The following is a 72,089-nucleotide window of genomic DNA, read 5'->3' as shown; positions in this document are numbered from 1 at the left end:
ATACGGTTAAATTTTAAGTGTGTGTGTTTGCTTATGCATGTTTTTCAAAATAACTGGGAGGAACATGAATTACTTTTGCAATTTGAGAAAAAAAATTTATAAAAATAAATCTGGAGATTCTTTCAATAATAAAGTCTTATAATGATTAATACAATTATCATGATAATGTCTGCTTAATGGGTGGTATTCCATAATGCTTGACTAAATGTTTTATTTCTATTTTGTTATGTCAAGCATGTGATATTTGTTTTATTTCCTGGAAAAATACATTTTAAAATTTCTAACATGTATGATGTTGGAAACATTGGATCTGACCACTTATATGAGCTATTTTTTAAAAGTCATATAAATTAGGTCAAGTCTGCATGAGAACTGAAACATCTATTATAAAAAGCTATTAAACCTTTTAATCTAAATCATATACTGTTTATTGGAAGTTTTATAAGAAATATATCTCTTTAGTCTGACACAGGAATATCTAGAAATTTGAATTCATCACTTAACAATGAGAAAAAACTAGTTTAGTATCATCTTGATTTGATTATGCAAAAAATTTTTAGTATTAAAATTTTTGAAGAATTTTTACAAAACATTGATTTTTTTTCTTCCAACAAATTAATACACTAGGCAAAACTATTCCATAAAAGATGGTCCCTCAAATAAGATGGTCCTTTGTTTCAGAGATAAGTTTTGTCACTATAAGTAATAATATTGTTTAATTGAAAAATGTATATCATGCTAACAGTAGATTTATTCTAGAGTCATTAAACAGCACTCATAAATAGATAAGATATCCACTTAGGCAAGTGACAGTTTATCAATACCTATGAGAAAAAGAAATAAGAATAATGTCTGATTAGTTTCTGAGTTTAGATTAAATAAAAGATTAAGTAGGAAGACATAGATGAGTTTAAAAAATAGGTTAAAACATGCTTGTAGTTTTTATATAAATCTGTGATGTAAGACTAACAAGTGTACAAAACAAAAATCTGAAAAAATTAAATATAAAGAAAAGTTCAACAGAAAATAAACATGAATCATTTGCCACTCTTTTGACTATGTAAATTTATCATACTTTCAAGTAATTTAGCAAACGACTACCTTTCTAAAATTATGTGAAGGCTTTTATTTACTTTTTTATTCATTTCACTTTTAATTTATGCAGTTTTGTTAGCAGTTGGAATATCTGTTCCTAGATTGAAGAATCAGTGATCTGGATTCTGACCAGATCTAAGGCTCATGATTGTCTTCAATGGAAGCAAGTCTCACTGATAACATTAATGCCTGTTCTGGGTGGGACAAAACAAACAGTTGTCAGAATGATGCCTTAATTGGCTTTCCATCACTATAAGAAAATACCTGAAAAAATCAACTTATAAATAGGAGAGGTTTATTTAACTGACTGTTCTGGAGGTTCTAGTCCAAGACCCGTCTGACTATCACTTTTGGCCTCTGCTGGGATGCCAAATGGCAATAGTGGGGATTACATGGTCAGGAAAACTACTCATCTCATAAGCTAGGATACAAATAGGAAGATTATGATGCCAGGGCTCCACAGTCCCATTCAAGGGCATGCCTCAATGATTTATAGAGCTCCCACTAGGCCCTACTTCCTAAAGATTCTTCCACCTCCCAATAGCATCACCCTGGAGAGCAAGCCTTTAACACCTGGATATTTGGGGGACAAACTATGGCAATGGAAAAAGGATTTCTTTTGGAATGATATTCTTCTAATATTATGGACAAGTTGTTTGAAATACAAGAAGTATCTTGGTATGATGTACATTTTTTTAAAGAAAAGAGAAATTTGAATAAGTGATTGCATGTCATTTATTGGGAAGCAGTGGAGTTCTGCTTTATGTTGGGAGAGTAGTTGAAAATTACACCTTGCTGGGCGTGGTGGTGCACACCTGTAATCCCAGTAGCTCAGGAGGCTGAGGCAGAAGAATTGTAAATTCAAGGCCAGGCTCAGCAATAGGAAATCACTAAGCAACTCAGTGTGATCCTGTCTCTAAATAAAATTCAAAATAGGGCTGGGAATGTGGCTCAGTGGTGGAGTGCCCTTGAATTAAATCCCTGGCACTCCCATTTCTCCCCCCAAATAATCACACTTTGATGACAAATAGGGGTCAAAATTCTAGCTCTGTCCTTGCTGGGTCACTTTAATGCCACTTCTCAGTAGTTCAGTTTCCTCTTAAAGTGATCACAGATTATAACTTAGGGTTTCAGTGAAAATTTTAAAAAGATGTTTGTGAGCTCTTTGGTATAAAGCCTGACATAGTGTAAATGCCCAGTATTACTTGGCTCTTAAAACCATTGTGAGATGCCTGCTTCTGGGGTGTGAACTGCCTCTGATTTGGAGGTCTCTAGTGTTCTACAGACATCACCTTGCTTGCTGATAGTGGCATCAGATACTTCCACAAATTTTTGTGACTCTTCATAATACAATTCAAATTTTCTCCACAATCTTAGAACTTACTAGAAAAAGCATCAAGTAGATTCCCAAAGAATTATCTGTCATCCTGTTGCTTCCTTCTACGACAATGGAATCACTTAAAAATAGGTTTCTTCATTCAACAGATGTCACTGTTTTGTTTTTTTTAAGTCAACAAATGCTCAGGGTGGATTTGTGCTTCTGAATCCTCTCTTGCAGGCTGTATTTATAATATCAAAGATAATTGAATGCTTCTGGGACTGGAATGTGAATCATTGAAGATGAATTATCATCTGTAAAGCTTGGGTAAATCCCAGTCTGACTTTAAATGAAGTGTGAATTACTTTTAACTTTCTTTCTAGTATTACTTGCATTAAAGAAACCTGATATACCACAACTGGTTCTACAAAAAAGGAAGAGTAAGAGAAAGAATATTTAATCCTGTGATGTGTTTTCTTCACACAGAATTTAGAGAAGTTTCCTTATAGGTACTAAATGCTGCTGATACACCTGTGCTTTTCCGATAGTTAATTTCCAGGTATTGAGCTTATAGGGCAAATCAACACAGCTTAAGTTTGTGAAGACCACCATAAAGTGTTGTTTAATTTGAAATAAAAGTATCCCCTGGAACACTAGTAGAACTCAACTGAAAAAGATTACTCCTATTATATTGCAAAATCATGTCTCAGAGATAGGAAGGGATGCACGTGAATTCTAAGACTACTATGCTTTTAGCTACAAACTCAAATGAACATTTTAAGACATAAGTAATAAAAATCATGCTGTCATAACTTTACTACCTCTTCCAACTTGTTGATACTTCCATGTTTCTGAAGGATCAGCTAGGAACCTTTTCACCCTCTATTCAGGGCTCTCTGACTTGTGATCCCAACATCATGAGTCACTTTATGATCTTTTCCTAACTGGACTGGCACGTATATAGCTTCACGAACTCAGTCCAGATTTATTGTTACCATCTTCTAGGCTCTGCTTCCTTCATTCGCATTTCTTCTTGCATGGATTTCTTCCTTACATGTACAGCTCCTTCCTCATATTTACCCTTCCTTCCTTTACCATTATAACTGTCATGGTTTAGCTAGGAGGTGTCCCCCAAAAGCTCATGTGTGAGATAATGCAAGAAAACTTAGAGGTGAAATGATAGGGTTATAAAAGCATTAACCTAATCAGGACATTAATTCCCACATAGGGATTAACTGGTTGGTAACTGTAGGAAGGTAGAGTGTAGATGAAAGAGGTGGGTCATTGGGAGTGTGTCTTTGGGGTGTATATTGTCCATGGTAAGAAGGGCTTTTTTTCCTGGTGTAATGTCCTGAACTGCTTTCCTCCATCATACCCTTCTGTCACAATATTCCATTTCACCTCAAGCCCCAAGGAATGGAGTCAGCTGTCTATGACCTCTGAAACCACGAGCCTCAAATAAACTTTTCCTCCTTAAAATTATTCTTATTAAGTCTTTTGTTCCCAGAAGTGAAAAATCTGACTAAAATAATGACTTATTCTATAGCTGACTCAAATGGAAACTTTTAAACAAGGCTAGAGAGCCAACATACAAAATCTGACATCTATACCAGTCATTTGATATTATTATAAGCTCCCTGACAAGGTTACTCATTTTTTGAAATGTCTTATCTTTTCTTTGACTATATTCAAATTCTTTCATAATAAAAAATATACTTTACATATCTTATATTTTTCATGTTGCATTACAAGTTATCTTCCTTCAAATAAAGGTTTCATGAACTTTTAGATGATGGATGTGTACAGTGTTTTCCATAAATACATATAATTGCCTCACATATTGTACCATATTTCACAGCAATTTTTCATTATTCTTTGGTTTATTCATGTATTCAAGAGATATTATGAGCACCCAATACATGACCTTTGGTAGGTAATAAAGTAATAATAGAGTAATAAAGATGAATACTTTAAAATAGTGCCTCTCAAATTTTAGCATTCATCAGAACACTTAGAGAGCTTGTTAAAACACTAATTACTAGGTCCACACCAGAATTTCTGATTCGTCAGGTATGGAGTGGGGCCCGAAAAGGCCATTTCTAACAGCCTCCTAGGTAACACCAATGCTGCTGACATGAGACCACACAGCTAGATCCACAGCTTTAAAACTGCTTTCCTACTTACTTTTGGAGAGATGAAACTTCTTTGTTAATAGAAAGATATTCTTCTCATTTTCCTTAATCAACTACAATTCCTCAGCCCAGTCTTGAGGGACTTCCACAGGTCCCATCTTCCCCATCACCTCCGTGGCTGTTCTACCAAGATAACCTACAAGCTATCCTGCCTTTCTGTTCATGCTTCTTACCAAATAGGGGCCCTTCCTAGTCACTATAATTTTTTCAAGTAATTCCTGTCATTCTCTTGATTGGTAAAGAAGTTCAAGATCCAAACTTTTTTCTGTTTTTTTTTCCTCTGAAAACCCACTGCTATAATTTAGACCTGAGTGTACCCCTAAAGCCTGTTTGGTAAAGTCTTTGGTAAAGGTGGTAGGGGAAGTGCTTTTGAAGGGGATTGTGAGACTCTGAACTTCTTCTCACTCTTGCTTCCTGGACATGAGGTAAGCAGTTTTGCTCTCCCACCTACTCTCACCATGATGTGTTGCTTCACACAGGCCTAAAGCAATGGGTTTAACCAATGATGGGCTAAAAATTGCAAAACTGTGAGCCAAAATAAACTTCCTTCTTTATTACTTGCTTATTTCAGATACTTGTTTTAGTAATGGAAAGCTACCTAATAGAATTTATGAAGAGATTATAGTATAATCTTTAATCATTCTTTCATTCCTTCTTTCCGTGTTGGTAGTCAGCCAACAATAATGAATTGGACACTTAACATGTTCAGCAAAAGGAAACATCATTATTTGAAAGCACACATACACATGTGTAAAATAATAGTGAAAATTTAAACAATGCTTCCCATTATTCAATTTAAATTTTTTTTTGTATTTTAACTACCAATATTATATTTTTAAAAAATTTATCTGAAAGAGCATACCTCAATGGAAAATTAGTCATATACATAATAATTTATTTTTATATGCATACTGAAGGAAATAAACAAGTATTGTCAAATAACAACTAAGAATCACTATTTAGTACAGTTTTGTGTACAATGACAAGGATATATATCAAGAAATGGTTCCTGGGTTGATTTTGTCATTTTGTGAAATCATAGAGTAAGTGTATATACAATAACCTAGGTAATATAAGTCAATTGCTTGACATGGTTTCTTTTTCATCTGTTTATTTGCTAAGTTACCAATACTGGGTACAAACTTGTGGTCCTCTTGTCTCAGTCCCAAGAATATATACCATCTGTTGTAAATCAAAACATTAGGTTGCACATGGCTGTACAAGAGAGAGGCAGAGCAAATAACCAGGTTAGGAGGGAAGGGAAAGCTGGTGGAGAGCTTAGGGGAATGGAGTGGTCAAGCCCTGTCTAGGCTTATCCTTGACCAGCTAATTAAGCAGGCCCAGTTTGTCTTTGAGGTCCCCGCCTCCTTTTTCCCCTTGTCTTTACTTAGGTTCTCAGGGTCCTTGCCACCACCTTTCTTCCTTCTACAAAGTCATCCCATGGCAGGGTCCATGAGTCTGACTATGCAACATGAATGCAATTGATAGTTTTCAGTGAATTGTTGAATGCAGGGGGAAAACATAAAACATGTGAACTTTACAACTGCTAACAAGCAGGCTGTCTTGAGGTCAGATTCCACAGGCTCCCAACAATAGCTCTCGATAGGATACATAAGTTTTAAGGATATTTTGGGAAAAACTAAGTACATTGGCAAACCTCATGATCATATGCAGCTTCACCTCTGAATTCTTTTAGTCTGATTTCCTAAACGTGTTTTTCTTAGTTTCTTACATTTGTCAGTTTTCTGTAACTATCATAAAATATTTGAGATAAGAAAATTATAAAGAGAAAAAGTTCATTGTGGCTCAGAGTTTTTGGAGGTGACAATCCATAATCATTTGGCACCATTGCTTTGGGCCATGGCAGGTGCATGTGTGGAACAAAAAGCACATTATAAGCTAGGGAGTGAGGGAAAGAAAGGGGAAGTGGCCAGAGGCTCATAATCCTCTTTAGGGACACAACCTCAGGGACAGAAGGACTTTTCAAAGGCCTTGCCTTTCAGATTCTACCACCTCCCGCAGCACCAGACTGGGAATTAAACTGTTAACACATGGGCCTTTGGATGGGCCATTTAAGATCTAAAGTATAATACTCCTTCACAGCACACAGACAATATTAGAGAATAAACAATATCACAAAATTTGAGAAATCACTAAAGAGTTTGTGATTTAGATAAAAACATTTAGATGTAGCAAGTCTTTAAAAGACACACATCTGTCAAAGAACAAGCCTATCAGGAGTATAGGGAACAACTGGACTGTTACTCATAGACAATTACTTAAATTTGGTATCCCAGCACAAAGACTTCTGAATGCCCACAAATATTTGTCTCTTATTTTCTAGTGATAGAACCTAGAATTGAGCTAGTATAAGTGAACAGGGGATAAACTGGTTCACAACTCTGGACAGTATAAGGAAGACTTAAAGCATGGCTGGTTCTGTGCAGTCAAAAACAAGCCATCAGATTCTTTTTTTCCTTGTTTGACCCTGTGAATGTTCATTTCTATCTCAGGACATGAAGTTCTCTTTCATTTGATGTACGTGTTTATCTTTCTATCAATCTCAAGGTCTCTTAGTTATTATATCTTTATAGTAAGTTTGGAAATTGGATGGCATAAGTCCTTCAACATTGTTATTCTTCTAAAAAATGTTTTGAATATTCTAAGCTCTGTAGGTTGTCACATAAAATTTAGGGCTATCTTGTCAATTTCTGCAAAGAAGGGCTACTAGGATTTCAGTACTTATTGCAGTAAAACTATAGGTGAATTTAGGGAGAATCTTGACCTGCCCATAGAACCCACTTCTCCATTTGTTAATGTTTTCTCAAACTGCTTGAAGAGAAATATTTGAATTAACCAATACAGTAGAGTTTTGAATGAGTCAATGAATAATATGAATTTGTAGGCCCAGATTGTTAGTTCAAGGTTCAGGCTGAAAGAAAAAAAAATCTTTTCTGGTCTCTATAAAGACAGCAACTCATGGTGAAAGTACAGATCAGAATAAGACCATTCACCTAATGACCATTCACCTAATGACCACGAGGCAAAGAGAGAGCAAGGAAGAGGTCAAGGACCCATATTCCTTTTCAGGGCACATCCTCAATGACCTAAAGATCTCCCATTAAGCTCCACCTCTTAAGTTTCACTAACTCCCAATTGCACCACCCTAGGACCAAAACTTTAAACATCATTAATCTCTGGAAGATGTTCCTGACCCAAACTCTTAATAGCAAGGAGCATAAAGAGTAATTCATTCTCAAGGTCAATTAGAGATATGACTGAGTAACATGAGAAGTTATATTCAAGTCATGGCAGATTCCAAGCTTCCCTATGCTTTCCTTAATTTACAAAACTTTTCTTCATGAAGATCTAAATATTATTTTGTAATTGGTTTTTTATCTTCAGCTGGATGCATATTTTAAAACTTTCTTCTAATATACTCTTTTGATGTACAGTAGGTCTTAATATTAAGACTTACTATTCTATTCACTTCATTCTGTCTTCTGATGTATATAACCAGATACAATGTGTGAACCTGGCTTATTTTGTGATTTTGAACCAGATAAATCATGGAAATAAAGACAGAAAGGTGGAGGTTTTAAAGTGAAAAAAGGCAGGTGCAAAATACTACATACAGTCTGATTTTGTTTTGGTTGAAAATGATCCATATGTGTATGTATTACATTTTCTTATAAAAAATTATATATGCTCTACATGGAAATTATGTAAATTATATGAATATTTTATAAATGAACATATATTGTGTAATGTAAACAGAAAAATTTGGAAGGGTACACATTAAAGCTTAATTTATGGATGTTGGGCTATTTTTATTTTATTTTTCTCAAAGGCATTTTCTAAGTTAATAATTTTCACTAGAATATCCTTTATGTAAACAAAAACATGGCAGAGTTTCTTTTCAAAGAAATGTAGGAAATGAGTTCTAAAAGTATTAGATATTAATATTAGGTATTAAGGCTATTAAATACAAATTTGGAACATGTAATTCAGGAGAACTTAAAATTTAAAATTTGCACTCAAGTTCAAACACAGAAAGCAGAAATTGACAGAGTATACATGAGAAAACTACGAATATGTAACCATAGTGAGAAATTTTTACACACCTCTCTAACCAATCTCTTTATGAATAGACAAAACTCTGAATAGCAAAACTAATATGCTCAATCTAATAAAAGTATACAGAACTTTCAAACAAGAATAAAGTATGCACTATTTCTCAAATGTGCATTTGTGGAAATTGACCACTTGCCTTCTCTTTATCCAGAAAACAATTTTCCAAGCATTTCTCAGTAATACTAACCATGCTGTATTAACACAGAGAAATTAGGCTAAAAAACACAGAATAAGACAGTGAAATCCTATTTATTAATCTTTAAAGGGACAGAAATTTGAAAATCTATTGTGGTGAAATACCTTTCACACTTCTTATACAGTACCTTATCAAATAAATGTTGGAGTTTTCTGTAGAGTATTTCAAGGGAAATGTATAGCTTTTCCTGCTTATATTAGAAAAGAGGAGGGCTGGGGATGTGGCTCAAGCGGTAGCGCACTCCCCTGGCATGCGTGTGGCCCGGGTTCGATCCTCTGCACCACATACAAACAAAGATGTTGTGCCCGCCTAAAACTAAAAAATAAATATTAAAAAAATTCTCTCTCTCTCTCTCTCCCCTCTCTCTCTTAAAAAAAAAAAGAATTTAGAAAAGGGGAAATTACTGACAAGGAGCTCAGAACATAGGAAAGAACTTGGGGGGAAATAAAGTAGAAGAAATGAAATAATAAAAGAGCAGAAATGAGTCAAATGAACTCAAATAATTGATTACAAAGAATTAATAAAATCAGAAGTTGTTTCTTTGGACATGGAGTTGAGGGACATACAAACTTTTGGCAAGATGGCTCAAGAAGAAAAGGAAAAGCCCAAATAACATTGAGAGTGAAAAAGGAGACATAACTACAAACAGGGTAGAAACAAGAAAGCAAAAACTATGAATAAAGCAATCTATATTATGTCTTACAAGCTACATGAACTAGCTAATTTCCTGGAAAAATAACTGAGAAGTTGATTCTGAAAGCAAATTTAAGAAGATCTATATAGACATAACCATTAAATAAACCGAGAATTGTATTTGAAAATCTACAGTTCACACAATGCCCCATTATTTTACTAGAGCGTTCTACTAAATATTCAAGGAGCACTTGCATTTGTTCACAAATATCTTTGGAGAATAGAAAAGGAGGCAAATATTTCTGACACTAATTCATGAGATTAATCTCAGTACCACAAGGTGAAAATGATAAATACAAGAAAGAAAAATTCCAGGCTGATCTTTCATACAATGTCCTAAATTTTATGAAATATCAGCATACACAGGCTCAAAATGCCTATGTAGAAAATTCTACAAAATGTTCTCAGGGTTGCCTTTTTATTTATGTCCAATTCAGGACATACTGGGACCTGGTTTAGACCATGCTGTTCCACAAGCTGGGAATAGAGTGACAGACTTGCTAGGTTTTTCTCCCTCAGGGACATGATTCTCAAATCATATCTTGCGTTACAAATTACCTTAGTGTTACAACTGGATGTTCATCATTAATATTCTATCTCCTTGTTTTGCACTTTCTTTTAATATATGTCTGCTATTTATTCAGATGCTTCATTTCCTTTCTTGTTTCTTTTTCCCACTGATTTGAAGTTTAACCATTCTGGTTTTTATTCCAGCAATTTCTCTGTGATTTCAGGTGTACATTTGCACATATATACATTTCTCTCTCTATATATACACATCCTTATATTTCCATATGTATGCATACATGTGAACCACTAACATGTTAAAATAACATGTGTGAAAAAAGGAAATTAACAAGACAGTACTCACTCTCCCACATTTTATATTTGTAGCTATCATCTAGATTTTGTTTGTTTTATTATTAAATTATTGCTTTTTATATAATTTGATCTTTCTAATCAGAGAGTGTCTTGGTTTTCACTATATTTAAACCAGACATCTAGCCTTGATTCCGCCTGTGCTTTGCTCATTAATCTTTTGCTCCTACCCACCATCTTGGTCCTGCACATTATCCATAGTTGTAAAACTACCTCCTCTAATTGATTTCTATGAGAAAGTTCTACAAGAGCCAAATATTTTGTGCAGCACTCTCAGTTGAGACTTGGGAATCCTGTGGGATGCCACACAAATAGCCTTCCATCTGCTTACTGACTGTACCCCATTGTGTCCAAAGTCAATGCTCCCCTCACATGGCCCTTGTGGTCATGGGTCGACTTTGGAAAGCATTATCCAGTTACCTGAGAAGCAATCCTGCCTGTCTGAAATGCCTTTCCTGGGACTCCTGGAATGTGGATAAATATAATGGTCTTATATTACCAGTACCATTGTTCAAACTCAGAAAATGTCAGTGGGCCTGCCCTGTGATAATATTTTGAAATGAGTCCTAAGTGGTAGCTCAGTAAAGAAAGTAGGTACATGGCCATAGAGAATTTAAAAACAATGATAAAAGTCATTCTGCTTTTTATTATTGTATATGTCAATATTTCTAAAAAAAAGTAAGTGAAGAAAGTGAAATACCCTTCTCTGCTGGGGATGACAACTCTGTTACAGGTAAGTTGTAGGTAGATAGTTTTATTAACCCAATATACAGATGGGGAAACAGAGGTTTACAGAGAGTATGTCTTCTCCTCTCCCACCATGACTTAAAGTTTATAAAGTGTTTGTATTAGGTATAGATGATTCCAGTTCCAAAGTACTTAATATGTAACTGTGCCAAATTTTTTATGTCAGTGAGGTTTTTTTTTTTTTTTTAATAGCCCTTGGTTTTTCTCTGCCCCTCAATTGAGTGCCAATTGAGGCACCATTAGTGATAGTACATTTGTACAATGCTCTAGGAAAGTAATGATAGTTTCAAATAGTTATTGTCAAGGACTATTGACCAATGAGTTCCAATTTAGTGTACATGAGTAACAGAAATTTAAGGCTTCCTGAATTCATAATGAAGTACAGTTTTTGCTGGAAGATGACAGAAAATCAGAACATAACTGGTTCTCTACAATGAAGAGCCAAATTTGATATCCAAACAAAGACTTAAAGAACAGAAACTGTGCTTTGAGAAAACAGCGTAGTATTTCCTAAATACTACTCTACTATTTGTCTCTGAAAGCAAAATGTTTGTTCTAGTTTAAATGATCCATAAAAATTTCCACAAATAAAATAGGAGCATTTCAGAAAAAAGATATGATTCATATGCTACATGCCAAAAATTTATCACATGAGATTTATTCTCTTTTATGGTGGTGGCAGTAAATATGAAACTAATAAATATTTTTTTCTCTAATGGTTTGCAAAAAATTGCTATTAAGCTTAGATCCAAACTACTTGAATAAAATATACAGTCGCTATTTTTATTCATCAGGAATCATTAGCATGATCATTTTAAACTGTTTATCTATCCTTTATTCTCTACTTTGTAAATGGTTTGCCATAGGAACATCCTTTGTCACGGGAAGTGCAGAAACTCTATTCCTAGAGACCTGGATTCACATCCCTCCATTGTACATGAAGAATTATAGGTGTAAATTGTTGGTGTAAATGTAACTCGTAGAAATGTTATAAAAATTAAATATAATACTTGATATGAATTATGCCTGGCACATGACATTTTTCCTATTAAATGGAAATATATAATTTGTTATTTAAATTTAAGTGTGTTTAAAATATTCATTAGAATGATAAATTGGTAATAGCCAATTTGATAAATCTAATAATATATCACTTATCCAATGTAAATAATAATTATTTTGGAAATCTCATGGTTAAGAAGTTCTGCTTTAAGTAAAACCCCTCCTTTGTTATTTGAACCATTATTTTAACTCTTCTGCTTCAAATACTTTTATTGAGAAAGCAAAGTAATTTTTCTTTCTTATTCAATAATTTAAATTTCTAATCAATTTTGTAATATCTCAGATGAAAATAACATTATATTTCAGACATTTACATCAAACCACCCAGATTTGACAAATGTGATTTAACATTTATCATTTGCTTATACCTTTTAATTCTTTTTTAAAAAAATCAATTTAAGATGTACATATGTTCTTTAAGACAACATTCCTATCTGATCCCCTTCCTTCCATTCCTTAGTAACTAATCACTAAAAGAGATATTTGCTATGCAGGTTATCAGCTCACACGCTCCAGGGTGACATTGATATAGATTACAGGGTATACAAAATCTACTATGTACTCTATACATGTATGCTTAAAACAGAAATTGCTTTTTAAATGTATGCAAATAGTCTTATACTGCAGCTACAGTTTTCCCTTGGTATCTGTGAGGGGTTATTTCTAGGATTCTAAGGATTCCAAAATCTGTAGATGCTCAAGTGCCACATACAAAATTGTGCCTTATTTGTGTATAACCCATGAACATCCACTCATATACTTTAAATCCTTATTTTACTTACAATACCTAATACAATGTAAGAGCTATGCAAATAGTTATTATATTGTATTGTGTAAGGAAAAAGGACAAGAAAAAAATCAGTTCTTGTTCAATATAGGCACAATTTTTTGATACTTAATGCACCATTGGTTGAATCAGCAGATGTGAATCTCACGACGGATAGGGAGGGCTTGCTATACTTTTTTTCCGTTTTTTAAAATGCAAGTTATCTGAACCTTTCATTTGAATGACTTCCACGATTTGCAATGAATGAATTCCAAAGTTTCCTTACCCAGTTTCTGACTTAGGGATAATTAATAGATTGCTCCTTTTCTTCCCGTTCCTTACATCAAATACTATAGTTAACATCCTAATACTTTGTCCTCTTGAATTAGTATTTATTTGTAGACCTGCAATTGGGATTGTTGGATTTTCTCACCAGAATAATAGGACAATTCCCATTCCCACATGTAGAAAGATGGAGTCAGTCAGGCTCCCTCACCTGGATGCCCGGGAAGGAATGACGAACATGTTTTCAGTATGTCAGGAACAATAGCGCATGCGTACTCTTATGCAACCCGTGGTATCCTGCTTGGCACGCTGCCTATAAAGTGACTGGGATTTGCAGCTTCTGAGGATTGGCCTTCTATAGAATAAAGGGTTGTCAGATCCATACAGCCTCACCTATTTTCTTCAGGCTGCCCAAATCTGGAGTCAGCCCACCTGAAATACAGCAGTTGCAGAACATCGCACATTCTTATCAAGATTTGGTGTTACCAAACTTGTTTTTTCGATTCATTGATTATAAAATAGTATCTCTCTGGTTTGATTACAAGAGAGGTTGAACATTTTTTAATCTGTTTGTTGGCAATTTAATTGAACCCAAGGGCACTTTACCAGTCTACTCCCCCCACCTTTTGTTTGTACTTTTGTTTTGAGATAGAATTTCACTAAGATATCTAGGCTGTCCTTGAACTTGGAATCCTCTTCTTTAGCTTCCTGATCGGGCCTTCATACCCTGCAAAAATATGCATTGTTAAGAGAGGAAGTTCCTGAGGTCAATTATGGAAAGTAGAAGTTTATTTGAGCAAAGAAGAGCAAAACAAAACAAAGCGAAATTTAATGAAATATGATTCATAAATAGAGCAGCTCCCAGACCAGAGAAGGCACTAAATACTCCCAACAAACAACAGGGTATGATAGTTTCTAAAGGAAAACAGAAGTGAGATAAAAACAACTGGTTGCAGCTTAGTTAATCAGTAAACTAACTGGTAAGATCTCAATTAGTTAATGAGTTACAGAGCCTACTGCACCAACCAAACTGAGTTACTATGATTAAACTCTATATTGGTTTGGTTTGGGGTGTTCTGAGTAGGTGCCTATTTCAAATCTATGGCCTCCCACAAATTTTACCTATGGGTTATAGTATTAAGTTGTTGGTCTTCTTGTTGCCCCCATCTGTATGAAGTTAACAAAATATATATGTATTTTGTATAATAATGCTGTGTTGATTTTTCATTTTGCAAGTATATTTCATTGATCTGTGGTTCATCTCTTCTGGACTTCACCAGATTTATAAGATATCTTGAGGGACAAAGTTTTCTTATTTATTTGGATATCTTCTTTCAACACTGATCACCATTTGTTTTCCCTTGGGGACTAGAATCCTGTCTTTGATCAGGAGCTGCTAAACATCTTCCTGCCCTTCTAGGACAGAAGTTTCAACAATGTTGAAAATAGGAATGAAATCCTCAGGACCTGAACCTGATTGAACTGGGCTAGGTATGGATATGCTTTGATTTACAACGAATAGTGTTATGTGTCTGATAAAACTATCCTAAAAGCTAACAATGAAATTAATACACATAATCTACCAAATACCTAGCCTAACCTGAAAGTGCTCAGAACACAGAGTAGCCCCAAATTGGGAAAAATTGTCTAATACAAAACCCACTTTATGATAAAGTTTTGAATATTTCATATAATTCCGTGAATGCTTTTCTGAAAGTGAAAAATAGAATGGTTGTATGCATTGAGATGTTCCTTTGGTTCTCACTTGAATCTTTTTCTTGCTATTAATCTCAATGAAATTCAATAAACTATGGTAAAGAAATTCAATAAACTATATATATATATATGTATATATATATATGTATATATATATGCATACACATACATAGTTATTATATTTATATGTGTCTTGTATGAGGGATTGAACCCAGGGTGCTTAACCACTGAGCAACATGCCCACCCCTTTTTATTTTTTTTTTGTTTTGAGACAGGTGTCACTAAATTGCTGAGGCTGAGTTTGAGCTTGCAATCTTCCTGTCTCAGCCTCCCAAGCCACTGGGAGTACAATCATGTACCATTGCACCTGGCCATAAATTTTTGTTGGGTTTTTCTAATACAAGAAAAACAGTGACATGCTACATCCAAATTCTTCATCTCTTGATTAGACAAGGACTGGAAATACTGGACATGAATAGGCTGATAAATATCCTTGAACTCTATATTCACAAAACTGTAACAAGTTTTCATTCAAATATTATGAATTGGTGGAAAAACTAAAATTAAGCTCACATACTTCCTAAAATTTTAACCAAATATTCTATTATATAAACATATTATTTCTGACCAATAATTCATTGTGGATGGGACTAAACATCTGAACAACTCAAAACAAAAGTTAATAAAGCAGTAGAGAATGATTTGTTTTTAATTTATTATCCTTTGAGGGATAATTGGTCTATTTAAAAAATAAAGTCATTTAATATAGCCAGGAGAAAAAGAAGTGAGTTGGGTCCTATAATATGCATTCAGGCAAAGATTTCTATTGCAGCCAATGTTAACTGTAGGGCGGTATTTAATTAAACTTTATTGCTTTATTTCCTTTCTATCACAGAGAGAGAATAATTTGCATTAGTCATTTAGAAATATCTATGTTGTCTGTGTAACTGACAATCCCCTTCCTGTTCATCCCCACCTAAAGTTGTGTAAAGATCTAAAATTAGACTCAAAGTTGAGAACTGCTTAAACTTAATTGGCTTCTAAGAAAAGCTGAGGAGAAATAAAAGATCAGTGAGGAGTCAGATAGAAGTCAGAATTTGGAAACCAGTTCAAGTGAGAACCAGAGGAACATCTCAAACTGTGAGTTCAGAGAATTCAATACAGATGATCCCTGACTTACAATGTTTCAACTTATAATATTTCAGCTGTACAATAATGCAAAAGCACATGCATAAAACCATTCTGTTTTTACTTTCAGAAAAGCATTCATTGAATTATATGAAATATTCAAAACTTTATCATAAAGTGGGTTTTATATTAGACAATTTTGCCAAATTTGGGGCTACTCAGTGTTCTGAGCACTTTTAGGTTAGGCTAGGTATTTGGTAGGTTGTGTGTATTAATTTCATTGTTAGCTTTTAGGATAGTTTTATCAGAACATAACACTATTCGTTGTAAATCAAAGCATATCCATACCTAGCCCAGTTCAATCAGGTTCAGGTCCTGAGGATTTCATTCCTATTTTCAACATTATTGAAACTTCTGTCCTAGAAGGGCTAGAAGGTGCTTAGCAGCTCCTGATCAAAGACAGGATTCTAGTCCCCAAGGGAAAACAAATGGTGATCAGTGTTGAAAGAAGATATCCAAATAAATAAGAAAGCTATGTCCTACAAGACTTCCATGAGAGTTTCCTTATTTACTTCTGAAATGAGGTAAGTTCTTCCATTATGTCACCAGAACTTCCAGAAGTATTAAACACCTCCATGGATCTCCCTTTATCTGTGCCTCAGGGGTCAAACATTTCTCACTTCTTTTATGTAGTACATAAGTAATAATTGAATAACCTAATTTCAATGAACTTCTGAATTGTCATCAAAACAATCAGAAAATGCTGTAAAAATTGATTTGCTAATGGCTTTATTGAATATTTTAACTGTTCTTTTATTCATTTAGCAAGCCTTCGCTGAACTACTATTAAAACACCCTGTATTTCCTAGAGGCAGGATAACTGAAAATAAAAATAAAGACAATGAGCAGATGGATTAAGTACACATGTATCTCTGGTTACTCAAATTTACAGTTAATGAGTTTAGATAGAAAGAGTTTAGATAGCCACAGTTACCAACATTTCTCTATTGAATGACAGTGGGTATGAAACATATAATCCCAGGACTGTTAAAAATGCCAAACAGCTTTTAATGATTCTGTGTGCACTTATGTATTCTAATTGTGTTTCGACAAGATTATACATGCTGTTTAATTGTATTATGATGATCTTTGGTATTTGTTAATTTTTGCTAAACAAGTAAATTATTAATGAAGATCCCATATTTAGGTTGTGTGTTTACCTGTTGGCTCTAATTTACTTCTCACATAGAAATACCAATGATATCAGATAACAGATGCAAATAAGTAATAGTTTTGGAAATAACAATTGATATATTCTAATTTCTTAAAGGAATTATGCCTCCCTTCACATCCACATCAAACCTTACACCACAGAGGTAGCCACAAAAACATCAAGGAAAGGAGATGGAAAAGCTTTTTTATATATATATATATATATATATATATATATATACATACTCTGTCTCCCCTCATAAGGGACTTTAAGATTTAAGTCAACCCCAAATCCTAGAGTTCACTTCTTAAATGGTGATACACTGGAGACAGATAATTTCCCTACTGCTATTTCTTTATCAGTTCTCTTTTCCTTTGAATCAGAATATCACAGTTCTGAGAGATGGCAGCACATCTGAATGTCAAGTGAAGCAAGTAGCAGATGTGATACCCTGAGCTGTGCAATTAAGGATAGGCAGGAACAGTCCTAGGAAGAGCATCAGCTGTAGAACACAAGGACCGGTGTACTTTCATTCATGACTTCTAGCTAGCAATATATTCAGATACTTTGCTTCCATATTACTTACAAAGAAATTTACTTTCAGCAGAATACAACAGACACTAATATGCCATTATGTAATAATGTGAGTTTGTAACAGTTGTGATTCTGCAATCTGTATTTGGGGTAAAAATGGGAGTTCAAAACCCGATTGAGTCTAATGTATGAAAGATGATATATCATGAGCTCTGTAATGTTTTGAACAATCAATAAAAAAAATTTACTTTTTATCATTCAATTAGGCAGACAATAGAAAGAAGGAGAAATCCCTGTCATGCTAGCCAAACTTCAAAGCTAGCATTTGAAAGATTGCAAAAATTTGTTTAGAGGTTGTAGCTACGATGCGCTCTTTAGCAGAATTGACATGGGGATGACTTCTGCATTTCTTAATGGGATACTATTCAATTAGAATCCCTCATCCTGCTGAGGAAAGTTAGAAAGCTGGTATAAAACCTGTTCAAAGGCACAGGAGAGCTAAAAATATGTTGAAAAATTACCTGCCAAGATTTGAGAAAAGATAGAACTCAGAAAAGACATCTGTTTCCCTGGGGTTATTTGCTGATTGCTGATGATAGAAATGTTACACGGAGTTGTGCAAGACTTTTGACAAACATTCAAGGCTGGGATGGAGGACTAAAACTGGAAGCCAGAGTCCATCAATATAATCATGGGGAACCTGGTAAAACCTGAGGCTGAGTTGAGGCATGGCAGATATCCCTTACAAGTATTAGTAACTGTCAAGCCGTCCTCCTAATGACTGTGTCAAGGCTTTACATGATCAGAAGTCTGATGAAGTCCTTCAGTCTATTGGCTGCCTATTGGATTGGTAGAAAGTAAATTTCTTTGTAAGTAACATGGAGGTGAAGTATCTGAATAGATTATTAGCTAGAAGTCATGAATGAAAGGAGCAAAGACGAATCTTTTCTGGAATAGCATTAGTAGCAGATCTCATAGTATAAATAACTACAATCACTGTAGGAGAGAGGACAGTGTCAATTAGAACCCACACAAACAACAGATAAAGCAGAAGGGGTGAGGGGTGGGCAGAAAGCTTTAAGTTTTAGAATCGACAATACTGACTTCAACATCACTGTCAACAATTACATCCAAGTACATAAAATATAGGATTGAGAATTTCAGTACAGAACTGTAAACCTTTTTTTTTTTTTATGGTACTGAGGATTTAAACCAGGGATGCTTTATGACTGTGCTACATCTCCATCCCTGTTTGTTTGTTTATTTATTTATTTATTTACTTACTTATTTATTTTGAGACAGGATCTTGCTAAGTTGCTGGGGCTGGCCTCAAACTTGCAATTCTCCTGCTTCAGCCTACTGACTCACTGGGATTACAGGCACTTACCAGTGCTTCCAGAGACAAATGTAAACTCTTGAATTCAGATTTCATATCTGAAAAATAAAAAAAAAATGGAATAAATAAAACATTATATCCTTTGACTATCACCTCAGACCTCAATTTCTAATCCCTATACAACACTAATCTACTTTCTGTCTCTAGAGCTTCCTAATTTGGAAATTTCAGACAATTGACATTGTCTGATATGTGATTACCTGTAATTGGCTTCTTCCCACTTAGCAAAGAGTTTTCAAGATTCATCCATATTGTGGCATGTGCCAGAACTTCATTCTTTGTATGGCTGAATAATATTTCTTCGTGTATATACTACATTTTGTTGATCCCATCATCAGTTGTTGAACATTTGGATTGTTTCCACATTTTGGATACTATGAAAAATGCTGCTTGGACCTTTGCAATACTTTTGGAGGACATATATTTTAATCTATCATGGGTAGATAACCAGGAGTGAAATTTCTGGATCACTTGTAACTATATGTTTAGATTTTTGGAAACTGTCAGGCAATTTTCCAAAATGAGGGTTCCATCTTGCAATCTCACCAGCAGTATTTGAGGGTTTTGGCCATATTTGTATTATCTTTTTTTTTAAATACAGTCAACTTAGTGTGTGTGAAATAGGTTGTCAAAATGCTTTCTTCTTATCATAACTAAAAGAAGTTGGATGTCAATGAAATGATTATTTTAAGAAATAATCCCAACCCAGAAATCTATGCTTTGTGAAAATGTACCTCATAATTTCTTTGAAATAAATAGAAGTTGAACATTGAAAGAAATGGCAGCACTAAGAGGAACACAATAACATATTCTGCAGGGAGAAGGAACATTCCCAGATGAAAACTCATATGAGCATTAATCCCTAAATTCCAAGCCAGAATTCAGCTGATCCCTAAATGCTATTTCCTTAAAACCTAATAAAATGAGTGCTCTTCATTTTTCTTTATATTTATGTGTGTGTGTGTGAGTGTGTGTACATATATAAGTATATAATATATATAGTGAGTGTATACACACACACACACACACACACACACACTCTTGGTTTGGAGCTCAGTTGAAAGAGAATGCTGATGGTTTATGTTGATAGTGATAGACTTAGGGTGGGAAACACTCAGCCTTCTTTAAATGTTCATGTGAAGGACATGGACATACTCCTTGCTATTCAGTGTCAGTTGGATTGCCTTGAGTTCAGGCATCTTTGATTCTCAGGTTCATCCTGATTGAATTTCAACTACATTGAAGGAGAAAAGAAGAGATTTTGAGGAATTTCAGCAACTAAGATATGTACAGAATGAGGCAAAAGCCACAAATATCAGAGAGAAAAGGTATCTATTATGGCTGGGAAAAAATACTTAAGAGGAGCGAATGTTCTAGGAGCTGAGGGAAGAGAGCATTTTACAAAGGAGGTCAGATTAGAAAGACAAGGCAGAATGTGTTTTTTGTTTTTATTTTTGGGGCTTTTTATATAAAGATACCCTAAGGGACATTTTTGAAACAGTTTCAGATGGTAAGTGAAGACCAAAGATATTGTGGGTGCACGTGTGTGTGTGTGTGTGTGTGTGTGTGTGTGTGTGTGTGTTTGTGTGTGTGTGCAAGTATGTGTATGCATAAAGAGTATGAATGTTGGTGAAGAATGACTGGAGTCTGTGGAAGTGGAAATGGTGAGTATAAGCACCTCCTGCATAGACTGTCCCTGAGAGAAACTTAGATCCCTCCAACCAAATTAATTTTTTTTTAAAAGGAGGGAGATGAAAAGAGCAAACAAGCAATAGCTATGCACTTTTTATATAATGGAAGCCCTGTGTAGATATGCTGAAGTATAAAACCTCATATTTTAGAGGACAGTGAGGAAAGTAATACTATATGAGGTAACTTTCATAGTTAGGGAAAGAAAGGTTTATAGAAGAGTAATGAGAAAATGAAAAAAAGGATCGGAAATGAAGACATCAATGAGAAAATATGGAGGTGATGAACCTGGGGTCTCATAACAGCTGACACAAGAAGATAAATTGGGCACACAAGAACTGTTTCACAGTCTGTCCACTTTGCCTTGCAAAATTTACCTTACTTAAACCACATAAATGATAGAAAAACTATTAAAAGTGATCCTGGGAAGATAAGAAGGAAATAAATGGGACACTGCATTGTAATTATATTTCTCTGTGTTTGCAGCAGATGTTCAATGGGAAGCCCCAAATGTTTGCTGCTCGTTGTTATTCTTGGCTCAGAATGGAACAGCTTGTGTGAACTGCAGGCCCAGAATGCTGCAGTGTGAAAATAAGCCACGTCGTCAACCCCATTGTGATTATTGTGAATAGATGCTGTTAACAGCATCCTGGGGGTTGTGCATTAGGTAACTTTTGTATTTCTAATCCAGAAATAAATTATATGTCATTTTGCAAATTTAAAATGCAATACACCATTGGATTATCTGTAGACATACCAACACAAAAATTGGTATTTTAGGATGTGGGAATATGTCAGAAATATATTTTTCACTGATCTGTGTACAATTTCTAAGGCTAAGATGGCTAATTGTTATCAATGAGTTTATTTTTTTGAGGGTTTAGAGGTAATAGTGACTAAGATTCATGTGAATAAAACTAAAATCTGTTATATCAAAATAGAAAATACTACTGTTCTGTGTTGATAATATTCTTATTGTAATGTTTAATTTAACTAAAGAAAAACACCATCACAAAAAGTGAGAGATATGGGCTCAGGAAACCCTGTAGGATAAACATAAATTTAAAAAAAATCTTTCAAACAAGAGCCCTTAATGAAAGAACAGGAGTAGGGAAATCAACAGAAGAAAAAATGTTTTTCATTTAGCTAAAACATAGAGTGTTAAACAAACTTGATGTGCAGAGGGTTCCCAAATTAAATATGGGAAAAGTTATTATGAAACTGTTATTATTCTAGGCTTAATAAGAACTAAATTTGGAGGTTGGGAGTGGAGTGCTTGCCTGGTATGCATGAGGCTCTGGGTTTTACCTTATCGATGCACTTTTTCTGTTTTAATTATAACATTAAACATTATTGAAATATATAGTTCTTCATCTATCACTAAGAAGATAGTATTCCCCAAATATTTTCTGTTAGTTTCTTATAAACACAATTGCTTAATTTTTGAAATGTATTTTCCTTTACCTTCCCCTAATGTGTGTCATCCTCCAGGCACAGTGCCCTATGGGGGATAAGTCACCTACACTGATGTGGTAGTGTAGGTACACCTTGTTCTCTTGCAGATCACGATCCTGTGAAGATGTCAGACAGTAATGAAGACATTATAGTTGTGGTGAGGGCTGGGAAAAGGGGACATCAGTGCTTTGCAAGTTTCTGTTGCCCTCTGAAGCCACCGTGTCTCTGCTGACCAGTTTTGATTCCCAATGCTGGTTCTCTCGTCTTTCTTCCCCAAATCTTAGTCAAACATTGGCCCCCACCACTCTTCAGCCCCCTTCTAACTATTGAAGTTGATGCTTTTCTTTTCAGCTGCATCTGCCTTTCTTAAGAAAGAGCATGGTGGTTATGACCCAATTTTTCTTTTAATTAGAAAACAACTTTGAAATGGTTGCTTTCCTCTGTTGTGCCTCTTGAAAGATACTTACTGGAAAAATCTATCAATTTCTATTCTGTAAGTAGTTTAGTTTTCTATATGTAAAATGTTCTCAGGTTTCTTTTTTAGGACCTTGGTCTTTAAACAATTTTTTTTTAAATACCAGGAATTGAACCCAGGGGTGCTTAATCACTGAGCCATATCCCCAGCCCTTTTTGTTTTTTATTTTGAGACAGCATCTCATTAAGTTGATGAGGCCCTCGCTAAGTTACTGAAGCTGGTCTTGAACTTGCCATCCTCCTGTCTCAGCCTCCCTAGTCACTGGGATTACAGGCATATGCCAACACATCTGTTGGGATGTAAACTTTTTTTTTTTTTTTTTAAATTTTTTATTGATTATTTAAAGCATTACATAGCTCATGATATATCATCTTTCATACATTAGACTCAAATTGTGTTTTGAACTCCCATTTTCACCCCAAATATAGATTGCAGAATCACATCTGTTACATATTCACATTTTTACATAATGCCATATTAGTGTCTGTTGTATTCTGCTACCTTTCCTAACCCCTACTATCACCCCTCCCCTCCCCTCCCCTCCCATCTTCCCTCTCTATCTCCCCTGCTGTTGTTCAATTCTCTCCCTTTTTTTCCCTCCCCCTTGCCCCTCATAGCCTCTTGTAATTTTATGTATCCTTGAAGATCTCCTACCATTTCCATATGCTTTCCCTTCTCTCTCCGTTTCTCTCCCCCCATTCGTCTTTGTTATCTGTAGTCTTTTCCACATGCTCTTCCTTCCTGTTCTGTTCTTAGTTGTTCTCTTTATATCAAAGCAGACATTTGGCATTTGTTTTTTAGGGCTTGGCTAGCTTCACTTAGCATAATCTGCTCTAATGCCATCCATTTCCCTGCAAATTCTATGATTTTGTCATTTCTTAGTGTTGCATAATATTCCATTGTGTATAGATGCCACATTTTCTTTATCCATTCATCTATTGAAGGGCATCTAGGTTGGTTCCACAGTCTAGCTATTGTGAATTGTGCCGCTATAATCATTGATGCAGCCGTATCCCTATAGTGCAGGAAGTGTGAATCTGGAGGTATAGCGATACCAGAGGTCAAACTGTACTACAAAGCAATAGTAACAAAAACAGCATGGTACTGGTACCAAAACAGGCGGGTGGACCAATGGTACAGAATAGAAGACACAGAGACTAATCCACAAAGTTACAACTATCTTATATTTGATAAAGGGGCTAAAAGCATGCAATGGAGGAAGGATAGCATCTTCAACAAATGGTGCTGGGAAAATTGGAAATCCATATGCAACAAAATGAAATTGAATCCCTTTCTCTCGCCATCCACAAAAATTAACTCAAAATGGATCAGGGAGCTAGATATCAAATCAGAGACACTGCGTCTGATAGAAGAAAAAGTTGGCTACGATCTACAAATTGTGGGGTCGGGCTCCAAATTCCTTAATAGGACACCCATAGCTCAAGAGTTAACAACCAGAATAAACAAATGGGACTTACTTAAACTAAAAAGTTTTTTCTCAGCAAGAGAAACAATAAAAGACGTAAATAGAGAGCCTACATCCTGGGAACAAATCTTTACCCCCCACACCTCTGATAGAGCCCTAATATCCAGAATGTACAAAGAACTCAAAAAATTAAATAATAAGATAACAAATAACCCAATTAACAAATGGGCCAAGGACCTCAACAGACACTTCTCAGAGGAGGACATACAATCAATCAACAAGTTCATGAAAAAATGCTCACCATCTCTAGCAATCAGAGAAATGCAAATCAAAACCACCCTAAGATACCATCTCACTCCAGTAAGATTGGCAGCCATTATGAAGTCAAACAACAACAAGTGTTGGCGGGGATGTGGGGAAAAAGGTACACTTGTCCACTGCTGGTGGGGCTGCAAAATGGTGAGGCCAATTTGGAAAGCAGTATGGAGATTCCTGGGAAAGCTGGGAATGGAACCACCATTTGACCCAGCTATTGCACTTCTCGGACTATTCCCTGAGGACCTTAAAAGAGCGCACTATAGGGATGTAAACTTAATTCTTGCTCTAGTTTGGATTTGAAACGTCCCCTGAAGGCTCATGTAATCAGGGGTCCCCAGTTTGGCACTACTTGGAGGTGGTGGAATCTTTAAGAATTAGACCTACTGGAAGGTCTTCCAGTCATTGAGAGTGTGCCATGGATGGGACCAATTGGCCATTGCTGGAAATCTCCAAATCTATAAGCTAAAATAATCCTTTTTCTCTTTGTAAGTCAATTACCTCAGCTATTTGTTACAGTAACAGAAAACTATCACAATTTTTAGTGGATTTGCCATTACAATTTCTATCCGGAAAATGTTTTGTCATTTCAAAAATAAACATCGATCCCTTTCTACCCTTTTTGTGTACAAAGCATTATGATTTCAGTAAATTAAATATTAAACCAAAAAGAGTATCATAACACTTTTTGACCTCACCTTGTTTTAGAGAAAGAATCCTGAAATTAAACTATGCTCAGTGGTAGAAGTGTTTTCATGTTTTCCTCCTGGGCTTTTGGAAAAATATACTGTGTATATTTCAGTAGAATTTATACAGCACTGTTTGTTGCTATGCAGGTTGACAGTCATGATGAATGTGGACCACGCGTCTGGTGGTACTTGGCAACTACAGAGCCTACAACCACCTGTGGCCTTAGGCCTCTTTATTTAATATGCTGTTATTTTACTGATGGTACTGAAATTTAAAAAAAACGTATTTCCCACCACTAACTTATAAGCCTTTTAGGAGCTCTAATTCTATACTAGGCGATGAGATAGGCCTACTTCTCCATTTTATAGGCAAGGAGATGGAAATTCAGAGAAATAAATCCAAAAGCTAAAAGGCCAATAAGGTGAGAATTGAAGTCAAGCTCAAAACCAAGTCTGTTCAACCCTCAACTGGCTCTTTTATCTCTTGTATATAACTCATGACACCCAGAAAATTAGCTGAACATTCAAATTGAGAATGGTACTTGAAACATCTATATTATAGTCACTGTATGTCTTTTATCTCCAATTAGATATTGTCTGTCACCTCCTAGAATTATCATTAGGCCTTAGAACCACAGAGTGAAACTAAAATAATTTGTCAAATGAATTGTAATTCAATTGCTATTCTTCTCTTAGAACCAAAGATAGATTTAAAAATTTCAAGGTATTTTTGTTATCTCTAGAACTTACTTTTAGGGCTCAGTGATTATATCTCATTTAATGATTAATAGAGTCATATGAAATTCATTAATAAACTCAAAAAACTTATAAGTGTAAACATTTCAAATTAACATGTGAAAAGTTTTTGTATATTTCTAAGTAGAATTTTTAATGGGGATGACAAGGTTCCCAAAATGATCGTGGATATTATCTTCTAAGAACATTTTAATAAAAATGTATACTATCTCAAGAATGACAAAAATAAGACATGCAATCTCAGATTACATCTTGCAATATAAACTAGTTTCTCTTCACGTTCAAATTATCCATTAGTTACATTTTCCTGTGCTATCGATAGTCTGTTTATTAATAAAAATGAAATTGTTCTTAAGTATAATAGCAACTTTTATAAGGACATTGTATATTTATATAATTGAATAATAAAAGTACTACAAATGAAACTCATGAAATGAAATGTGTTCTTTAGTGATATGCCCAGTGTCATCATATTCTCTTTTATAATCTTATTTTTTATTTATTATATTTCATCCTTTTTGAAAGCTTTTGTGAGATATTCAATATCTTTTTAATTTACAAAATTAATGTTGCAAGTCAATTAAGTCACTTAGATGGTTATTTTCCCACATAGAAAAACATAAGAATTCAGAGGGTATTTTTGTAACTTCGTATTTTCTTGTGAACATAGGTACTTTTCATTACATAATTTTAACACATTATTTTAATGAAATTATTTAATTTTAAGGAATGTCTAAATTTCTTAGATAAAAGCTCCTTTTGAGCATGAACTTGCTACTCTCCACAATATTACAAACTATAGAAAACATCCTGTTTCATTACATATAAATATGAATCCTTGTATCTCTGCAGGATATGTGCATTTCAGAAAAATTGTACCAATGTACATACCCTAAATAGTGTTTAAAAACACTTATCATTCTAATATCTTCATCTCATAGTTATGGGATATATTTTTATATATTTATATCTTGTCAATTTGGTAAAAAATGATATATATCCCAATATGTTTATATCATCAAGTAACAAAGTAACAGAGACCAAATTTCAGCTTCTGGACAGAATATATAAAACATCATTGGCTAGATATTGGACAACAGGCACTACAGGACTGTAATTCTTACCAGATGAGAGCAAGTAAGGGAGCTCTAAAAATAGCCCAGAGTACTTCCTGGACAGAACAAATGGAGAATCCAAATGGAGCCCAGTAGCTCACTGGCTTCAGGAGAGCAAGTTCAGAGTTGGAGGATACTAAGAGGCTAGAATTTACAGGACAAAATGCTGGAGAGGACAAAGTTCATATAGAGAAAGAAATATGGAGACTTATGGAGGGGTCCCCTGTGGTTTTGATTGGGCCCCAACACAACCAAGTATTTTCCACAATACAGGTGGAAAACTTCTGAGATCATGGAAGGAGCTATCAGAAAGGATTAGCTGAATAATTCCTATTGCTCACAGAGGGCCAGGAGTATGACTGTATTAGTTCATGTTCACACGAAAAAGAGGACAGACCCCCTAGCATATGACATGGGCTCTTGAGTAGGATCCTCAGAGGAAATTGCTTTAATGTAGCTAGAAAGTAACCCTGCAATCTAGGTTGCTAGGGTCCACCCAAACATATCTTAATGGAATACCTATAAAGTAAAAAAATAATAATTCTAAATAACTTAGAGAAAGTTCAATATTTGAAGGAATAGAGCAAAAATCAGCACCCTTACTATCTGCCCAGTAACATAGTTGTTAGGACAGAACACTCAAAGAAATCTCTCAAGAAAGAGTCTTATGCTCAGAAAGCAAAGTCTCTTAGCAGGAAAGGCCTTCCAGGCTTCCCAGTAGAGTGGCACAGCAGCCAGAGTTATATCTTTTTTAACAAGGAAAATGAGCAAGCTGGATGGAAATGACCTTTGGTGTAGGTGGTTGGGTAACAACAGATTTTTGTATTTAGGGACCTTGGAAGTGTGGTGGGTTATAGGAACAGGATATCTTAAGTTTCCTTATAAGTTTTGGTTCTGAGTCCCAAACCAAAATGGAGATATTAATACTTAGAACATTCCATTAATAGTCTACACTGTATTACTTTGTTTTCTGTTAACTGTAATGAAATACTCAAACCTGGGTACTCCATAAAGGAAAGAGATTTGTTTGGCAAATTTTGGAGACTGAACATCCAAACAGCCTAACTGGCTCTGGTAAAGGTGTTTTTGACCGTCATATCAGAGCAGATGGCCTCGTGGTAGGAGTACACGTGAGGAGAGAACACTTGGTAAGGCAGGAAGCCATGGTAAGGCAGGAGGCCAGGGATGCTCTTTTCTAACAATTTGTTTTCATAATAATTAACTTAGGGTCCCAGGAGAACCACCTTAATCCCTTCTGAGGGCAGCACCAACTGCCTCTAGGCTCCACCTGTTAAAGGGCCCACAACCTTTCAACATCAGCACACTGAACAGCAAACTTCCAACACATAATCTTTAGGGGACAAACCACATTCAAATCATAGCACATGCCACAATAAAGGTTATGCCCAATATCTAAGTACAAATTCTCATGCAATCAAAGAGTCAGAATATGAATCCTAGCTAGGAGATAAGCCAATCAGCAGAAATACATCCATAAATATCTCAGACGACATAGTTGTCAGAAAAGGACATTAAAACAACAAATATATATATATATATATATATATATATATATATATATATATATACACTGCATATGTATAAAAAGGTGGAAAAAATATCAACATGATGATCAAAGAAGTAGAAGATAAAAATGACACCAATCAAACTTCTAGATATGGTAAAGATAATATCTCAAATGAAAAAATACTGATGAAGTTAAAACAGCTTGAGCACCACAGAAGCAAAAATTAATGAACTTGTAGCTATGATATTAGAAATTATTGAATGGTAAACTCAGAGGAAAAAAATAACTGTTTTAGAATGAACTAAAAGACTATCAAACAGCTTAGTGAAATTTGAGACCAGAAAAGAGAAAAGAAACTTAGTAGAAGAAAAAATAGGTGAAGAAATAATAAGCCAAATATTCACAGGTTTGATAAAAACTGTAAAACCACAGATCCAAGGTTCTCAAAAAACTTCAAGCAAAGTAAACACAAGAAAAACTGTACAAAAATGCAGTCTAAAATCCAGGGCAAAATCAATATTACACACATACACACACACACACACACACACACACACTCACACACACATTTACATTAGGAAAAAAATCAAAGATGATAGAGTGACACTTTTAAAAAGTCAATTTAAAAATCTGCACACAGTAAAACTTTTTAAAAAATTAAAGTGAAATAAAGACATTGTAGACATTCAGAAGCTGAGAGAATTCATCACAAACACAAGCACTACAAGAAGTGTTAAAGGATCATAAACTTCAGGCAGGAAGGAAAATAAGAACAGAAGAAATTTGGGTTACAGAAAGAAATAAAGAGTACTAGAAGTGGTAAATTGGTAGCAAAATGAACCCCACTCTTTGTATTTAAAATCTCTCTAAATTATAATTGCCTTTTAAAAATATTATTTTTTAGTTGTTGATGGACCTTTATTTTATTCATTTATTCATATGTGGTGCTGAGAATCGAACTCAGAGCCTCACACATGCTAGGCAAGTGCTCTGCCTCTGAGCCACAACCCCAGACCAAATGATAATTGTCTTTTAAAAGCAAAGGAATATATTGAGGGGTTTTAGTGTACACATACACACACACACACATACACACACACACACACACAAAAATCAATGACAACAAAAAGGTACAACTCGTAACATGAATTGAAATTTTAAAATTATTCAAATAATTCCAGGGAAGGCAAGTACAAGAGAAGGAAAAGACCAAGATCATACAGGGCAATTGGAACATATATAGCAAGATGACAGATTTAAATCCAATCATAGGGATAAAAATATTTGTTGCCAGTGGTCAGAATAAATTTAAAAAATGCATTTCTAAATAATACATGAGACAAAGAAAAAATTATAAGAAAAATTGCCTGAGGTTTTAGGTCTTAGAGAATTTCACTTGAAGAATAATAATATAAATAATAAAATAGTACAGGGAATCAAGGAATTCAAATACATAATAGCTATTAATTCTGTGAAATGAGTGGGCAATAATATAATTATGTAATAATAATAATACAATATTATTAGTACATAATTATATAAATAATACTATTGCATTGTTATTATATAATATATAAGTCAAAAATATTCAAAATCATAATATACCTGAAGATAAATATATATAAAGATTAAAAAAAAGACTTACAATATTCTATGTGTCAAAGAAAAAAGAATAAGAGGACTTAATATCTTTGGCCCAATATGTACAAAGAAACGAAGATGAACTGACCAAAAAAATCAACAATTTTTCTTAGACCCATCAAAGACTTGAGGTCATTGAGCTAATTACCAGATCCAAGTCTGATACAGAAAAATACAAGGAAAGTCATCAGACAACAACAGCTCACCTGAAGCAGAAGCTCCTGGAGTCCTAATCTGCTAAAACACATAAACAGAAGTTCTGTAAGCTGAATGTGAAACTGGATGGATGTGAGAAACTTCTCGAGGCCCAGTCTCTCCTTCCAGAACTGAACCATATTCTTTTTTTTTTTTTTAATATTTTTTTTTTTTAGAGAGTGAGAGAGGAGAGAGAGAGAGAGAGAGAGAGAGAGAGAGAGAGAGAGAGAGAATTTTTAATATTTATTTTTTAGTTCTCGGCGGACACAACATCTTTGTTGGTATGTGGTGCTGAGGATCGAACCCGGGCCGCACGCATGCGAGGCGAGCGCGCTACCGCTTGAGCCACATCCCCAGCCCTGAACCATATTCTTATGTTATAGATAGAAGAAAAATCCCCTCCTGTTTTTGGCAGGAAAGTAAAAGCAAGTGTATTGAAATATATTCAGAGGACTGTCTATAAGAAAGACTCCACTGGAAAAGACCTTGTTAGGGCTGTATCACACATGGTAGAAGGGCAGGTTGACCACTCCCGGCAATCCCCTTTAATTTTCCTGTTTCAGTTAAGGGTAGGGAGAACAGCCAGGAAACATTTCTGAAGGTCACAGACCAGAGATGCATAGTCTATAAAATATCAAGATTTAATCACAAGCTATAAGATACTCCTCTTTCCTCACATGTGTTACCACAGGATAGCAGAGCTCTGGTAAAACTCGGTGGATTTAAGCTGGTTCCTTTTACAGGAGCTAGTAATCTCTTGCTTCCTCTGGTATCTGTCTGTGGTATTGCAAGACAGACTATTTCAGAAGGATTAATAGGAAAATCTAGTCACAACAGGTAAAGGGTAAAGGTTGGGGAGGAAGCATCAGGTACCTATAATACTATATACTATAGAGTAGTACTACATTACTACTATAATAAGCACTAAACACAGCTTAACTCTCAGCCATATTAACATAAAATCTCACAATAAAGGCTCATTTACCTAATTTCCTGTTATTAGATACATCATATCTTTCTTTAAACAGAAAACATTACAAAACATTCTAAAAGGCAAGAGAAAGAAACTAAAGAGAGAAAGCAAACATCTCAGGTAAAATAAGTTTTGCAATTATCAGACCATTAATTTTAAATAAATATTATTAATAGGTAAAAATTTATAATATAAAAAGTAAACAATATTCAAGAACAGATGGGTAATGAAAGCAGAGAGATGAAAACTTTTAGGAAGAATAAAAAGAAATAGTAGAAATAAATGTAGTCTAACAGAAAAGAAGAATACTTGTGTTTAAATGCAGCTAAAGAAAGAATCAGTAAATTTGAAGACATTTCAATAGAAAATTCCCAAACTGAAATGCAAAGAGAAAAAGAATGAAAAAAATAAAAAAGGTCAGAAAGAAAAGAATATTCAAGAACTCAGGACCAATTATATAAGGAGTAAATATGTGTTATTGGAATACCAGAAGGAAAGAAAAGAGAGAAAGAAACAGAAGAAACTGTTGAGGTAAGAAAATTCTAAAATTGGTAGCTGGCATTATTCACAGATTCAGTCATATCACTTTAAAAATTAGAAAGGTAAGCACAGAAAATCTTGAAAAGAAATCAGAGGTAAAAAAAAGTCATAAAAATTACATTGTACTTCTCATTAAAAACCATGCAAGCAAGGGGCCTAAGCAAGATGTTAGAGTAAAAAGTTCCCACCTTCATTTTCTATAGACTCTAACTTAACAACAATACAAAGATGAGAATACGTGGAGATTATGCAAACTATAGAAAGCATCTGAGAAATTGAAGTGAGTGTGGAATTGAGAAGGGGAAGAATCATTTAACTTCCAGGTGATCACCTTTCCCCAAGCTTGGCTTGCAGTCTCTCCCTGGGAGGTAGAAGAGAAGAACCCCAAACTCTGGGTTTTCAGAGAGCTTCGTAGGTAACTAGTGTCTGTCATAGCTGACTCAGAGCACAAATAGCATTGGCTTAATGTGAATATTGGCCACTGAGAACAAAGGAGGGTGCAGCAGCTTGCTGTGACTCCAGAGGGCATGGTAGTACCACAGAAGGAGTCCAAGGTACCTGGGTACAAATGGGAGAAACAGATGAACTTTTGTCCCTTCCCTTGGAAGATGTTGAGGAGTGGATCATGTGGCTGGCATTTTGATTTCCAGAAGACTACCCCAGGGATTGTCTTACTTGATGAGGGGTACTGAGGGAAAGCTGGCATACTTTGGACACTTGTAGCAGCAGTGAATCTGCAGTACCACAGAGAGACACCAGAAGGACAAGACACCCAAACTTCTGGAAAAGAAACCAGCATATACCTCTAACTGGAACATCACCACACAGAGAAATTGCAACCCACCAAAAAAAGGTTTTAGAAGACTCCAGAATGTCTAGCCAGGTTAATTGGAGAAGATGTTTGACTATATGATTCCAGTCCCTAAACTTATAAAGGTAGGCATTTTTATTCAAATGCATAAAATTCAGCAAAAGTAGTAAATGAATGAATGAATGAATGAATACATAAATAAAATCACAAACTACACAAATATAGGGGTCAAATGGTCCTATCAAAAAAGCAAATGGTCCTATCAAAAGAGCAAAAAAAAATCTATGAATTAGCAGACTAGAATTCAAAATTGTTTTAAAGAAGTTCAATGATCTGCAAGAAAACACAGTAAGACAATTAATATCAGGGAAGTGATACATGAACAAAATGAGAATATCAAAAAAAGATAAAAAATTATTTAAAAAGTATAAATTCTGGAGCTTCAAAATACAATAATTAAATACAAATCATTAAAGGGATTCAACAATAGATTTGATCAAGAAAGAGAAAGAATCAATGAACTCAGAATAGAATTGCAAAAGGAAAAAAAAAGAACGAAGTGAAGAAAACTCAGGGAATCTCTGGGTCATCATCAAGGTCATCAAGTTCATATAGGCATCCTGGGAAGTCCAAAATGAGAAGACAAAGAGAATAAAACAGAAAGATTGCTTTCAGAAATAATGTCTAAAAACCTCCCAAATCTGAGTAATAAAGCAGATGAAGTAAGACTGACAGAACTAAGGAGAGAAATAGACAGCAATCTTATAAGAGTAGAAGACTCCAATGTTCTACCTTCAGTTTTGAATAGAAAAACAACAACAAATAAACCAGAAATATGTCAAGAAGGAAACAGAAGACATGAACAATATTATAGACCAATTGGACTTAACAAACTTACACAAATCATACACTCAATAACAAAGCTTACAATCATATGATAATCATAATAGATGCAGAAAAAGCATTTGACAAAATACAGCACCCCTTCATATTCAAAACACTAGAAAAACTAGGGATAATAAGAACATATCTCAACATCATAAAGGCTATATATGCTAAGCCCCAGGCTAACATCATTCTAAATGGAGAAAAAATAAAAGCATTCACTTTAAAAACTGGAATAAGATGGGGATGCCTTCTTTCACCATTTCTATTTACCATAGTTCTTGAAACACTGGCCAGAGCAATTAGACAGATAAAAGAAATTAAAGGAATATGGGTCGGTAAAAAAGAACTCAAAATAGCACGATATCAAAATATGACTCTATCCTAGACAACCCAAAAATTCTATCAGAAAACTTGTAGAAATAGTAAATGAATTCAGCAAAGTAGAAGGATATAAAATAAACGCCCATAAATCAAAGGCATTCTGTATATCAGTGACAAATCCTCTGAAAGGGAAATGAGGAAAACTACCCCATTTATAATAGCATAAAAAAATACTTGGGAATCAACAAAAGAGGTGAATGATCTATACAATGAAAACTACAGAATGCTAATGAAAGAAATTAAAGACAACTTTAGAATATGGAAATATCTACCTTGTTCTTGGATAGGCAGAACTAATATTGTCAAAATGACCATACTACCAAAAGCACTATACAGATTTAATGCAATTCCAATAAAAAACCCAATGACATTCCTCATATAAGTAGAAAAAGTAGTCATGAAACTCATCTGGGATAATAAGAGACCCAGAATAGCTAAAGCAATCCTTATCAAGAAGAGTGAAGCAGGTTGCATCACTATACCAGACCTTAAACTATACTACAGAGCAATAGTAACAAAATCAGCATGGTATTGGCACCAAAATAGACCTGTAGACCTATGGGACAGAAAAGAGGACACAGAGACTAGCCCACTAAATCTTATATTTGACAAAGACACCAAAAATATACATTGGAGAAAAGATAGCCTCTTCAACAAATGGTGCTGGGAAAATTGGAAATCCATATGCAACAAAATGAAATTTTTATGCCCCTATCTCTCACCATGCACAAAACTCAACTCAAAGTGGAACAAGGACCTGGAATTAAATCAGAGACACTGTCTCTAGTAGAAGAAAAGGTAGGCTCAAATTTCTATCATGTGAGATTAGACCCCAACTTCCTTAATAAGACCAAGAATTAATATCAAGAATCAATAAATGGGATAGATTCTATCTAAAAAGCTTCTTCTCGAATGCTTTGACAACATGGCGGTGGGCATGGAGGTATCAAGTCTCTGACCTCTTCAGCTGCGCGGGCATAGGGAGTCTTAAACCGTCTAAATGCTGTTTGCTCAGGATCACTAGGCAATGCTGAGCTAACGTGGATCTGGGGCGAATAGTCTGGGCCTCTCAGAACACACACCAAGCCCAGAGCGGCCGAATTCAGGCTCCCGTTTGCCTGCATCTCGCAGACAAACTGCTGTGACTCAGCGCTAAACGATCCCACTGAAACAACTTGTCGGTCCCACCTGATCCTGCAGAGGTTAATACCAACCTAGCCTTCATAGGTAGTGGCCACAGGATTGAGAAGGGGCTTGGGAGAGCCAGTCAGGACCCACCCGTTGCATCGGACACCCGGCAAAGGGAACGAACTGCTGCCATTCACATGGGATAGCACCATGGCAGAGAACTGACGTCACCAGAATGTGGCGGAGGAGATAACTTCATTGAAACCAGCGGCGGCAGGTGTGTAACCCCCTAGCCCCCCCTCAACACAGCGCCCCTCCCAGCTCTCCAATGAGCACGATTGTCAGACCGAGGGAATCAGGAGAGGCGCGGGACCTGCGGCGCGGGACCCCTGGCTACCGCTCCCACCAGCGCAGACAACTGGGGTCTCTTGCAGCAGCTACTGGGGGTGTGGCTACCGGAGGGCAAGCAAAATACGCTGAGGATTCTCAGCCCCAAGCTCCACAAACTTATGGTCTGAGGGAATGGCAAACAGGGAGAGTGTGCCCAGTCATTCAAGAAAATAGGGCTCGAGGGAGCAGCAGACCTGGCGTGTAGCCAGTATTGTGGTGAGCGTCACCTGTGAGCAGGGCCTGGCTGGAGGCAAAGTGGGGAAGTGACTAAACAAAAGAAAAGGCCCGAGGCATTTAGGATTGGAGACCCACCCAGTTCGGGAGGAGGAGCTGCTGCACAGTGATTGGTTCCCACGTATTGAGAGGAGAAGCTTGGCCCAGTGAGCACAGCTCCATCTACTGGAAGAGAAGTTAATCGAACTTTAGATTGCATTTTTTAAATTTGTTTTTAATTTTAATTTTTTTAATTTGTTTAATTGTTTTATTATTTTATTATTTTTTATTTTTATTTATTTTTTGATTCTTTTTTTCTTTTTTGTTTTCTATTTTTTTCTTTTGTCTTTTCATTTCTTTTCAATTTCCTTATTCCCCTTTCCTTGAATTCTACCTGTTTACTCTCATTCTCTTTAATGACTTCTTCCCTTCCCTTCTAATACCTTTCCTCCCAAGCATCATGACGCTGTTTATGTGTAATTTATTAAATATGTATAGGTCAATGTTCCGAGGTGTTATATAGTGCTACCAAGTCCCTAGCTTCCCCCAAATACTCCAGACCATTCTCCTGTTAATATCCCTAGTCAGTACAGCAACCTTCCAAGGTTGCCAAGAGACACCAACCTCAATACCATCATATCATTCGACCTAAATATAAGTTCCAAGACCAAACCGCAGACCACTATATGCCACCAGAATCAGTACACAGTTTAGGAAATGAATGAATCTACACTAAAGTGCAACAAAACTCATCATCTCTAGTCATAGTCTCCCATCACAAAAGAGAGACCCCAGAGACACACAAAACCAAATAAATTTATAGGAGTAAACAGTAACTCAGCAGTCAAACAGAACAAGAAGTAACATGAGCAGCATGAAAAAGTAAGGAAGAAAAGGAGTACAAACAATGCAGGACAGCCTAAATATTCAGGAGGACCTAGAGGCATCAGAAAAATGGTCAAATAAAGAACTCAAGGAATACCTTAGACAGATGGAATGGAATCTTAAAGAGGATATGAGACAGCAAATTGAAACAATGAAAGAACACATTGAAAATGAATTACATAAGCAGATAAAAGAAGCAAAAAAGCATCTTTATCAGGAGATAGATTTTATAAAAAAATCAAACAATAATTCTAGAAATGAAGGAAACTATAAACCAACTTAAAAACTCAAATGAGAGTATCACTAACAGAGTGGAGCAAGTAGAAGCCAGGACATCAGATAATGAAGACAAAATATATCATCCTGAAAAGAGTCTAGCCAACTCAGAAAGGCTGGTAAAAAATCACAAGAAAAAACATCCAAGAGATATGGGATAACATAAAAAAAACAAACTTAAGAGTCATCGGGATAGAGGAAGGTATAGAGGTTCAAACCAAGGGAATGAACAACCTGTTGAATGAAATAATTATAGAAAACTTTCCAGATATAAAAAAGGAAATGGATGTACAAATTGTAGATGCATACAGGACACCGAGCATACAAAATCACAGAAGACCAACGCCAAGACACAATGTTATGAAGATATCCAATATACAGAACAAAGAGAAAATATTAAAAGCTACAAGAGAAAGGAGGCAGATTACATTCAGGGGTAAACCAATAAGGTTAACAACGGATTTTTCATCACTGAAAGCGAGAAGATCCTGGAACAACATATTTCAGCATATTTCAAACACTAAAAGACAATGGATGCCAACCAAGAATTTTGTATCTAGCAAAATTAAGCTTCAGGTATGACAACGACATAAAAATTTTTCATGATAAACAAAAGTTAAAAGAATTTGCAGCCAGAAAACCAGCATTGCAAAGCATCTTGAGCAAAACACTACAAGAGGAAGAAATGAAAAACAATAAACAAAACCAACAGTGGGAAGTACCTCAGTAAAGCCAGAGGGAGGGGGAAAGCTAATCATGGAGAAACAAACCAAATTTATAAAAAAAGATAAATAATCAAACATGGCTGGAAGTACAAACCATATATCAATAGTAACTCTAAACATAAATGGCTTAAACTCTCCAATAAAGCGACATAGGCTGGTAACATATATTAAAAAAACAAATCCAACAATATGCTGCCTCCAGGAGACACATTTGATTGGAAAAGACATACACAGGCTGAAGGTGAAAGGTTGGGAAAAAACATACCACGCACAGGGTCCTCATAAGCAAGAAGGGGTAGCCATCCTCACATCAAATAAAATCAACTTCAAGACTAAGTAAATCAAAAGGGACAAGGAAGGACATTATATACTGTTAAAAGGAACCATTCACCAACAAGACATAACAATTATCAATATTTATGCACCAAATAATGGTGCTGCAACATTCATAAAACAAACTCTCCTCAAGTTCAAGAATCAAATAGACCACAACACAATAATTATGGGTGACTTCAACACACCTCTCTCACCATTGGACAGATCCTCCAAACAAAAGTTGAATAAAGAAATTACAGAACTCAATATCACAATCAATAAGCTAGACTTAACTGACATATATAGAATATATCAACCATCATCAAGTGGATATACTTTTTTCTCAGGAGCACATGGATCCTTCTCAAAAATAGACCATATATTATGCCATAGGGCAACCCTCAGTAAATATAAAGGGGTGGAGATAATACCATGCATTTTATCTGATCATAATGGAATGAAACTGGAAATCAATGATAAAAGAAGGAAGGAAAAATCATACATCACATATAAAATGAACAATATGTTACTGAATGATCAATGGGTTACAGAAGACATAAAGGAAGAAATCAAAAAATTCTTAGAGATAAATGAAAATACAGACACAACATATCGGAATCTATGGGACACAATGAAAGCAGTTTTAAGAGGGAAATTCAATGCCTGGAGTTAATTCCTCAAAAAAAGAAAAAACCAACAAATAAATGAACTCACACTTCATCTCAAAGCCCTAGAAAAGGAAGAGCAAAACAACAGCAAATATAGCAGAAGGCAAGAAACAATTAAAATCAGAGCAGAAATCAATGAAATTGAAACAAAAGAAACTATTGAAAAAATTGACAAAACTAAAAGTTGGTTCTTCGAAAAAATAAATAAGATTGATAGACCCTTAGCCATACTAATGAAGAGAAGAAGAGAGAGAACTCAAATTACTAACATCTGGTATGAAAAAGGAAATATCACAACAGACACTACAGAAATACAGAAGATAATTAGAAATTATTTTGAAAACCTATATTCCAATAAAATAGAAGATAGTGAAGACATCGATAAATTTCTTAAGTCATATGATTTGCCCAGACTGAATCAGGAGGATACACACAATTTAAACAGACCAATATCAATGGATGAAATAAAAGAAACAGTCAAAAGACTACCAACCAAGAAAAGCCCAGGACCCGATGGGTATACACCGGAGTTTTACAAAACCTTTAAAGAAGAATTAATACCAATACTTTTCAAGTTATTTCAGGAAATAGAAAAAGAGGGAGCCCTTCCAAATTCATTCTATGAGGCCAACATCACCCTGATTCTGAAACCAGACAAAGACACCTCAAAGAAAGAAAACTACAGATCAATATCTCTAATGAACCTAGATGCAAAAATCCTCAATAAAATTCTGGCGAATTGGATACAAAAACACATCAAAAAAATTGTGCACCATGATCAAGTAGGATTCATCTCTGGGATGCAAGGATGGTTCAATATTTGGAAATCAATAAATGTTATTCACCACATCAATAGACTTAAAGAGAAGAACCATATGATCATCTCGATAGATGCAGAAAAAGCATTTGACAAAGTACAGCATCCCTTTATGTTCAAAACACTAGAAAAAGTAGGGATAACAGGAACTTACCTCAATATTGTAAAAGCTATCTATGCTAAGCCTCAGGCTAGCATCATCCTAAATGGAGAAAAACTGAACTCATTCCCTCTAAAATCTGGAACAAGACAGGGATGCCCTCTATCACAACTTCTATTCAATATAGTCCTTGAAACACTGGCCAGAGCAATTAGACAGATGAAAGAAATTAAAGGCATAAAAATAGGAAAAGAAGAACTTAAATTATCACTATTTGCAGAAGACATGATTCTATACCTAGAAGACCCAAAAGGGTCTACAAAGAAACTACTAGAACTAATAAATGAATACAGCAAAGTGGCAGGATATAAAATCAACATGCATAAATCAAAGGCATTCCTGTATATCAGCGACAAATCTTCTGAAATTGAAATGAGGAAAAAGACCCCATTCACAATATCCTCAAAACAAATAAAATACTTGGGAATCACCCTAACAAATGATGTGAAAGATTTATATAATGAAAACTATGGAACCCTAAAGAGAGAAATAGAAGAAGATCTTAGAAGATGGAAAATATACCCTGTTTATGGATAGGCAGAACTAACATCATCAAAATGGCCATATTATCAAAAGTTATCTATAGGTTGAATGCAATGCCAATTAAAATCCCAATGGCATTTCTTGTAGAAATAGATAAAGCAATCATGAAATTCATATGGAAAAATAAAAGACCCAGAATAGCAAAAGCAACTCTAAGCAGGAAGTGTGAATCAGGCGGTATAGCAATACCAGATTTCAAACTATAGTACAGAGCAATAGTAACAAAAACAGCATGGTACTGGTACCAAAACAGGCGGGTGGACCAATGGTACAGAATAGAGGACACAGAGACTAATCCACAAAGTTACAACTATCTTATATTTGATAAAGGTGCTAAAAGCATGCAATGGAGGAAGGATAGCATCTTCAACAAATGGTGCTGGGAAAACTGGAAATCCATATGTGTCGCGACCCCCTTGCCCGCAAGGAAGACGCAACAACAGGAATCTTCTTTCAGCCGTTTATTCAGGTCCTTGATATTTCTTCTTCTTCCTCTGGGATGCCTCTCCCAGCCTTAATAAAGCATCTCAAGCCCCAATGCGAAGCTGCCACGTGGAGCTTTCTCATAGGGTGTTAAAAAACCATGCGCCAACTCTCCCAAATAAGGAGTTGTTTGTTACAGACCACAGCGGAGCCAGCGCCATCTTGTAATGGCGACCACAGTCCGCAGAAACGGCTCACCACAGTTCCCCCTTTTGTTTTCCAAAAACAATACAGGCGAGAGTAGAGGTCCTATCCCACTGTGCAGAAGTGGCTGCATAGTATGGCTCAGCCCCAAGGAGGGCCCTTCCCCAGATCTGAGGCCATATCAGCCGACGCCTTTTTTCGTGGGACGGGGCGTGGACGCGTCTAACCCGCATGCAATAGGACATGCTCTCCTTGAGGTCCACTTCAAGGATCACTCAAGTGCAGTGCCTTGCCTCGCATCCTGTATCGTGATGATGGTGGACGAAGGGGGATGGCTGAGGCTGAACTGTGGCTGTATAGAAATACGACGACAAACAAGTTGGCAACACCCTAAAAGAAAGGCACGGGTCTTAAGGCGATAGAAAAGCACTAGTGTGGAAACCCATCTGCGTGCAATGGCAGTAAAGCCGGCAGAGTGCAAGGGCTTTCCAATACTAAGAGAATAACAAAGAAAGACATGTCGATCCCACTGCAATGTTCATAAAACTTGGGGTGCAACGACCATGTCAAAGATTTACTGTTTAATCTGCGCAAGCCAGACTTGAGGTGAGATGCCATTTTCTAAAGCTGCAAGAGCTTGTATGATCATAGCTTTATCTGGACCAATTTCCGGCCAAATATTCGCCAATGATACGGGAGGCATTCCTGGAATCATTAAATCATGAACCGGCATCGGCATTGGCCAAGCCCGTGCCGCTGCCCACCACTGCATTGGTGTCGTCCATGTCATCGGCACCAGCACCAGAGCCAGAGCACTCAGCAGAATGAAGATCCTCATCACGGGGTTGCTGTGGTATTTCTTGTTGCTGAGTAGCTGGCGACAAGACTCTTCTTGTCAGGCGTTCAGGGACCCACAATGGTTCCGTGCGATCCTGGGAAAAAACACATACAGATCCTCGTGCCCATGTCAGCACGGGGTCGGGGCCGTTCCATTGGCCCGTAAGAACATCTTTCCACTTAACATAGCCAATCACAGAGGGCTGAGGGGACACATGTCTATCGGCCGCAGAGCGACCGTGAATATCCAAATTCAAAAAATTAATGGTAAAGAGAGCTAAAGACAGGCGTTCTTTAGGAGTATGTTCAGCTCCTATTCCCCCCTTTTGTTTTTGTAAAGTTTCCTTTAAGGTGCGATGAGCACGCTCAACAGTAGGCTGCCGCATAGTGGCAAGCACACATAATTGGAAAGGTTTATCACTCTGGAGCCTGCATAAAGTAGCATGTTGTATAGCTTCTTCTACTGTCATAAGGGCCGCTCTAGCCTCTTTAGTGAGGCTACGAGGGGAAGTAAGATCTGGATCACCCCTAAGAGTAGCATACAAAGGCTGTAGCATAATATTAGAAATATGTAAATATCCTCGTATCCAATTAATATCTCCCAGCAGTTTTTGATAATCATTTAGAGTTTGGAGATCCTGAGTTCGTATGGTGATTTTTTGTGGTCGTAATTTGCCATACCCAATTGTTGCTCCCAAATACTTAATAGAATCCCCTGTTTGAACCTTTTCAGGTGCAATATGCAGTCCATATTGAGCTAACAACTTCACTAGGTCTTTATAGGCCTCATGAATTGTCTGCTCTAATTTAGCAGCCAATAATACATCATCCATATAATGAATGATCTTGATGGAGGAATACTTTTGTCTGAGAGGTGCGAGTGTCTTCCCCACATACATCTGACACATCGTGGGACTATTAGCCATTCCCTGCGGCAACACAACCCACTCAAACCTTTGATCTGGTTCCTCGTGGTTACACGATGGAAGGGTGAAGGCAAAACGCTGCGAGTCTTTAGGATGCAAAGGAATAGAAAAGAAACAGTCTTTAATGTCAATAACAATAATGTGCCAGCCTTGAGGAACAGAGGAGAGCAGAGGCAGCCCTCTTTGAATGGGCCCCATAAGTTGCATTTGAGCATTAACTGCTCGTAGATCATGCAGTAGGCGCCACTTCCCTGATTTTTTCTTAATGACAAATATGGGAGTATTCCATGGAGAAGTAGAAGGTTGGATGTGACCCAAGTCAAGTTGTTCTTTAACTAGAGCATGGGCTGCTGCCAATCCAACCGAGGGAAGAGGCCACCGAGGCACCCAAACAGGCTCCTCGGTGAGCCATGCTATGGGTATTCGAGCCCCAGCGGCCCCTAGGAAAAACCCAGACCAAATCTGTCAAGCTTTTCATGACCTTGTACAGGATGCTTACGTCCCTGTAAATGTTTTCCTAGTCCCAAACCTGGCCTATACCCCATACTTTGCATAATTTGTTGAGACACCGGGGAATAATCATTACTAAGAGTGAACCCCATGTCTTTCATCAGATCACGACCCCATAGAGAGATAGGTAAATCAAGCACATAAGGCTGAAAGGTACCATTATGTCCTTCTACGTCCTTCCAGAATAGATGTCTACAGCTAATCTGAGGAGCTTGGGCATATCCAAGTCCTCTCAGAGATTGATCAGAAGTCTGCACTGGCCATCCCTTAGGCCAGTCCTTAAGCGCTATAATGCTACGGTCTGCTCCTGTATCAAGTAATCCCACAATAGATTTACCTTCTATGCTTAATTCCAAAGTAGGGCGATTGCTCATATCTAGTGACAAACAAGCACAATTCCCTCCGGTGGCACCAATCTCATTCCCTGTCCGTGACCTTGAGTCAGCAGGGAAGTGATTATGCAAACTAGGCAAAATTAGTAATTGAGCAATCCGATCTCCTGGGGAGATGGACACAATGCCCCCTGGAGCTTCCACCATAACCTTTACTATCCCTACAGTATCAGGACTTATGACTCCGGGGAAAACACGAAGACCTTGTAAAATAGAGGATGCACGTCCAATTAGCAAACCTACAGTGCCAGGTGGTAAAGGCCCTTTGAACTCAGTTTCCACCAATTGGACTCCCATCTTAGGTGTTAATACGAGTCTGGAGGTGGAACAGAGGTCCAATCCCGCGGCACCTGTAGTGGCTCTCCGCGTTTCATGGGATGGCGTAGAGATGGCCATGTCTCGAGTTCGGGTGCAACATTCTCCACTGCCCCATATATTTGTGGGCCCTGGGGTCGAGGGCCCCATCGGCCGTTTTTTGGCCCAGCTGAAATAGGTTGTCCATGAATGTCCCTCACTGATCTACACTCTTTTGCCCAATGCTTCCCCTTTTTGCATCTTGGACACAACCCCGGTAGACGAAAGCCATTGGAAGGGCCACCGTGAGGAGGTCTAGTAAAATTGTCTTTTTTGGGACATTCACGTCTGACATGACCGGGTTGACCACAATGGAAGCACGTTCCGGCGGCAGGACCACCCCCTTTTGCAATCCGAAGGACAGCAGCTGCAAGACCTGCATTAGTTAAAGGTCCTCCAATCTCTCTACACACCTTCATCCATGCTTCTATGCCTTTGTTCTTATAAGGAGCGATTGCTGCTTTACATTCCTTGGTGCATTGCTCAAAGACCAATTGCTTAACAAGGGGCATGGCTCTATCAGGATCCCCAAAAATCTTTCCAGCGGCATCCACCATCCTTGCTACAAAGTCTGAAAAGGGTTCTGTAGGGCCTTGTATAATCTTGGTCAAATTACCAGATACCTCTCCTCTGTTTGGAAGTGACTTCCATGCCCGAATGCAAATGTTATTAATTTGATCATATACCTCAAGAGGGAATCCTGTCTGTTGATTAGCAAATCTACCTTGCCCCAAAAGCATGTCCTTATCCCAATGAGGATGTCCCGCCGCATGGTTTTGGGCGGCCTGTTCTATTGCGCCCTCTAACACAAATGTTCTCCAGTCCAAATATTTACCTGGGGAAACACAAGCCCGAACAAGGCTAGCCCAATCAGAGGGAGTCATACAGTATCTAGACAGACTCTCCACCTGAGTTAGTGTGAAGGCGGCATCCACCCCATAAGTGCGCACAGACTCCGCCAGGGTCTTCACAATTTTAAAATCTAAAGGCTCATGGAATCGTCCCCTATTATCGTCCTGAAAAACTGGATAAGCAAGACCCATCTCAGCGTGAACAGCCTTCCATGTTTGAGCATGGAAAGCTCTCCCCGAAACACCCCCACCATACGGCGGTGGATCCGGAGGATCACATTTCTTGAGCCCCTGCTTATCTTTGCTCCCTTCTCCTACAGCTAAACTCCCTAGCTGGCGAGACAGCCTCCCAAGCTCCTCCTCCTCATTCTCCTCTTCCTCTGACCCACTTTCACATGGAGGTGTGCGCAGCGCACTGAGATCTGGATACAATCGCCTCTTCCCCTGTTTCATGCTCCGCACACTTCCATCCTCCCGAGATACCTCACTTCCTGCCGTCTCTGATTTCTCCTCATGTAATTGTTCTAGAACTTCCTGTCCTTTAGTAAGTGCGTCATGACATCTGTCCTCTGTGAGGCAACTACGGACTATTCTCCAAAGGGGTATCACCCCGCCCTCTAATATGCCCTGCTCAGAAGCAAAGTCAAGATCTTTGCCTAATTTATCCCAACTAGGTATGGTAAGGCTGCCCGAAAATGCAAACCACGGTGCAGCAATATCTATCTTCTGTAAAAATCTCTGTAAAGTACGATGCTTCACTTCCAGGCCCTTGGAACGTAACAGGCCATCTAGGGCCAGGAGAAGCGGACTTGAAGATGCGGCACCCATGACACAACAACAAAAGAAACACAGAAAACAAAAGACACAGACGACAAAAGAAACACAGAAAACAAAAGTGAAAGTACACATTGCAGCTGCAATAAAATATGAGGCTCTCTCTTTCTTTGTAGAGGAGCTGACCCCGCTTTGGTCGCGGATCCCACTTACTGGGACTATCCCCGCTTTGGTCGCGGGTCCCACTTACCTGGGACTATCCGGTGCACCACCCCTGACGACTGAAAGTTCTGGTTCCCGGGTTTCGGCACCACTTGTCGCGACCCCCTTGCCCGCAAGGAAGACGCAACAACAGGAATCTTCTTTCAGCCGTTTATTCAGGTCCTTGATATTTCTTCTTCTTCCTCTCGGATGCCTCTCCCAGCCTTAATAAAGCATCTCAAGCCCCAATGCGAAGCTGCCACGTGGAGCTTTCTCATAGGGTGTTAAAAAACCATGTGCCAACTCTCCCAAATAAGGAGTTGTTTGTTACAGACCACAGCAGAGCCAGCGCCATCTTGTAATGGCGACCACAGTCCACAGAAACGGCTCACCACACATATGCAACAAAATGAAACTGAATCCCCTTCTCTCACCATGCACAAAAGTTAACTCAAAATGGATCAAGGAGCTTGATATCAAATCAGAGACTCTGCGTCTGATAGAAGAAAAAGTTGGCTCCAATCTACATACTGTGGGGTCGGGCTCCAAATTCCTTAATAGGACACCCATAGCATAAGAGTTAATAACTAGAATCAACAAATGGGACTTACTCAAACTAAAAAGTTTTTTCTCAGCAGGAGAAACAATAAGAGAGGTAAATAGGGAGCCTACATCCTGGGAACAAATCTTTACTCCTCACACTTCAGATAGAGCCCTAATATCCAGATTATACAAAGAACTCAAAAAATTAGACAATAAGATAACAAATAACCCAATCAATAAATGGGCGAAGGACCTGAACAGACACTTCTCAGAGGAGGACATATAATCAATCAACAAGTACATGAAAAAATGCTCACCATCTCTAGCAGTCAGAGAAATGCAAAACAAAGCCACCCTAAGATACCATCTCACTCCAGTAAGATTGGCAGCCATTATGAAGTCAAATAACAACAAGTGCTGGCGAAGATTTCATCTCACTCCAGTCAGAATGGGAGCTATTAAGAATTTGAAAAACAATAAGTGTTGGCAAGGACATGGGGGAAAAGGTTCACTCATACATTGCTGGTGGGACTACAAATTGGTGCAGCCAATATGGAAAGCAGTATGGAGATTCCTTGGGAAACTGGGAATGGAACCACCATTTGACCCAGCTATCCCACTCCTTGGTCTATATCCAAAGGACTTACAAACAGCACACTACAGGGACACAGCCACATCAATGTTTATAGCAGCTTCATTCACAATAGCTAAACGGTGGAACCAACCTAGAGGCCCATCAGTAGATGAATGAATAAAGAGAATGTGGTATATATACACAATGGAATATTATTCAGCATTAAAAGAGAATAAGTTCATGGCATTTGCAGGTAAATGGACGCAGCTGAAGAATATAATGCTAAGTGAAATTAGCCAATCCCCCAAAATCAAATGCTGAATGATTTATCTGATTTAAGGATGCTGATTTAAATATGGTTTGGGGGTGGGGGTTGGGTGGGGTTGGAGGATTAAATGAACTCTAGGTAGGGCAAAGGGGAAAAGAGGAGGGAGCAGAAGGAAGGGGGCATAGGAGTAAGAAAGACAGTGGAATACCATGGTCAACATTACCTTTAAGTACATATATGAACACACAAAGGATGTGACTCTACTTTGTGTACAACAAGAGATATGAAAAATTTTGCTCTATATGTATAATATGAATTGTAATGCATTCTGTTATCATATATAACAAATTAAAATGAAATAAACAGAACTCACAAAAAAATAACAGAGCTTACAAATTCTTCTCAAGAGTATGTGGATCATTCTCTAGAAGCAATCACATGTCAGATCAGAAAATAAGTCTTAAAAAAAGGAAAATATAGCAAATCAAAACTTACAAGGAGTCAGTACTAAGTGGCAAGTTTATAGTGGTAGCCACTTATATTAAAAAAGGAAGTATCTCATGTCAATAATGTAATTATGTACCTCAAGGAAATTTAAAAGTAAAAACAAACTAAACCTTAAGTTAGTAGAATGATGGAAGAATAAAGATTAGAGCCAACAAAAAACAAAATGGAGAATATAAAATAGGAAAAAAAATCAACAAAACTAAGTTTGATTTTGGGAAAGATCAACAACACTGACAATCTTTAGTCAGGTAACTAAAAGAAAAGGAAAGAAAACTAAAATCAGAAATGAAAAAGGGAAATTATGACTGATGCTACAAACATGATTATAAGAATGTTCTATGAACAAACATCGACACATTGGATGATCCAGAAGAATTAGTTAAGTTCTGAGAAACATATGGCTTTAGAAAACCGAATCATGAAGAAATAGAAAATTGGAATGGACTAGAAATGACTAAAAAGGAGGAGACTAAATTGGTAACCTAACCTCTTGTCTAACAAAGGAAAGCCCAGGAACTGGTACCTTCAATGGAGAAATCTGACAACATCCAAAGAAAAATGAACATCAATCCTTCTAACATTCTTCCCAAAAAAACTAACGAGGAAGAAGCACTTCCAAAATTCTTCTATAGGGCTTAGAAAGATACTAAAGCCAGACAAAGTCACTCCAAGAAAAAGACATGTCAATATCCCCGATGAAAACAAAAGCAAAAACCCTCTGACAAATGCTTTGTTGATGACTGTCTTCTTTTTGTACCTTCACTTGGTGAGAGGTGGGGAGAGGGACAAGAGGTCAATCCACTCATGAGAGTTCTACCCTATTGACCTAATTACCTTCCCAAGTGCCCTCTTCCTTAAATCATCATACTGGGTATTTTAACATATGGATATTGGGGAATCTACGTATTTACTACATAGAACTTCACTCCTGGCCTGCACAAATTCATCGTTTCTTGCAGGCAAATACATTCCTTCCTTCCCATTAATTCCAAAAGTCTTAACTGTTCCAGAATCAACTCAAGTCTTGCATATTATCTTAATTTTGTCTAAATTATACTGAATGAGACTCAAGGCATGACATCCTGAAATGACTATTGTTTTCCAGCTGTGGTCCTTTGAAACCAAAAGAAATTGTGTAATTCCAAAATACAATAGTGAGACAAACATTAAATAAATGTTGCCATTCAAAAAGGAAGAAGGAAAAATGAGGGACAGGTCCTAAGTCTAAAACCTAGAAAAGCAAAGTACATGAGCTCTTAGGCATGAGGATAAGCCTCTTTAGCCTGATACTCTGCTTTCTGGACCCACCAAGTTGGCAACCTCATTGCTCTGGGTTGTGTGGCAATGCCTATGTGTAGCTTTGCTGGGAAGGGCTCATGCATCTAGAGCTCTGCTGGGTTGACCCATGCCCATGGTTTCTGTGGGACCTCTTTGCCCTTTGAACCAGAGGTAATGGCCCTGAAGGTCTCTGAATTGTTTTGGGGTATTTTTTTCCTTTTCTCCAATGATAACTCACCTTTTCAGGTTTCTTTTATTCTGTCCCATTTTTCTCAATTTCATTTAGTGTTTCTATAATTTTAATCCCACCTCTTCCTGGCTTCTCTGAAATGACTGCTTAAATTTGTAACTCACACCTACTCTAATCTCCTTATCATTAGCCTGCCACACTAGTGTTATCTTCCAAATGTATTTAATTTTTTTTAACATCCAGAGGTTCTGCAAATTTCCAAATCTTTAAGTTCTGGTTCCTTTTAAAAATGATTTGTTCTTTAAGGTATATATGACTATAGAGTATACTTTGATGTATTATACATATATGGAGTATAACTTATTCTAGTTAGGATCCCATTTTTGTGGTTGTACATGATATGGAGTTTCACTGGTCATGTATTCATATATGAACATAGGAAAGTTGTATCCTATTCATTCTCCTATCTTTCCTATTCCCATCCCCTTTCTCTTCCTCCATCCCCCTTTGTCTAATCCAATGAACTTCTGTTCTTCCACCTTACCCCCTTATTGTGTGTTAGTATCCACATGTCAGAGAGGACATTTGGCCTTTGTTTCCTTTTTTTTAAAATTAACGATTCATTTTCAAATGATTTATCTTTTCTTACATTTTACTATAAGTTAAGAGAGACCAAGCTACTCTTTTGACATTTTGACAACCAGCTCTTCAGCTGGCTACACAAAAATGCATAATAACGAATGTGAACACAGTTCCACTAAATTTTCTTTGTCACTTTATAACAAGATTCACTTTTCCTCTAGTTCCCCAAAACATCCCCCAAACATTCATTTTTATCTCAGAGCTCATCAGAATGACCTTTACGTTTGTATTTTCACAATGAGCTTCACTGCCCATGTTCCCACCAACATTCTATTCATGATTACTTGTGTTCTCTCCAAAAAGATGGAGCCTCTCTTTCTAGCTCTCCTTTTTTGTTTCTTTCCCCAGCCTTTGTGAGAACCTCCATTAAATATCACTCAATAGGAAGACAAGCTTTGTGCGGGTGTGTGTGTGTGTGTGTGTGTGTGTGTGTGTGTGATGGAACTAAAATTGTCACAGCCTTCACTCACTGCCCAGTTTCCAAGTTGTTTCCCACATTTTTAGGTATTTGTTATGAAAGCATCCCATTTCTCTATACCAATTTCTGTCTTAGTATACCTAAAGTATACTATAGATTATGTGGCTTAAATGACAAACATTTTTTTTTTCTGAAAGTTCTGGGGATCAGTCCAAGATCAAGGTACCAGCAGATAAGGTTCTCCTGGAGGCATACTCCTGGCTAGCAGAGGCCTGACTTGGCTTTGTATGCTCATGTGGTGTGGGGAGAGAATGAAATCTCTCACATCTGTTAGAAATATACCACTACTATTCATGAGGGCTCTACCATTACAACCCAATTACTCTTTCAAACTTCTACTTCCTAATACCATCATTGTAGAGTGCCAAATTTTCAACATATGATTTTTGGGGAAACTCAAATAATTTAGTTTATAAAAAAGGCAAAAATATTATACACTAAAAACTATTAAACATTGCAAAAGAAAACTAAAGACACAAATGAAAGGAAAGAAATTTGCATTTATAAATCAGAAGACTTAATACTATTGTTGAAATATGCATACTATCCAAAATAATCCATAGATTCATTACAATCCCTATCAGAATCCCAATGCCATTATTTTGGCAAAATAAAACCATTCTAAATTTCAATTACCCTAAGTAGTTAAAAATCCTTTTGAGAAAACTGAATAAAGCTGGATTTTTTAGAACATCTCTATTGAAAAATATATTATAATCAAAAGCATTATCATCTTGTCATAATGAGAGACACAATGGAGACCTCAGAAGTAAATCATCAGATACATGGTCAAATGATCTTTGAAAAAAGACTATGCAATATAAAAAAAATTCTATTAAAAATTTTTGTCTGTTCTACAAACGTTATTAGGAAAATTGAGTATCCCCATGTAAAAGAATTCTTATCTTGCATCCATACAAACGTTAATTAAAGCTGTATTAAAGACGTAAGGCCTGAAGCTAAAACTCCTCAAAGAAACCATAAGGTCAAAGTTTAGTTATATAAGTTTTGATAATATTTTCTTGGTTATAACATCAAAAGTAAAAGTAACATACACAAAACCAAGACAATGGTACTTGATCAACCCTACAAACTTCTACATAAAAAGAAATAACAGAATGAAAAGGCAATATGTGAAATGGGAGAAAATATTTGCAAGCCATATATCACATTAGAGGTTAGTAGATAGGATCTATTCCAATTTAAATAAAAAAAGAACAAACAACTTAATAAAAATTTACAAAGACATTTAAACAGACATTTAAAATATGTATGTGTGTGTGTGTGTGTGTGTGTGTGTATCTCCAAGAAGCATATCCATATACAAAGATGCTTACCATCTCTAATCATCTGAAAATTACAAATCAAAATAACAATGAGTTGATTTTAGGATTCACTCCTACTAAAAAATAATTAATAAGGCAAGGATTTGGAGAAATTGTTATTGTTGTCCATTGGTGGATACATAACATGGACAGTAAGTAACTATGAATAAAGTAAGAAGTTTTCTAAAAAAAAATAGATTAAGAAATATCCTATGATTAAGCTATCCCACTTGTGGGTATACACCTATTGTAGTTTGGATCAAGAATGTTCCCCAAAGGCTCCTGTGTTGAAAGCTTGGCCTGCAGCTAGTGGTTCTAGCAGATGGGGCCTAGTTGGAAGAAGTGGATTGTTGGGGGTGTGTCTTTGGAAAGTATATCTTGTGCATGGACACTTCTTTCTCTCTGTGTGTGTCTTGATACTATGAGGTGAGCAGGTTGCTCTACCACACCCTCTCTGCCTTGATGTTCTGCCTCACCACAGAACCAGAATCAACAGAGCCATTGACCATGGACTGAAATCTCTAATACTGTGAGTCAAAGTAAAGAAACTTAAAATGTCTATGCCACCAAATATGATAACTTATATAAAATTGAACAATTCCTTGAAAGACACAAATTACTAAAAATTATGTAAGAAATAGGTAATTTGAATAGGTGTATTAAATAAATTAATAATTAGCAACCATCCCCAAAAAAGAAAAAGACCCAGTATTGTTCATAAATAAATAATTCCAAACATTTCTAGATGAAATTATACTACTTCTCTATTTTTTTTTTCAGAAATCAGAAACAGAGGAAATACTTCCAAATGCATTCTAAGAGACTAGCATTACTTTAACATAAAAACTAGATAAAGATTTTTTTTTAAAAAAAGGAAAATTACACACCAATATCACTTCTGAACATAGAGTTTTAAAAGTCCTCAACTAAATACTGTGGTACCAAATCAAGTTCAGCAGTATGCAAAATAAATTATACATTTTGCAAATAAATGGATGTATTTAATAAATGAATTTCATTAAATTATAGAGATTCATGCACCATATCAACAGTATAAAAGAAAAACCATATAATTGGTGCAGAAAAAACATTTTTTAAAAAACAAGAGTATTCAATAAAAACCCCTCAGAACACAAGGAATTGAGGGAATATTCCTCAGTTTGATAACAAGTATGTATATGGAAATAAAGCTAACATCATACTTGATGAAAAACTGAATACTTTCCTCCTAAAATAGGGTATGTGGCAAGGATTTCTTCTTTCTTCATTCTATTTAACATCATACTGGAAAAATCTTAGTGCAGAAAGGCTAGAAAAGGAAAGAAAATGTATCTTGATTGTGAAGGAAGAAATAAAACTGTCATAGTTTGAAGATAACATGATTGTCAATGTAGAAAATGTCAGAGTTAAGAATAAAAAATCCTTGAATTAAAAAGTGATTCAAATAATTTTACAGGAGATAATAATGAACAGATGTCAATTGCTTTTCTACATACCAGCGATAAAAAATTCTAACTTATAAAAACAAAATACCACTTATATTCGCACCAAAACATTGAGATATTTGGAAATATATTTGGAAATACAAAATAAATGAATGTATATAGGATCAACTTTCAAAAAAACTATACAATTCTGATTAAAGGAAATATGAATGATTATAGCGATATCCTAAGCCCATAGATTGAGAAACTCAATATTGTGAAGATGCAAACTTTTTTCCAACTTGATATAGAGATTCATGCAATCCCAAGCAAAATCCCAATAAACTTGTGAATATCCTTCCTTCCTTCCTTCCTCCCTCCCTCCCTCCCTCCCTCCCTTCCTTCCTTCCTTCCTTCCTTCCTCCCTCCCTCCCTCCCTCCCTTCCCCCATCTCTCTTTCTTTCTTTATTATACTGGGGATTGAATCAGGCGTGTTTACCACTGAGCACATCTCCAGTCCTTTTCATTGTTTACTTTGATACAGTGTCTCACTAAGTTGCTGAGTCTGACCTTGAACTTGTTGTCCTCCTGCCTCAGCCTCTTGAATCTCTGGGATTACAGGCTTGTGTCTCCATACACAGTTCCTTTGTGGATTTCAAAACTCCGGTTCTAAACTTCATATGGAAAAGCAAAAGATTTAGTGTGGTCAATATAATAGTAAGGAAGAGGAACAAAGATTGTCAACTAATCCTACCTGATTTCCAGACTATACGTTCCAGGTATAGAAATTCAGGCAAATGTATTTAGCAAAAGAATAGATGTATAGATGTATTGATCTATGAAACAGAATTCAAAGTCCAATAATATACTCATGTAAATAAAGTGTGAAAAGATAATTCAATTGAGAAAGAATGGCCATTTCAAGAAGCAGTTATTTAGAAAAAGGATATTCATATGTAAAACAGCACCCCAACTAAATTTAGATAGAGATTACATTTTTCATAAAAATCAACTCTAAGCTGATCATAGACCTAAATGTAAATTTAAAAAATATTATCAAACTTTTAGAAAATGGCGTAGGAAAAATAACTAGGTGATTTCGGATTTGGTGTTCAATTTTTAGATAAAACACAAAAATCATAATCAAGGAAAGGAAAGATTGATAAATTGTATTTTGTTAGAACTAAAAACTCCCACTTGTGAAAGACATCTGTTAAGTGAAAGAAAAGGCAAGTCAGAAACTGGGAGAAAATATTTGCAAAATACATATCTAATAAAGTCTTCCATCTAAAGATAGATATATAGATATGGATAGATAGCGGTAGATACAGAAAGGTAGATTTTCAGATATAGGTATATATATAGATATAGATAAATATAGATATGTAGATAACAAGCACATATAAAGATACTCAACATCAGTTGCAAATTACAACAAAGATGAGACCCCCCTATATACATATAATTGCTGAAATCCAGAATACTTCCAACACCAAATGCTGATGATGATATAAAGCAAAAGGAACTCCCATTCATTGCTTGGGAGAGTGAAAAATGGTACAACCACTGTGAAGGATGTTCTAGCAGTTCTTACAGAACTAAATATATATTATCATATAATCTGTCAGCATACTCCCAGGTATTTACTCAACAGATTTGAAAAATTATGTCCACATAAAAACCTTCATGATAATGTTTATAGAGGCTTTATGCATATTCAACAAAACCTGCATCTTTTTGAGGGAGTTGTACTAGGGATTGGACTCAGGGGCACTCAGCCACTGAGTGTTAGAGTCTGTAAACAAGTCAGGATGGCACCTGGCATTTTGCCAGAGGGAGTGGTTTATGAAGTAACGCCAGCGAGCCATTAAGTGTGGAGATTCCTTATTGGTTGACTGCTGTATCTAGTTTATGTTAATTAAGATAAGCTGTGTGGAATGTATAAATACCCCTCCTGTCCTATAATAAACGGCTCCCACTCCTGCTGTATCAATCTACACAATTTGTTCGTCACCCCCCAGTTATTTTGCTGCAGCCGGACTGTGGCAACTGAGCCACATCCTCAGCCCTATTTTGTATTTGATTTAGAGACAGGGTCTCACTGAGTTGCTTAGCACCTTGCTTTTGCTGAGTCTGCCATTGAACTTTGAGTCCTCCTCCCTTAGCTGCCCGGACTGCTGGAATTACATGTACGCACCACTGTGCCCTGCCAAAAGCTGCATCTTAATAAATCACTTGTACATTTATTCTTATTTCAGGATCTGATTTTGGGGAACTTGACCTAAACCCATAAATTTCCAATAACACATACAGGTACTGCTGAATATCCATTTGGAACAAAATGAAATTATATTTCAATTTATCACCATACATAAGAATTAATTTCAAATAGATTCAAGAGCCAACTGAATAATATATCTTAAAAATAATATATAGAAAAACATTTCACATAGGAAGTAATTCTAGGCATCAAACCAAACTTAAGAAAAATTAGAAAATATAGCCATGAACTAAGTTAAAGTTTTCTGATGAGAAAAAGATTGTTTAGTTTAAAGATAAAAGATAGATCTAAAAATTATTTTCAGTACATATTACAAAAGGTTACATAAATTACACATAAATTTCTAGAAATAATAAAGCCCAAATAACTCATATAAAATGATATAAGAGATGGGCAAAGGTAATTCATAGATGGAATGTGTTTAACTACAGTAATCAAATGTACATTAAACCTGAATATCATCCTGTGAATGGGAAAAAGTTATGATTGGCAACAGTGTGTGAAAATGAACACATATCCACTTGCAGGTAGAGAGAATTTTGTCAGCCAGAATTTCTCAATATTTTAAATATACCAACCTCAGGAATATCTCTTGTAACAATTTATAAAAATATTTTTCAGGAGTCAAAAGATATATAAATACAGGTTTTACAAAATCAAATGGAAATTAATTAAATAAGAAAAAGATTTGAGATGATTTAAGTGTCCATTAATAGAGGAAACACTGAAATATCATGGAGTTGTACTTTACAGAGATCAAAACAATGAAGTGATTTACATGTGGTGATGTGGAAAGGTTTCTGACACTTGGGTAAAAATAAGCACACTGCAGAACATGCAAGATGTATGGTTCCGCTTATCCAACAACACCATCAACAGCAAACCCTGTGTATGCAGACCTGCTCATGGGTGTATGTTATGTTTACCAACATACGTTTGGTATGAGGTATGTCTTCTACTTGTGATACTGATCTGTGCTTTGTAACTATCTAAAAATCCCCCAATATATTTGTGAGGATTAATTTCCTTTGCATTATAGTTGGAGGAGTTAAGATTATTGGTTTTTAAATAAGTGTTACTAGAATAACCATTCCACCATTTCATATCTGTTGACCTTCAGCAAGTTTTTCAACCCCCTAAGCTTTGATTGCCTCATTGGCTAAAATAGATAATAACAATATCATTACTTTTTTAGTGGGGCAACACAAGAAAATAAGACCTGGTCTGCAAATTTTCCACCAAAGACAGTAGTTATTTACCATCCCTATAGGAATCCATTCCTCCAGATTCTGTGGCTGTCAGAGGGGGGTTTTGAATAAGTCTTAAGATTCTCAAACATTTCAGAGGAAAAATAAAAATTGAAAACTTTTGTTTCTAAAATACATTTTAAGATATAACACATAATTTCGGAGTATTTTAGTTCAAAAGACCTAAAAAGATGGCAAAGCCAAACTGACCTTCCATTGATCTTCTGTCATTGGTTTCTTTTAATTTAGTCTCACCTTCTCTCTTTAGCAAAACTATTTAATCTTTTTATAGGGGTGCAAACAGCTCTCATTTAGTTTTTTGAAAAAAGAAAGTAAATATTATTGGTAGAAAAATGGCTACCTAGGGAAGTCAATAGTCTTACATAAAATAAATTCTGTAAAAATTGTATTACACAATACAACAGTTTTGGATTTAGGTTGATTATTGAAATTGCATTGCCACTGACTCTTTTGTAAGATTTTGTCTTTCTTTCACAAAGTTTTGAAATTTGTATTATTTTGATGCACTATGAAGTCTGGTTAATTACTTTAGAAAGCACAAAAAAGAATAACTATTATTCTAGAAAGACCTGATACTATTTTCATGGCCTTGGCCAAGTACTTCACTTCTCTCCACTTTCTTTATCTCTATGTGTCACAAATACTTCAGTGCAGAGGGTTTTCATTAAGTGTGAAGATAATAAATGAAGAGTTTCCACCAAGTGCTTTCAGCACAGTAAGCACTCGACAAATTGTAGCTGATGTTCTTGATAATCAGGCTGTTCACATTTTGAGACATAATTTTTCATGAAAGAGCTGAGCTGATATCTTGGAGTTTTGGGCCAACATTTTTTTTCTAGCAGTTGCAGGGTTTCTTGTCTAATTCTTAGGTCCTTGATGCACTTTGAGTTGCATTTTGTGCAGGGTAAGAGATAGGGATTAAATGTCATCCTACTACATATAGACTTCCAGTTTTCTCTGCTCCTTTGTCAGAAAGGCTATATTTCGTCCTACATGTGTTTTTGGCACCTTTGTCTAGTATGAGATAGCTGTTACTTAGGTGAGTTTTTCTCTGTGTCCTTTATTTTATCATTGGTCTTCATGCCTGTTTTGATGCCTGTACCAAGCCGCTTTAGTTATTATAGCTCTGTAGTATAATTTGAGGCTTGGTATTGTGATACCTCCTGCTTTGCTTTTCTTGCTAAGAATTGCTTTGGCTATTTTGGTCCTCCATTCCTAGGAATATATCCAAAGGATTTAAAATCAGCATACTATAGTGATGCAGCCACACCAATGTTTATAGCAGTAAAATTCACAATACCTAAGTTATGGAACCAACGTAGGTGCCCTTCAACAAATGAAAATGTGGTATATGTACAAAATAGAGTACTACTCAGCCACAAACAAGAATGACTCAATGGCATTTTCCTGTAAATGGATGAATCTGGGGACTGTCATGCTAAGTAAAATAAGCGAGTCCCAAAAAGTCAAAGGTCAAAACTTTTTTCTGATATGTGGAAACTAATCTAAAATAAGTGGGGAGTGCAGGGCTATAGAAAAAGAATAGAAGGAAGATCAGAGGAGTAAGACAAAGGGGAATGGAGGATGGGATGGGGGAAAGGCAGTGGAATGAATCTAACCTAGTTTCCTATGTACATATATGAGTATACTACAGTGAATCTCACCATCATGTACCTCCATCCACATGAGACTAATTTTAAAAAACTATAAATAAATAGCAAAAGATCAGTAGAGGAAAGGGAACAGAGTGTGGGAGGGAGGGAGAGGAGGGGAAGGATAAGTATTGGGAACTGAATAGAACACATTGTAATCCATGCTTTTATAATCATGTCAAAATGAATTCTATTTTCATGTATAGCTCAAAAATAAGCCAATAAGAAACTTATGAATTGTTGGGGTAAGAAAGATGTCACTTGAATAAAAAATCCCGAATGCAGGCTATGTAAACTCATGAGGCTACCTAAGGAAGGTGTAGCTTTCAGATGATTAGTCCATACTTTCCAACATTCCTTTTAGGTATCTCAGAGTTAAAGCCCAGAACCTTCTTGCTTCAAGATAACCTCAGTGAGCTTAGCAGTCTACCTCTATTTTGCTTCTATCTGAGGTCTAGTTTTCATTTGACACATAGAAACCCTTGCCTGTTGATATCTTCTTATCTCTTGCATAGGTTTCTACTTCCTATGTTATGTTCTTTCCCCATATGTCATTAGAGGAGCAAACTACTTACAGTTTTTTTTAAATTTAAGTCTCACTGGAGACTATTCCACATGTACATGTGAAATACACACACACACACACACACACACACGCATTTTCTCGTGGCTTTCTTCCTTTTAGTACAGCTCTTCAATTGCCTTTGTACCATGTGTGTATTTTATCACACTATGTAACATATCCCTATGGCAATGTGACTCCTGATGGATAGACTATTATATTCACTGTCAGCTAACAGTGTTGCTACTTCCATGATATTCATGGTACCAATATTCAATAATATATGATATTTTTGTAACTGAATAAATGCATGTATTTATTTCTTTTAAACTCTCTCTTTTCAGGTTTGGTTCACAAAGAAATTTCTGAGCCATTATTTCATCTTCCATAGTATTTGTCATATTTCCAACTTTATAACATCTGAAAAAATGTATGAAGTACCTATTATACCTTGATACCCGTCATTAGTGAACATGTTGTGTGGTTTTCCATTAGTCTTCTCTTTCTCAAGTGTTGCCAGGCAACTTGAGACCTGTCCTCTAAATTCCTTTTAACTTCCAACAAAGACTTGCCACTTTCCAACCAGATCACAACTCCACCAGAATGAACAATGTGTAGAAGAGATTTTGTAAAATAGTGTTATTTAGGCAGATTAATTTTGAGTACAAATTAAAGGCACTCAATAAGTGTTGATTAAATGATTGGAAAAATTGAGTGGTTTAATCTCAATTTCTCAGAATTAATCTAGAGTTTAAGAACTGGTCAAACCAAACATATTGTAATGTGATGTTGTTTTCAGTTAAGATCATCATTAGTTACAAATTTCTCACATTAATTATATAAATGTAAATTTAAAATTTAGATGCAAAAGGGAGAATAATATTATTATTTAAAGACATTTGTTTTTCACTGCACCTTTTATGGTTTTTCTTCAAATGAAAACTTTTTCTTAAAATATTAGACAATTATTCTTCATTATTGAAACAATATTGAGGGTTACAATTAACAAGGGGAAAAGGAGGAGAATTCTTATAGAGCAGGAAGAAAAAAACCATCCTATGGGAGGTTATAAAGAGGATCTGGAAGTTGGGATTACATTTTAAAGCCTTTATAGAGTTTAAAAATATATATGACCAGTTGAAGATGAAGGTCTTCCTGTGTAGAAGGAATGCTTTTAGGGAGTTTAAACTTTAATTATTTATTTATTTTTGTTTCACTGCCTTTTTCTGTGAAAGTCATAACCTCTTTATACAATATGTGAAAAACTTTACAAGTTGTAAAATAAAATAAAAGCTATTTCATTGAAATATATTGAAAATTTTAGAGCACTAAGATAGAGTAAATTCATTTGCTAATAATTATTCCATTTTCTTAAATAATAAAACCTCTGCTTTTTACTCTGAGAATTTCAGTACATTTCCAAACTTATTCTATGAGGCCAATATCACCCTGATCCCAAAACCAGGCAAAGACACATCAAAGAAAGAAAACTTCAGACCAACATCTCTAATGAACATAGATGCAAGAGTTCTCAATAAAATGCTGGGAAATTAATACAAAAACACATCAAAAAGATTGTGCACTATGATCAAGTGGGATTCATCCCAGGGATGCAAGATTGGTTCAACATACAGAAATCAATAAATGTAACTCATCACATCAATAGACTTAAAGATAAGAATCATATAATCATCTGAATAGACACAGAAAAGGCATTTGACAAAATACAACACCCCTTTATGTTCAAAACACTAGAAAAACTAGGGAAAACCAGAACATATCTCAACATTGTAAAGGCTATCTATACTAAGGCTCAGGCCAACATCATTCTAAATGGAGAAAAATTGAAGGCATTCCCTCTAAAAACTGGAACAAGACAGGAATGCCCTCTCTCACCACTTCTATTCAACATAGTTCTTGAAATACCTGCCACAGCAATTAAATAGATGAAAGAAATCAAAGGGATATGTATAGGAAAAGAAGAACTTAAATTAGCACTGTTTGCTGATGATATGATTCTATACCTAGAAGACCCAAAAAACTCCACCAGAAAACTTCTAGAACTAGTAAATGAATTCAGCAAGGTAGCAGGATATAAAATCAACATCCATAAATCAAAGGCATTTCTTTATATCAGTGACAAATACTCTGAGAAGAAAATGAGGAAAACTAACCCATTCACAACAACCTCAAAAAAAGATACTTGGAAATCAACTTAATGAAAGAGGTGAAAGATCTATACAATAAAAACTACAGAACCCAAAAGAAAAAAATCAAAGAAGACCTTAGAAGGTGGAAAGATCTACCTTGCTCTTGGATAGGCAGAATTAATATTATCAAAATGACCATACTACCAAAAGTACTATACAGATTTAATGCAATTCCAATAAAAAACCCAATGACATTCCTCATAGAAATAGAAAAAGTAGTCATGAAATTCATCTTGAATAATAAGAGACCCAGAATAGCTAAAGCAATCCTTAGCAGGAAGAGTGAAACAGGTGGCATCACTACACTAGACTTTAAACTATACTACAGAGCAATAGTAACAAAAACAGCATGGTATTGGCACCAAAACAGACTGGTAGACCAATGGTACAGAATAGAGGACACAGAGACTAACCCACAAAATTACAATTATCTTATATTAGACAAAGGTGCCAAAAAATGCACTGGAGAAAAGATAGCATCTTCAACAAATGGTGCTGGGAAAAATGGAAATCCATATGCAACAAAATGAAATTAAACCTCTATCTCTCACAATGCACAAAATTTAACTCAAAATGGATCAAGGACCTAGGAATTAAACCAGAGATTCTGCATCTAATAGAATAAAATGTAGGCCCTAATCTTTATCATGTGGGATTAGGCCCCAACTTCCTTAATAAGACTCCTATAGCACAAGAAATAAAATCAAGAATCAATAAATGGGTTGCAATCAAACTAAAAAGTTTGTTCTCAGCAAAAGAAACAATCTGTGAGGTGAACAGAGAGCCTACATCCTGGGAGCAAATTTTTACCCCTCACACATCAGATAGAGCACTAAAATCTAAGGTATATAGAGAACTCAAAAAGCTAAACACAAAAAAAACCCAAATAATCTAATCAACAAATTGGCCAAGGACCTGAACAGACACGTCTCAGAAGGGGATATACAATCAGTCAACAAATATAAAAAAAAAATGCTCATCATCTCTAGCAATCAGAGAAATGAAAATCAAAATTACTCTAAGATATCATCTCACTTCAGTCAGAAAGACAGCTATTATGAAGACAAACAACAATAAGTGTTGGCGAGGATGTGGAGAAAAAGGTACACTCATACATTTCAGGGGGGACTGCAAATTGGTGCAACCAATTTGGAAAGCAGTATGGAGATTCCTTGGAAATCTGGAAATGGAACCACCATTTGACTCAGCTATTCCTCTCCTCAGATTATACCCAAAGGACTTAAAAGCAGCGGACTACAGGGACACAGCCACATCAATGTTTATAGCAGCACAATTCACAATAGCTAAACTGTGAAGCCAAACTAAATGCCCTTCAATGGATGAATGGATTAAAAAATGTGGCATATATACATAATGGAATTTTACTCAGCAATAAAAGAGAATAAAATCATGGCATTTGCAGGTAAATGGATGATGTTGGAGAAGATAATGCTAAGTGAAGTTAGCCAATCCCCAAAAAACACATGCTGGATGTTTTCTCTGATATAAGGAGGCTGATTCATATGGGGTAGGGAGGGGGAACATGGAAGGAAAAGATGCATTCTAGATAGGGAAGAGGGAAGGGAGGGAAAGGTAGGAGGCAGGGAATTAGCAAGGATGGTGGAATGTGATGGGCATCATTATCCAAAGTATATGTATGAAGACATGAATTGGGTGTCAACCTACTTTATATACAAACAGAGATATGAAAAATTGTGGTCTATATGTGTAATAAGAATTGTAATGAAAAAAAACCCCCAAAGTACATGTATAAAGACATGAATTGGCATGAATATACTTTACATATAAACATATGAAAAATTGTTCTCTATAAGTGTAATAAGAATTGTGATGCATTCCACTGTTGTGCATTTAAAAAATTAAAATCAATAAAAAAAGAATTTCAGTACGTTTTCCAATATTTTGTGTCATTAAATGAGCAAAGGAACTGAACAGATATGTCTCAAAAGAAGAAATGTGAATGGTCAACAAATGTATGAAAAAATGTTCAACATCTCTAACAATTATAGAAATGCAAATTAAAAGTACACTGAGATTTCATCTTCTGTCAGAATGCCAGTTTTTAAGAATACAAGTGCCGTAACCAACATGGCCAAACTAGCAGGTTACAGTGATGGGCAATGGGAGATTAAAACAATAAAGACTCATGTATGTAGATTGTGAAGATAACAGCTGGGATTGAGTGGACTGATGGAGAAGCAGGTTTAAAGATTATGCCAGCGATCTTTATTATATATGTCTCATTATTCAGATTAAAGACTATGCAAACATTCTTTTTATTCGTGAAAGTTACAGAGTTAGCAACATTATTCAGTTTATTCCTCACTTACATACTACAGTTGCAATGTGCAATGTTAGGAGATTTGTGTAGCTCTCAAGAAAGTCCATTGTTTAAAGTTACTGTTATGCTAGCAGGTTCAGGAGCAGCAGAGCTAGTGAAACATTGTGGTTGTCTAGCAAAAGAGTTCCTGTATTCCCAGGAGCTGTGTGCCTGAGATCAAGGTCAAGGCTGATAAGACTTTACCACAGAACCTCCTCATGAAGGACATTACCAAAGCAATTAGGCTTCCTGCATCTTTGCACAGAAACTTTCCCAGGCACCAAGCTTGCCACAGCCAAGAAGTCATCAGGGACCCAATTTCAGACACTGTCTTCCCATTCACTGTCACCACTCTCCACATACACATAACAATAAATGTTGGAGAGGATGTGGGAAAAAGGGTGGGACTGAAAATTGGTGCAACCGATCTGGAAAGCAGTATGGAGATTCCTCAAAAAACTAAGAATGGAACCACCATTAGACCCAGTTATCTCACATCTCAGCATATATCCAAAGAATTTAAAATCAGCATATGACAGTGATGCAGCCATGTAAATGTTTGTAGCAGCACAATTCACAATAGCTAAGCTATAGAGCCAAACTAGGTGCCCTTCAACAGATGAATAGATGAAAAAAGATTATATATATGTATACACACACACACACGATGGAGTAGTATTCAGCCATTAAGAAGAATGACTTTATGAAATTTTTGCCAGTGAATGGATGGATGGATCTGGAGACTATTGTGCTAAGTGAAATAAGCCAACCTCAAAATAGTTGAATATTTTCACTGATATGTGGAAGCTAACCCAGAATAAGGGAATGAGGGAAAGAATTGAAATTCAGATTATCCAAAGGGGAAAAAGGAAAGGGGTAGGTAGAAAAAGGAAAGACAGTAGAATGAATCTAATATAATTTTCTTGTGTACCTATATTCTCTGTGTACACCACAGAGAATCTCACCAATGTGTACATCCACAAGAATGGGGTCCTAATTAGGATAAGATATATTCCATGCTTGCATAATTATATCAAAATGAATTCTACTGCCATGTGTAACTAAAATGAACCAATAAAAATGAAATAAAATAACAAGAATGAGTCTAGTAAACATATGAACTAGTAACATAATCATTTATTATCAGTTCAACTATTGCACATAACTGGATGTGCTATACATTTATAGGACTGATCATGCAGCAGGTGCTTTTACACCAGCATCACCACACATGCATGTGCTATAATGTCACTAGGTAGCAGGAGTTACTCAACTCCATTATGATCCCACAGAACCACCACAATGTATACAATCTGTCAAGCAAAATGTCATTTGCGGCACATGACTGTCTATCAAATCATCTTATTTTATATCTTAAATATATACAATAAAACATTCTGGGAGACAGTGAAGAGGACAAAAACAGTGCAAATTAATTTTGGAGAGAATTCTATGGTTAATGTTGGAAGATGATGAAAGATTTCTCCTATTTATGCTTAGATATAACATGGTTCCTATTTCTTCCATTTATACCAAAGTCAGATAATTATTTTTCTCCTTACTGCTCTTACTTGGTATATACCATGCTATGATTTTGCTTTGGATTTCATGCTGTGGGAAGTGCCAAATTTCAATGAAACATACCCAGCAATCACTAAAATGTGAATTTTCTATCTTGTTGAGTAAGCACTCTGAGCCCAGAGAGGAATGAGTAACACATGGGAGTGTGAGACTAGGCAAGTTGTGCCTGAGAGAAATGGAGCAAAGAATAGAGGCCATCCTGATTCAGTTGCACCAACCACTTTTCCTCCAATGCAAGGGTTTCTCTGAAGTATTGTAATTGGAAAATGATGTGTGTCTGTTATGGTTTGGAGGTGAAGTTTCCCCCAAAAGCTCACATGTGAAACTATGCAAGAAGGTTCAGAAGAGAAATGATTGGGTTGTTTACCCAGTCCATAAATTAATCCTCTGATAGGGATTAACTGAGTGGTAACTGAAGTGGTAGGGTGTGGCTGGAGGAGGTGGGAACTGGGGACATGGCTTTGGGATATATATTTGTATCTGGTAAGTGGAGACTCTCTCTCTGATTCCTGATTATGTGAGCTGCTTCCCTCTGCCACACTCTTCTGCCATGATGTTCTGCCTCACTTCTAGCCCTGAGGAATGGAGCCAGCCTTCTCAGGACTAAGACCTTTGAAATCATGAGCCCTCCAATAAACCTTTCCTCCTCTACAGTTGTTCTGCAGGTCCTTTAGTCACAGCAGTGAAAAATCTGACTCAAATAGTGTCCTACAACAAAAGTTGACCCGATGAAGAAAACAGCTGGTACAGTATGAAGCTAAGGAGCATTACCAGAGCTATTTCTCTAATTTATTTCTCTTTTACCTAAATAAGAAAGGCTTAATTTATTACCCAGGCAAGAAGGGAAGTCCAACGCCAACATCACTTCAGTCAGCAATGTCTCAAGGACAAGAATCTCCATCTAAGGCACTTGGGATTCTCATCTTTCCTGCCGCAGTCTGGCTGGGCACAAAATCACTAGCCACTCACAGCCTTGTAGATTCAAACAGCAATTCTTTATTCCCAAACTCACACTGGCACTCTACAAACACGTTCTGGGGAAATTTCACGTACTCCACCAGGCTCTAATCAGCAGGATATGCCCTATTCCCAGTAGGGTACACCTTAAACCTAGAACCGCCCTAAACCCAAGGAGCAGGATACTCCCTAAAACCTGATCCGCCCTAAACCCGGATCCACCCTGGTCCTTGAGCAAGGTCACCTTACTCAAGCATACATGCAATGTCACTGCAAATGACCTGAGTCTAAGAAGAGCCCATTTCCACAATGGAGAGTCCTTCCTCTAAGCAACATGGGGTAGGCTGACAAGAAAATTTCGATGCATCATTCTGTAAAGGTAAAATTTCTAAGCTGATTCTAAGCTGCAAAAGTCTGAGTTAAAGTGTAAGAGACCGGGCATTGTAAAGTTTCTAAATTGCAAGGCCTGGGCTAAAAAGTAAAAGACTAGGTATTGTTAAAATTCCTCTGCTACCCCCGGAGCCTGTAATCTCTGTAGCTGTTAGGACAATACTGGAACTGCCCAGTAAATATTTCCATTGATTCCCTGGTTGTTTAATAGCTAAGGGCTCCAAGTAGCTCGGCACATAAGCATCCAGGCCACAAAACCAATCAGTTTAAATGTGTACCCCGCTTAGGAGTGACCAATCACCCCTGCCCAGACTGTTCCCACCAATGAATGTACTAATCATGTCTCAGAGTTGTTGTTCAATTTTTCTGCGCCTCATGATGATTTGTTCTGATGTATGCAAAGCCCCCCCGCCCTCTCCAAAAAGTGTACTTAAGCTCTGCTTGACCTCTGCTCTGGGCTCTGGGCTGCTCTCCCTTCCTGAGTGAGCCTTGAGCCCCAGCATGCTGGTTCAATAAAATTCCCCCCTGCTTATTGCATGAAGCCAGTCTCTTGTGTGGTCTCTCCCTTCGACGCTTCGCCGGACCCTTACAATTCCTACTTGGCAATGGCTCTCAGCACTTTCCTTTTTGCATATCTGTATTTTGAAGTTTATGTGAAGTGAAGTTCACCTCAGCTATATTTACAAATTGTGTCTAAGAGCATATGTAGATCATTGAGTGTCTGAAATCTTTCATTGTAGTCTTTTTTAAAAAATTAGTGTTTAAAATGGTTATACATAGTAGTTGGGTCCATCCCAACAAACTCATACATGGAAATCAATTTCAGTTCATTGCCCCCCATTTCTCTTTTTCCCCTTCCCTCTTTTTTGCTGTTAGCTCCCTTGCACTCTCATTTCCAAATAATGTAATTATGGTTTTTGCAGTAAAAAGCAGCATTATGAAATATCTGCCAATTGTTATAAAATTGAACATTGTCTTCCCAAACACATTCCCTGTGGTGTCAGAGAGATGATCATAAATCATATATAATTAGGCAAAGAGATAATGCCTTATTCAGCATTTGAAAAGAATGCCATGAAATGAGATGAATTTTTCTGTCCCATTCCTTTAGTGAAAAAATAGCAGCTTCACTCTTCATTTTGAAGTTCTTTAGGTGTTACTAATTAGTCTTTATGTTTTTCCTTGTAAGAGAATAAAAGAAATAAACTATCATTTGCTGTTGTAGCAACTTCATAGAAAAATGAAAAAAAAATCCCTGAGTTAATTTATCCTATGTCCTAAAGTCTGATACTCACTCATTAACACTAGTGATGATGGGGCTGGATTATAGCCCGGTGGTAGAGCACTTATCTAGCACGTGAAGGCCCTGTGTTCCATTACCAGCATCACAAACCAAACCAACTAAATGCACAAAAAATGTCAAAGGGCTCTCAGCTATCATTACTGATGGGAAAAAAACCCATCTTCCATCCCAACACTGGAAAAGTGACCACTGGGCAAAATATTCCTCTCTCTATTCCAAGAAATCTAGACATTAAGGCAGTTGGTCATACTATACAGAGATATGAGAGGCATACCTTCCTTCTTGATGCAAATTTACCTTTCTCTCTTATTGTCTTTGTGAGGTTAAACTTGATTCAAAACAAGATCTTAAAATCAATATCCACCAAAGTGTGAACAGCTGATATGCCACTGTCTATATCTTTAGAAATGTTTGTTTTTCTAATTTTGAAATGTTTGCTGGGAACAGGAGATTTAAAAAAATAATTTGGAAAGTCAAAAGCATTTTTTGTTAGCAAATGATGGAGGATATCAAAACTGAAAAATTTAGAAAGGCTATTAAAGAAATAAATTCCAAAGAATAAAAAGAAAGTATTGGAAGAGAGATATTATGAAAGGAGAGCTTTGTGATGAAGTGTGGTTCTGTTTTTCTTTCACATTTTCATGAATGGGGGAACAGCTCATCAAAGTGCAATCTCAGACCAGCAATATATTAGCATCCAATGAGAACCTAAGAGAAATGTGAATTTCCAGGTTTTGCTCTTATTTGCTGAAAGGACCATAAGCTGTACTATAAGAAACCATTCAGATTATGGGATATATGGTAAAGTTATAGAACAACTGATATAGGTGGGACATGATAAGCTGCATAGATAACTTTAAGTTAACTTATCCATTGATAAGTTCTAAATATTTGGCACATTTTTTGAACTTCAATAAATAATTAAATTAAAAAAAATCAATGTCCTACTCTATAAATGGGAATACTGTTGTCCCTCTGTATTAACAGCTTCTGACCCATAAATTCAACTAACTGTAGATAATTTTTTTAATTGCATCTATATAAAACATGAATTACTTCTTGTCATTTTGTCATAAGCAATACTGTATAATAGCAATTTACATCATATTATATATTATGAGTAACCTAGAAATTATTGAGGTATGTAGGAGAAGGTATATAAGTTCTATACAAATACCATACTATTTTATATAAGGGACTTGCACATCTGAGGTTTTTGTATCCACGGGGGATACAAAACTCCATCAGATACCTAGGGACCCTTCCTGTTATCTTGATAAATGGCCAATAAGTACCTATACATTCTAATAAGACTTACTACTTATGTTCCAGTAGGAGTTCTTAAAATATAGCAAAGATGAACCATCAGGCACCTAAAGGCTACATAAGATTTGAATTGAAATGCTAAAGACAATGCTTAGGGGAATTCTCAAAAGTTGATCATTCATAGGAAATTCCAAGGGTTTTCTCCTTAGAAAAGAGTGGATGAACCTCCCCATAAAAACAAACAAACAAACAAACAAACAAAAAACCTCCAAGAAAACCCCTCTAGAGTCTGAAAGTTTTTAAAAGAAGATAAGATCCATAATCACTGAATGCTGAGTTATAGTTCCATTTGGACAGAGCCATTCAGGTAGAACAAGGCAGAACAATTCCTGTCATCTGACCCAGGTCTCAGAAGCATAGGTTAATATATGTTGTGTTACTTCCCCTCTGAGGATTTGGAAGTTGGAATACTGGTTGGAACAGCCCTAGATTCCAGGACCAAGTGGAGGAGTCAGCTACTGAAACAGTTTCACTTCTTTATTTATTTTCTGAGGACCAATTATATGTAACAGATTAGAAGGTTAGCAAACTGAAGGCACTTTGAAAGAATGCTACCTGCTGAGCCTGCCCGCTGCCAAGAGTAAGACACACTGAGAACTCATTGCAAGGCTTCAACCAAAGTGTGTACTGCCCATGTCAGAAAATAGTTCAGCATGGAGATCCCTGCCCAGCCAGCATTATATTAATCCAGCTGTGAAGAAGGCACAAATATACTTCACAAAAGCCAGTATTTGTAGGTTGATGTGACCAGCCTCTCCCAGCTGAGTGAGAACTACAAGAACCACCAGCTTTAGGATGAGACCTCTATTCTCTCTTAAAAGATTCTTGACATGACTACAGCCATCTTGGACATAACTGACACTTTGCATACCAGGAGACCCTGCATACATCTCATGCCCTATTAGACAAAGTAATTAAGACTACTGAGCATGCTGTGGCAGCCAATGATGCCTGATCTGTTTTTGGTCAGATGCTTGATACATTAATAATTTTGAGAAAGTCAGAGACATTCCTGTTGGCTATGGCCAACCTTAGTCTAGCTTAGCATATACCCCTTCTTCCTGCCTTGATGGCAGGAATTCATCTGTCTTGCTACTATTTAAAATACACTTCAGTCCCTAGTAAATTGCATTGTTTATAATCCTGGATATGTTTGCCTCTTCAGTTTCAGGATACTTTCTGCTAACACTGGGACCAGATTTTTTCCAAAAACATTCCATCATCATCTTTTTTTTTCAATCATCTAATCCTCATTTTTAATTCTCTGACCCTGTAAGAATTAATTCTATGGAGGAAAGAAGAAGAAAAGCTGAATGAGATGAACAAATGGTAGTTGGCTTTATTAATGGCTAGTCCCTGAGCTGGGAGAATATTGTATGAGAGATTGTAGAACAAATTGAACTATTAAAATTTCTGAAAATGAAACTGTTCTAGTAGATAAGAAATAACTGAAACGTGACAGAATTTATCCAAAGGTGATGGTGAAGAAGAGAGTTGTTAAAGCATGATTGAATGCAGTAATGGGGAAAAATATGACTTTTTAGTTCATATTTCATCAAATATCATGCATTCAATAAATTTGTTTCACATGGAAGGTGTTAACAGAATGTCTGAAATATCGAACTGGGTCACATGTTTCCTTTACATTATTATTATTATTATTATTATTATTATTATTATTATTATTTTTACTGTCTTGGTAGGAAGACTGTAAGGGATAAGTGTTCAAAGAGGAAAGAACTTTCATTATTTTCCACTTAGACGGTTGCTATGGTTTAAATGCTTTTGTCTCCTCCAAAATTCATGTTTTGAAACCTCTGTGCAGCAGTATTATAACGTTGTACTTTGGCAAATGAACGAGGGATGAGAGAATTACCTTCAAGAGAGGGATGAGCACCCTTATAAAATGACTTGAGTTTGAAGGGACTGCAGCCTTGCTCTTCCTTCCAACATGTAAGGAGAGAGAACAATTCCTGTGAGGACTTGTCATCTAACCCAGATCTCTTGCTCTCCTCCCAGGATGCAGGAACAAAGCACCATCTTAGAAGCAGAAATCAGCCCTCTCCAGACAGGGAACCTGCCAGTGCCTTGTTCTTGGACTTCTCAGCCTCCAGAACTGTCAGACATAAATTTCTATTCCTTACAAATTATCCAGTCTATAGTAATTTGTTATAGTAGCACCAGCAGACTAAGATAAAGATGAAATCCTTGTAAGAACTTTTAAGATCAACTATTCTGAAGAACAAAACTAGAGTAATAAATACTTCTCAGAAAGAATTTGACCATAATATATTACAGCAGATTTTTTTTCTTCTCATATCAGAGAAAAAGGACTAACATTAAAGTCATGCATGGTTGAAAACACTTGAAATTGGTTATAAATCATATTTTATAATTTCTCTATCATTCAAAAAATAAATTTTAAATTAGATAATTTACTTTTAATGAAGAGAATGTCTTAGTGGTTTTCTTGATTTAATTATTGTACATTGTCTCTATGAATCATAATATCACTTTGTATCCCCTAAATTTATAAGTCATCAATTTTCAATAAAAGGGAACAAATAATTAGATAATTGAACATAAAAACCATGTAATTTGTTTTAAATACCATAGAATTATGGGATATGATCAGACACATTTATTATATCCTAAGAAAATTCTCATTATTATGTTGACACAGCTGAGACCTTGCCACACACCGGAAGACAGTCACTTTAGCTAGAGGTACCTGGAAACCTGGAAATGTATAGGCCAAAGGAGAAAGAAGAAAGAAGAAGAAAGAAGGAAGAAGGAAGAAGGAAGAGGGAAGAAGACAGCTGCCCAAGGCTGAGGAGAGAAGATGAACAGCTGACTGGATCACTTTCATCTGGAGTTGACTCCAATCTGGGGTTCAAATAAATCGCTTTTCTGTATATTTCCCCTTACTCTTCACCCAATACTTAGATTAAAAAAGACTTTTGAAATCTGCATCCCTGAAGTAATTTATAGAAATTTTTATTAAAATAATATATATAAATAGTAAGTAGGCTTGGTGGCGCATGCCTATAATTCTGGCAGCTTGGGAAGCTGAGACAGGAGAATCAAGAGTTCAAAGCCAGCCTCAGCAATGGCAAAGCTCTAAGCTACTCAGTGAGACCCTGTCACTAAATAAAATACAAAATAG

The sequence above is a fragment of the Spermophilus citellus genome, assembly GCF_964194105.1.
Source record: "Spermophilus citellus genome assembly, chromosome: 1".
Classification (NCBI taxonomy): Eukaryota; Metazoa; Chordata; class Mammalia; order Rodentia; family Sciuridae; genus Spermophilus; species Spermophilus citellus.
This window is presented reverse-complemented; position numbering follows the sequence as displayed.